This window comes from Cibotium barometz, chromosome 11, assembly GCF_041138505.1.
Source record: "Cibotium barometz isolate CiBa-2024 chromosome 11, ASM4113850v1, whole genome shotgun sequence".
Taxonomy (NCBI): Eukaryota; Viridiplantae; Streptophyta; class Polypodiopsida; order Cyatheales; family Cibotiaceae; genus Cibotium; species Cibotium barometz.
The window spans coordinates 29,359,927-29,420,874 of record NC_141056.1 but is presented as its reverse complement, the minus strand read 5'-3'; the positions used below and the strand labels follow the sequence as shown (position 1 = coordinate 29,420,874).

Below are 60,948 nucleotides of genomic sequence, written 5' to 3'. Positions count from 1 at the left end.
ACACCATGTAGATATGTTTTGGAATTTTACACAAGGGTAGGAAATAGGATTCCATCATGTTGGCCTCCTTTTCTTGATTCTTATGTCAACAATCCTTAGCCATGTATCCTGCTTTCCTTGACACATGACTTTACTCCTGGTCTCTTCTTTATGATTTAGTCCTCCTCTTGAGAAGAAGGCCCTCTCTTCTCCCATTGTTTGTTGATGTAGCCTTGCTTTTGTGCCTTTGCTTTGCCTCCATAAGAGCCACTTCTATTGATGTTTTTAATTCAGCAATGTGATGTATGATTGAATCTCCTAAACCCAATGAAATTATGGATAAGCCTTTTCCATGTCTTTCCACCCATACATTCTTCATCCACCATGGGACACTTTTATCTCCCTCTTACTGTGCCCTATAGGTTCTCTCTTAGTAGAATTACTTGACTTTCACTTGCCAACTATGAAGAACAAGCATTGTATACCTTCCACTTGCACCCAAGCACTCGATATTGTCGGATTTGAGCCTTCATCACTTGTATTTCCAATGATGCTCCCCCACGAGTAGTGGATATGGAGAACCCCTTCAAGGTCATAGATTCACCTATTTTTTGAGTAGTGATATTGAGAATGAGTCCCCACATTATCTCTCATTGGCACGAGGCTATCTTATACCCTCATTTTTATATGATCACCATTGTAAAGATAGGTTGTCTTTCCTTTTCAATAATTTCCCCATGACTCAGTATTATGATGAACCCATTGAAGTACTTTTGGTCTCATAGATCCATTGGGTCTTGAAGACATTAATATAACTCTCTCTCTCTCTCTCTCTCTCGCTTTATATGAGCAGGTCCTCGGGCGCATACGATGCCCCGAGGGGCTATCTGATGTTATTGCTAGCACCATAGGTGTGAAATAAGGATGCCCACTCTCTCTTACACTATTTGGGCTATACATCGATGACGTGGCTGACTTCATTGGTCACAGTGGTGGGGACGGGGTACCACAATCCACACTCTGCTATATGTAGATGATATTATTATGTGAGTCGTAGATGGGACTACAGCACCATCTCCATGCACTCGACGACTTTTGCACACAGAGGGGGCTTACAGTGAACCTTGGGAAAACCAAGGCCATGATTTTCCACACCTCAGGGCCGGTTCGACGACAGGCCATCTTCACACTAGCACGAGGACAGGTAGAGATGGTAGACTCATATGTGTACCTGGGGATTACATTTACAACTCCGCCAGGAAGATTTACTATGGCACATAGGAATAGACTCACACAAGGGTATGCAGCTCTGGCCATGCTAGAGAGACAGTAGTGTCACCAGGCACACTGCCAGGAATGTCGACTGCTAGCTAGCATTATGACTACTAACTAGTAATGACCAATAAGTAGCACTATGATTGCTAACTAGAGGTATAACTCTAGTTAGTAGCACTATGACTACTAACTAGTAATGACCAGTAAGTAGCACTATGATTGCTAACTAGTAATGACCAGTAACTAGCACTATGACTACTAACTAGAGGTATAACTATTAATCAAATTCACTAATATATATTCTATGCTAACCCATTAACATATTCATACACAAGATGTGCATCTCCTAAAATTCTAACAATTTGCTCTAGATAAATATTCATATAAATTTTAGAGTTTGTAGCTATGACATGGCTTCTTTGTTTGTAGAGTTGGTTAAGGGCATCCCTCATCATTTGAAGGGAACCAATAATCTTTGCTTTACATTTTCATATGTCTCTTTTTGTTATACATTACCTTAAGTTTTTGATGTCCTCATCCTCTGTCTCGTTGAGCCCACATGTGTGCTCAAAGTATTGGAAATACTATCTTGAAATGGACCACTCTTTGAGCTTTAATAAAAAACTTTGCAATTGAAGGAGCTTGATATTAGGATCTCTCATCCATTTAGACAACGTTTTCATTGCGAGAGTGCATATGGTAATCATGCACATTTTCATAAAGTTCTTTCTTGGATATGGTGGTAATATGCATAGGTAAGAAAATATATTTTGTTAGTTGAGTGTGTTGAAGGTTGAATGCCGTCCCTAATTTGGGCATTCATGATATGGAAACATGTAAGCCCCCATGGGATAGGCAAGGATGATTGACAATGCTGATGAGCATTTACCACTAAGTTGAAGCTACCCTACACATTGGAACCTCATTCAAAAGATCCATTGCATAGGTGTGGATATATCTACCAAACAAGTGCATAGGTGCGGACATACAGGTGCATAGGACAATATTTACTGAAGCATCCTACAAAAATAAAATATTATACAAGACATTGTATAATATCATTAAATATATTTAATATAAGACATTGTATAATATCATTAAATATATTTAATGGAAATGAAAAAAACATTTTGGTGTAGACAAGACATTGTATGTAGCCTCACCAAGAGCTAGCATTGAAACTTGAGGGAAAGTACCGCCAGCTTGGAAAGGAAGTGCATTTTTGAGGCATGCTTTGCTTACCGATCAATTTATGGCATCCACTATGGAGTGTGTAACTTCTTTGCCTCGTTGCCTGATGTCCTACGGTGGTGCTTCTCCTAAACAACACATTGTGAAGATTGTTGTCTCAGTTGCTCTACGGCCCAGGCGAGCTGGGGTGCTGGATACACAGCCCTCTTGCTGCTGCAGAGTAAGAAGGGGGTTTAAATGCTTCGCGTCTTCAAATGAAAGCTCTGTGGACAGCTCAACAGGACTAATTGGAGGATTGCACCCTAATATAGATGACGAGGTATGTGCTCGGTGATAACTCTGTGTGTGTGTGCGCGCGCGCGCGCGAGAGCGAGAGAGAGAGAGAGACAGAGAGAGAGAGAGAGAGAGAGGAGGTTTATTAACGTTCTAGAGCTTCAAGACGTCCTTGATGATGAGTGCCTCTTGTTGGAGATGCATAGGGCATCCCCTGTAAGAAATCATAATGAAAATGAAAAGTAGACGCAAACTGTGAGGTGCACCAAGAGATATCAATGGGGCCTGATATGTTAAACTTGCAGAGCTGTCTCAAGACTTTATCCCACGATAGACATTAGGAGGATCCAAACTCACGGATCGCCTAAAAATCGAAAATGGTACTTTGTCCTTGAGGATGAGTGTGCGTCCACGTGTGGAGTTGCATGCAGGGTGGCCTCTTCTTTTGAGCTTTGTGGCTTTGATGTTTTCTGCTTGTCGTCATCCAAGGGCAGTTGGTTTGGAAACTTTCTATGCTTGGTACACGTTTGACTTCTCCTTATCATTAGGCTCCAGAGCCCCAAGGGTCTATAAGACCATAAGTAATATAGTGGTACCATGGATATACTGAGCCATGGAAGAATTGATAAGGAAATGAAAACAAGAAGGCAAATATATATCCAAATAGATAGGAGATGATTATCCTATGATCCCTCCTCACCCAGTATCAATCACAGGGTAGAAAGATGGTTAGGCCTATGTGATGGAAGCATGTCATGTCGGTGGAGACCTCCTCTTTCAGTGTGCTTTCCTCTCCGTGGATGGTATTTGACGCCTAGGTACTGAAAGAAAGTGAAGCAAATAGAAAACACAGATGTAGGCCTAGGTACAAGACCTGTAAATGCTGGAAACTGATGTTTATTGCTGAAAACTAAGCATGAGGGAAGCCCGTAGGTGTTGTACAATGGTAAGAAGCAGAAGCAGTTGCTAATGACCTCAACTGGATGCAAAAGAATGAGATAAACTGGGGGAAAGGGGGTCAGTCCTTATATACTTTCCGAGAGTGCTGGTCGGCCAGATGTAGCAGGCTGACAGCAGGACAGTAGCATAAAATGCTATAAAATACATAAAAAATGGTAGAAAAATGTTGAATAATATCTGCCAAGGTATTCCAATGCAGGGCCTCATAAATGGCCAATACAAGCATGAAAATGGTGATGTAGACCATGTGGAGATGATATAATCCAAGACCTCCTCTTCAGCGCCAGAGGGGCGGTTCAATACCAGCACGCTGAAGTAACACCTCCATAGTAGCTCTCAGAAGTGGTTTGGTGAAGAGATCAGCCACATCGTCCTTGGTAGAATAGTGGGCCAATCGAAGAAGTCCCAACTCGATCCAGTCACGTACAAAATGATAATGCACTTCAATATGTTTGGATTGTCCCCGTATCACAGGATTTTAAGCTAGAGTAATAGCACTCTAAGAATCCGAGAAGATAGTAACCGGGGAAGTATTGGCACAGCCCAAATGCTCCAGAATCTGATGAATCCAAAGTGCCTCAGTGGAGAAGAGAAGGTAGCATTTATACTCAGCCTCGGTGGAAGAAGCAAAAAACAGTCCTCTACTTTTGAGACTTCCAAGAAACCAATCCAGAACCAAGTATGAAGCAATATCCAGATGTAGACCTCCGAGTAACAATACAGCCTGCCCAATCAGTATTTGTGAAGCCAACCAAATCAGCACCACAAGAGTAGGTGATGCCATAATCTGAAGTACCTCGAAGATAACGAAGAACTCTCAAAGCTGCCTGCCAACGAGACCTTCGAGTGGCTGATGAGAACTAGCTGAGGACACTCATAGCATAGGAGATGCGTGGACGGGTGTTGGCAAGGTAAAGCAATGAGCCAACAATTTGCCTGTACTCTCTGGAATCCACCAAGGGTGTATCATCCTCCTTGGATAACTTGGCATTGGGAAGAGAGAGGTGTACAATATGACAACCCATAAAGTGAGAGCAGCTTCTTCACATACTTTTGCTGAGAAATGAAGATACAGTCTTCTTTCTGCCAAACCTCTAGCCCAAGAAAATAATGTAGAAGGCCAAGATTAGTCATCTCCAATGTCTCTAAAAGCTTGGACTAAACTTGTGTGACCAACCCAGTATCTGAACCATAAAGAATGAGGTCATCAACATACAAAACAATGACGCAAATATCTTCATCAGAAAGAAGCACATATAGATTGCTGTCAGCATATGCCCTCTCAAAGCCAAGAGATAACAAGAAGGCATCAATCTTCTGATACTAGGTATGAGGTGCCTATTTGAGACGATAAAGAGCTTTCTGCAGAAGATACACATGGGTGTCTTGTCCTTGAATCACAAAACCAGGAGGCTGCTCAACATAAACTTCCTTCTCTAAATCTCCATTCAGAAAAGTGGATTCGACATCCATCTGGAACATGGGCCATCGGACAACCCATAAAGTGAGAGTAGCTTCTTCACATACTTCTGCTGAGAAATGAAGATACAGTCATCTTTCTGCCAAACCTCCAGCCCAAGAAAATAATGTAGAAGGCCAAGATCAGTCATCTCCAATGTCTCTGAAAGCTTAGACTGAACTTGTGTGACCAACCCAGTATCTGAACCATAAAGAATAAGGTCATCAACATACAAAACAATGACACAAATATCTCCCATCAGAAAGAAGCACATAGAGATTGCTGTCAGCATATACCCTCTCAAAAGCCAAGAGATAACAAGAAGGCATCAATCTTCTGATAGGCACAGGGTGCCTGTTTGAGACCATAAAGAGCCTTCTGTAGAAGATACACATGGGTGTCTTGTCCCTGAATCACAAAACTAGGTGTCACGATTGTGACTAACTCTCTTAATCTCTCCTTAATTACTCCTTAATCCCTTATTAACTGAAAGGACACCTGTGAAGGGTCACACCCTTACACATGGATCACTATCAAAGGACATGTCTATTCATTAAAAGACACACCCCTAAGTCCAAAGGACATAACCATTGATTCAAGAGCCACACCCCTTCCCAGGGATGTGCCTCTTCATTTGTACCCTTTCGGCCTCTATTTAAGAAAGGCCCCTGTCTTAATGCAAACAACTCAGTCTTTTCTTGCAATATTTGTCTTATGTTCATTAATTAAGTCTTAATCATGTTAATAAAGCTATAAAAGCTTTACAGTGGTATCAAAGCAAACTTTTTCCGCCTTGTGTTATGCCCTAACCCTAAAATCAGTCCTAACCGTATCCCTAAAATCAGCCCGCCCAAACCCTAAAATTGGGTGTAGCAAGTGTTGAATGGAAGAGCAAGAGAGAATGCCCCATCAAATTCAGCCCTCAACTCCCAATTTTTACTGATTAAGTTTAGGCCAGCCATATGCAGGACACTCTTGAATAAAGGCAAGACAAAAAAAAAAAACAGCCTTCAATCAGGAGGCTTACCTTTTCAGCCGGCACCCCTTCATGGCCAAGTACCCCTTCCATGAACAGTTGCATCCCTTTGTGGATCTCTCCCTAGTCGGCTGCGGGTGAAGAACGCACCCCTTCGTGGAAGTTTCCTTAGAAGGCTGCCGTTGAGAAGTGCTGTTTAATTACCCAAAGGGTTATGACCCTTAGGCTTTAATGCCACATCTACACACATTAAAAAAAAATAAAAAATAAAACTCACCTTATGGGCCGCTACAAAACGACACCACCCATTCGGCCATTTTGAGTCTGCGATTGTCGCCGCCCTGTACCGGTCTCCTGCGCGCCGGCTTGTTGTTGCCTCCCTTCCTCGAATACAGCCTTCTTCATTGTTGGCCTCCTATGGTCTACGCTTGTGTTTGGACCAGCCACGTGTAGTTGGTGCTTTTTGTGGATTGACGGCCATTTCTTCTCCAGCAACAATATTTATTATGGCAACCTTCTTCAGGTGTGATTTTTCCATTTTCTTGGGCATAAAAATCTCACATAATGTGGAGTATTAACATATCAGAAACCCGCCATTTCATTCTTTTGCAGGCTCTCCACTCATCCGGGGCCAATATCACTTTTTAAGGGTTCAAGAGCACTGCCCAGATCACGTGGACACACATTACCCTCTTCTCCGACGGCTTATGGCAGAGGAAACCTATGATTTCAGTTATTTATAGGATACACCCTCTCAGTCCATAGTGCCCTCTCCTACCTGTGTTTCTCCACCGGTCTCTGCCCCTGTTCCAGTGAGTGTGCCTCCCTTTTTACAGCCCACTCATTACCGTATTCATATAGCCACACCGACTTCTCACCTCCGAGAATTCGACGTGTGGGTGATCCGTGTTCGTACTTCTGCACAGGATCTGGATCATTACTGTTTTATACTTAGGCGTCATCCTTATCTGGGCGCTATCCTCCCCGAGCGTAGCATCATTTTTCATGAATATTGCACCTATTCTGAGGACGTTTATCCATTTTCATTCACAGTGCGTCCCTCTACACCAGAGTATACACCCTTGACACCAGTAGCTGCCCCTACCCCTGTACCTTCTTCTCCAGTAGCAGACTCGTGCGAGCCCAGTCCCAGAGGATCGCTCTTACTATACTGGATGGTCTATAGCCGCTTCACCAGTATGTTGAGAGAGTGGGAGAGAGAGAGAGGAGAGAACAAGCCTTATAGGCTCATGGCGGTGCAGCCTTGCAAGTCAGGGGTGATGGCAGCGAGGCCAACGGGAGGAAAGCAACGGCAGCTGCCAGCCACCAATGGGAGGAAAGCAACGGGCAGAAGCGAAAAAAAAACGGCAAAAAAAAGCAAAAAAAATGGCGAAAAAACAGCGAAAAAAAGGTGCGCGCAGTCGTCCCGTTCTTGTCTCGTCCTCGACATGTGCAGCCCGTTCCGCCGTCCCAGGACGGCGTCCCCTTGTGATGCATCTGCGCGAGGCGTCCCCTCCGTCCCCAGCTCGTGCCGGAATGATTCGCCGATTCGGGACGACGTTTCTGCGTCCTGGCCCTCCGTCCCCTCCGTCCCCTGTTACTATGGGTACAGGATTGGACACATGTTTGGTACAGCCTTGCTGCTGGTTGGACGGGGGTTCGGGAATCCATGACTAAGATGGATAGTACCCTTGGAAGGCAGACAGGGTTGGTACAGGTGTGTTGACTGTATAGTATGCTGTGTTGTGATGCGAGTTCTCTTTTGGGAAATAGTTTGGAGTCTTTGTTGTGATGCAGGAGCATTGGACGTGTGAGGGTGTGATGCTGTTCATAGGGTGAGAGGCTATGGATGGTTATGGCAGCCTTGACCGAGGGAGCATTGGATGCATGAGGGTGTGATGCTGTTCATAGGGTGAGAGGCTATGTAGTATGGATGGTTATGGCAGCCTTGACCGAGGGAGAAAGCTTGTGTGTGCAGGACTCATGTGAAAGAGTCTTTTGATGTAAACAATAGTTGGAATTGTTTGTGGATGCCGAGTGGACAAGAAGCCATGATGCAGGATCTTTGCAGGCTTCCGGAGTTCTACTATAACGGCTGAGTTTCCAGCCTTATTGTTATCAAAGCTCTTATAATCAATTAAAGAAATACCACAAGGGGTGCCAATGCGTTTTGGGGACAATCGGTGTTCATGTACTGTTTGCAGGAGCACTCTAGCTTCCCTTGTTTGTTTTCCTTTTCTAGGTCTTCAAAGGTGTTGAAGTGTTTTGTGTGCAAGTTTGTTTTTGCGCTGCCCTTTGGTTTCGTCTGAAGACCAAGGCCGGTTTACAATGAAGATCATCCTCTTTGACTTCGGTGCGAGTGTGGTCCTTTTCTTGTTTGGGACATGCACATAAGCAACACAACCGAAAACACGAAGATGAGAAACAGAAGTCTTGTGGCCTGGAGTCATCCCCTCAACCGCTTTTGTGAGAGAGCGGTTAATGAGATAAACAGAGGTAGCCACAGCTTCATCCCAGAAAGCAGGAGGGAGACCTTCATGATGCAACAAAGCACAAGCCATCTCTTTGACAGTCCGGTTCTTCCGTTCCACAACTCTATTCTGCTGAGGAGTGTAAGGAACCGTAGTCTGTCAGTGAATGGCCTTCGAAGCAAGGAAGTCATCAAATGGTACAAACTGGCCACCATTATCAATCTGGAGGAATGGAACTCTACCCCCAGACTGATTTTCCACCATCGCGATCCAAGTCCTGAAACTGGCAAAAGCATCTAACTTGCGAGCCAAAAAACATACCCAGACTTTGCGAGTGAAATCATCCACAAGAAGAAGAAAATATCGAGCCCCGCCAAGAGACTCAAACCTCCATAGGTCTTGCAAGATCTCCATGTATAAGCTCCAGTCTTCGGGTTGCTCGATGAGTGGCCTCCTCTAGAAATGCACCTCGATGATGCTTGCCCATCATGATGGATGAGCAGATGTGTGAGAGAGACCTGAGCAAAGGTAGTCCGTTGACAACCTGCTTAGAATGGAACTTTTGAAAGGCAGCAATGGGTACATGACCAAAGCGAGAATGCCACATAAAAGTATCTGCCTCAGAAACCAAAGTCATAAGGGGGAGAAAAGCTGATGAATATGGGAATCAGCGTGAGGGATCAGGGAAGAAAATTGGTGATCTTGTAGAGACTCCCATCATGGACTCCATTGGCAACAACTCAGAGAGTCTTCCTGTCAATTACTTCGATGACCTCATCATCAAAGTACACACCAAGTCCCTTTTGAGAAGTTTTGTATACTGAAAACAGATTTTTGGAAATCCGTGGTACATGTAGAACATCATGTAAGGTGGTAGAGGAACCCAAAGAAACATTACCAACACAGGTGATAGGAAGTGAAGAGTTGTCGTCGCCGATATGAAAAGAGTCTGGTAGTCCTCTAAGATATGGGCCTGATTGGTCATGTGGGCAGAAGCACCACTATCACCAACCCATTCCATCGCTTCAGGTGTGTCACTAACCTTTTCAGGAGAAGTCATATCGGTTATCACGAGGAATGAATCCTTTGAAGAAGTGGATGAATCTGTAACTACCATGTATGCAACTTTGGCAGGTCCCTCCTTTGAAGCTTTACCTTTATCTTTGGTGGTGTTCTTGCCAGATGCTTTAGAAGCATCCTAGGCTTTATACTTGGCTTTGGCTGCGCGAGAATCATCACGACAAGCAAAGAAGCGAGTCTCAGTATAACTTGACCTGCCATAGTAATCACATTCATTACTTTTGTCCTTGGATTCCTTAGAATCTTGTTTACCCTTGCCTTTGCCTTTGCCTTTGTTTTTGTTGTTGTTGTTGTTGTTGTTGGAGTTCCCTTTTCCGCCTTTGCCTTTACCCTTGTCAGAGGCAACAAAGGCAGACTCCGACTTGCGTTTTCCATGAAGCATGCACTTGTCGTGGAGATAACTCACGACTTCCTCAAAAGGGGAGAGATTATCACATTAATCTTGAAAGAGTCAAAGGAAGCAGGCAACTTACCAAGAAGTTTATGGATGAAATTGTTGATGGTGCTCCCGTACTCCTCAAGCTGCAGCTTGATACGGGTGAACTCTCCAATCTTCTCAATCAAGTTATCTGACTCATTGATTGTAAGCTTCTCTGGATCTGACTCCAATTTGGGAATTGTCGAAACTCTCCCATATCTCCTTTGGATCTCTATCCACATCTGATGAGCATAACTCCCGGAAGAGACAAGCTGTGCATATATAGATGGAGTCATGCAATGGATGATGATAAGACGAGCCCAAGCATCCAATATGCTTCTCAAAGCAGGGTCCACCAAGTGAGGTGTGGAGATAGTCATCCACACACTGGCTCCTTCCAGCAACAACTGAGTGTAGAAAGACCGAGTATGATAGTTGGTTGTTGTAAGCTTCATGGAGTCACTGACTTGGGGAGGATTATAGGATGGTATGTGGGTAGGGGTGGGAGCTGTTAGAAGTCATCTCCTGTCTTTATTGAGACACTAGGGCCTTCGTTGTAGGTGTGCCCGCCCTTGTAGGTGTTATCATTTTTCCTCACTCCCCGTATTTTTCCCCATATTTTTCCATTTTTGTGTGGCTTGGTGTAACACGCGGAAGCTCTGGGGGTGTTCTTTCAGCCGTAAACACCATTGGAAACCATCTGATGCAAAACGCAGACATGAAGAGAGAGTAGAGAGAGAGAGATGCTGGAAATTCAGTATATTAATATAGTACAAAAAGGTACTCCTAATCTACAGCCCTTGGCTGCCCTCTTGGAAAAGGTGAACATCACCAAAATCTGTCCCTAACTGGGACCCTAAGGATCCACTCCATAAAGGGGTGAATGAGCTAACACAATGAGCACCTTGGTCTTTTATAGTCTCTTGGACTTCTTGGAGTGCTGGCCGACCAGCAGTCGGCCAGCCCACTCGACACAATAATTCATAAAATCCATAAATATAAATGCGCCTGAAGCCGCCTCAGCCGACAGCTCTTGGATCCTTATTTGGCTCAGCCGACAGATCGTGGATCCTTATCTGGCTCAGCCGACAGCATCCCATGCCTTCCATGCCCTTGTTGCAAGTCCAAACTAGTCACTTCTGTATCTTGTGCTCCAACTTTGGCTCTTATGCTCTTTTTCTGGTTGCCTCTTCTGGATGAGCTTCTGAGAATGTCCATGGCATTTTCATGCACATGACATCCCCCTCTACTAAATTTGATGACGGGATTCCAACCTATTCTTGGATGACTGTCATCATCCCACTTTATTCCCGGAGTCCCTTTGTCATCCATCCAACTCTGGCAACCCTTTTCACCGAAAACCCGGCCCAGTCTCCAAAACCACTCTGTCTCAGAATAAGATCTATGCATCTGTTTAGTCCACAATCCATTCCTGCCCTGACTCTGAACACTGTCTTGGTCTTCATTCCTGAGAGATGAGTCTGGCACTCTCACATCACCCCTTGGAGGATAAACCTCCCTTGGGACCGTTGCCCGAGAACCTATCTGGCTCACAGGACTGCCATCCCCTCTGGCTTTGTGGAACACCACCAACAAACCTCCTGGGAGCTCTTCCCGTTCCTATGTTCCTTGCCTTGGGATTCGTATCCGTGTACTTTCCTGTACCTTGGACCTGTACACCATTGCTGAGCTTGATGCTCTGATACCAATGTAACACGCGGAAGCTCTGGGGGTCTTCTTTCAGCCCTAAACACCATTGGAAACCATCTGATGCAAAACGCAGACATGAAAAGAGAGTAGAGAGAGAGAGAGATGCTGGAAATTCAGTATCTTAGTATAGTACAAAAAGGTACTCCTAATCTACAGCCCTTGGCTGCCCTCTTGGAAAAGGTGAACATCACCAAAATCTGTCCCTAACTGGGACCCTAAGGATCCACTCCATAAAGGGGTGAATGAGCTAACACAATGAGCACCTTGGCCTTTTATAGTCTCTTGGACTTCTTGGAGTAATGGCCGACCAGCAGTCGGCCAGCCTACTGGACACAATAATTCATAAAATCCATAAATATAAATGCGCCTGCAGCCGCTTCAGCCGACAGCTCCTGGATCCTTATCTGGCTTAGCCGATAGCTCCTGGATCCTTATCTGGCTCAGCCGACAACATCCCATGCCTTCAATGGCCTTGCTCCAAGTCCAAACTAGGCACTTCTGTATCTTGTGCTCCAACTCTGGTTCTTATGCTCTTTTTCTGGTTGCCTCTTCTGGATGAGCTTCTGAGAATGTCCATGGCATTTTCATGCACATGACACTTGGGGAGCAGTCCTGTGGCGGCAGGTGGACCTGTTGGGGTTCCACGGCCGGAAGTAGAGGAAGGGGAGTTACCGTCGATTCGTAAGGACTGGGAGGCACAGGCACAATTGTGGGATTGTGTCAACGCCAGGGCCTGTTCATTTATCTTCCTCAACTGCACACCGCAGGTAATCAATCATGTAAACTATATGACGCTAGCCAGAGGTATATGGCAGCATTTGGCTTCTCTTTACAACAGGGTATCGCCCACTATGAAGAGGATTTCCTTGGAAGTACAGATGCGGGTTATGAGCCCTGCAAAGTCGTCGACGATGCGGGAGCATATTAAGAAGCTGCAGGCTCTTCAGCAGGAAGTTCTCCAGGCTAGGAAGGAGATATCGTTAGAGGACATGGCGATAACGTTGCTGTCACATTTGCCCTCTTAGTACTCAGCATTTTACTCGTCTTTGATTACCAGTGGTAGGCTCAGCACTATCACGTGGGAGGAGCTTGTGCCCATGGTCTTGGACCAAGAGGAACGGTTCACGAACCCTCCACAGGGCAGAGGTTCGGAGGCCTTAACTGGCCAACGGTCGAAAGGCCGTAACATGGGCAAAGGGAAGGCTTCATCGGAGAAGTCTTCCGAGAAGAAGTCCGACGCTGACCGCGAGAAACTAAAGGCAGAGAGGACCTGTAATGATTGTGGCGAGGAAGGCCACTATTGGAGGCAGTGTCCCAAGCGAAAAACTAAGAAGGGTGAAGATTCCTCAGCAGCAATCATGAAGACTCCGGCTTTTGTGCACTTGGAGGTGATGGACACTGATGTTTCATTTTCTTCAGGCAGGGAGGAGGTTGGAGGACTCTCCGCAACGGATACTCGGGAGTGGATTCTAGATAGTGGTGCTTCCAGGCACATGACTCCTTCCCGTTCAGATTTACAGGATCTCTGCAAGTATTCTGGTCACATTCTTACTGGGGATACATCCACTATCCCAGTTCATAGTGCGGGCAGGTTGGAGATAGTTCCCGATGGCAGAGGGGGGAAGCATTTCTCCCAGGTGTTGTATGTTCCGTCACTTGGTTTTCATCTGTTGTCAGTGCATCAGGTTTGCAAGACTGGCGTACGGGTGGAGTTTGATGAGCATTTTGTTGCTCCGGGACAAGGCAACAGGCCAGGTAGTTTGGGAAGGCGGAGTGGAGAATGGAGTTTACAAGCTTTCAGCACTCTATCTCCCAGGTCCTCAGGTTTGTGATGAGTGGCAGTCTAGTAATGGCCACTTAAGTGTGGATACACTGTAGGTGCAGGCTTTTCGGAACCAGATGGTGGATAGCTTGCCAGTTGAAGACAACAGTTGGCAGGAACTTTCTTGTACTAATGTTGGTGGTTCTTGTGTTCGTCAGTCAGAGGAAACTGAATAGGTAACTTATGCTTTGATGTCTCGTAGTATTCGGGATAAAGAAACTCCTGTAGATGAGGATGTTCTTTCCACGAGGACCTCTTGGAAAGCTAGGCAGGTTGTAGTTGATTACTTGCAGAAGGAGGTAGATTCTCCAGGCTTAGTGGTTCCGGATTGAGAGGGGGTGGTTGACAGGTTTTAGAAGGCCTTGCGTGGTCTTCAGGAGGTTTCCACGACTTGGCTTTCCACTGTAATAGGTGTTGATTCTTGTGAGCAGTGTGATGCCTCTTTGACTCGGAAGCAGAATGGTTCATTGATTTGGTTGATGGACACCAGATTGGACGTGAGCTTCCTGATGAGGCTGTTGAGCTCGTTTTTGCATATGACTCTTTGGGAGGCAGGATTGCGTATCTTGTGGTTTCTGCAGCGTGCGAAGGATCATGGACTCTTTTACACAAGAGGGGGATTGATGGATGGAGTCCGACTCCATGTTGGAGTGACTTAGATTGTGGAGGAGATCCAGACACGAGGAGATCTACTTCAGGCCTAGAAGCAGTTTTATGGAGCAGTAAGAGGCAGTCATCTTTTGCCTTGTCGTCGACAAAGGCAGAGTACTGGGCTGCTTGTGAGGTGGTGAGGTTGCAGAGGTTGCATGGCAGGATTGGGCCTTCCACTGGAGGAACCCACGGTCATCCAGAGGCACTTTGTTCGTGAACAGATCGTTGCTGATGACATCTTGCTAGAGTTCTGTTCTCGACGGAGGACAGCACGGTGGACCTCTTCACGAAGTCGCTATCTCAGGATTTGCTCAGGCGGCACCCCAGCTCCCTGTGGTTGGTTTCACAGCCAGGAGCTGAGAGGGGGTGTTAGAAGTCATCTCCTGTCTTTACTGAGACACCAAGGCCTTTGTTGTGGGTGTGCCCGCCCTTGTAGGTGTTGTTCTCATTTTTCCTCACTCCCCGTATTTTTTCCCATATTTTTCCCATTTTTCTGTGGCTTGGGGAGCAGTCCTGTGGTGGCAGGTGGAGCTCTGATGCTGGCCGACTGCATTTGGAGGTGGCTGATTGTTTTGCTTCAGGTCCACGACCACCCATGAGTGCTGGCCGACACACCCTGAGCTGGCCGACTGGCATGTGATGCTGGTCGTGGAGGTTTTTGGCCTGTCGGCTGTCTTAGAGCAGGCCAACTGCACTATGGGGGCCATATAAAATGGCCCCACAGCCCCTTGCCATTTTTGTATTGTATTCGGGATCTTCTTGTGTATACATAGTAGAGTTATATGCCTCTCTCTCCATTGCTGTCTATTTTCTGCACTTGCTCTTGTGTTTCCAGATTTGGTCATCATCGCCACTGTGTATTCTGACAGGAGTAAGACCTGGATGAGAGAAACTTAGAGAGGAAAGATTGGGAATAGGAACCACCTGTGGAGTGGCGGGAGCAGGGGATCGAGGCTGTGATGGTGCTGGAGAATCAACAGGAGAAGAGCAGCAGCAGAGAAACCTCGTGAAGCCATGTCCTCTGACAAGAAACCTTCTCTGAAGAAAGGGGCTGAAAAATCAGCAAGTCCTCCTCTCAGGCTGTGCACAACAGGAAGAAAGGGAGGGAGAGTGGGAAACTGAAAGAAGAGAAAGAAGGAAGATCCCTCCAAGATGTAGATCCTTGTCCTCAGCACCTAGAAGAGGGCTTCAACAATCCAATCAGCATAAAAATCAGCAATCTTTGCTGAAAATTCAGAAATACAACAGTCCCAAGCGTCAGATGAAGAAAACGCAGCAATCTTGAGGAAGCTTCTGCTCCCAGAAGAAAATGCAGCACCTCCTACGCTGAAATTTGAAGAGAACGCAGCAAACTGTCGAAGCCTGTGCTCCAAAATAGAAAATGCAGCAAACTGTCGAAGCCTGTGCTCCAAAATAGAAAATGCAGCAAACTGTCGAAGCCTCTGCTCCAAAACAGAAAATGCAGCTCTCTTCTGCTCATCAACAGGTCAATGTTTTTCTTTGATACCATGAAAGAAAGTGAAGCAAGTAGAAAACACAGATGTAGGCCTAGGTACAAGACCTGTAAATGCTGGAAACTGATGTTTATTGCTGAAAACTAAGCACAAGGGAAGCTTGTAGGTGCTGTACAATGGTAAGAAGCAGAAGCAGCTGCTAATGACCTTAACTGGATGCAAAAGAATGAGATAAACTGCGGGAAAGGGGGTCAGCCCTTATATACTCCCTTAGAGTGCTGGTCGGCCAGTTGTAGCAGGCCGATAGTAGCAGGACAGTAGCATAAAATGCTATAAAAATGCTATAAAATACATAAAAAATGGTAGAAAAATGCTGAATGATATCTGCTAAGATATGCTGAATGATATCTGCTAAGATATGCCAATGCAAGGCCTCATAAATGGCCAATACAAGCATGAAAATGGTGATGTAGACCATTTGGAGATGATATAATCCAACAGGTAGTTGGCCGTCCATATGTGCGTTTTTCTACCTCGTGGCACTACGTGTCTGGAGCTTGAAGGTGGCTGCATTTTCCTTCTTCATCAGGGTTTTCTCTTGTGGTGCTCCTACCCTGCGTTTTCCTCGTGGAGTTCAAGGTGCAAGCTAGAGGGGACTGCAGGCAGAGGTATGTTTCGTGCTTGTGGTGCAGCCCGACAAATGGCTCTTGTCATGTGCATAGTGGGTATCTACCGTGTGCTATACGCATGCAAGACTAGTTTCGAGGCTTGGGGAAGCTTGGAACTAGGCAGGCTGATTGACGAGCTGAGTTAGGGATATACTAACGGGCGGGCACCCAAGTATGGACGGGCGGGCGGCCAAGTGTGGACGCCCGATGACCGGCCAAGAGCCTATAAAAGGGTGGCCAAGGTTAGTTATTGGAACATAGAGAGTCTCGCGAGTTTGTGAGAGTTCTATGGTCTTGGAGCCTGGATCTAGTGCAGACGTGCACCTGCTTTATGCAGCCAAGGCCGGCAGCAATCTCGAGGCCCGCGAGGGCAGCTTCGCGGCGGTATGGGACGTCGCGAGGAGGAGATTGGTCGGTACGTCAACCTAGTTAGCTCAGCTCGTGGCTCGGTGGGGACAGCCAAGACTGTGGGCTCGCCCACGGCTGTCATGGTTGGGAGGTGAGTCAGGCCTGCACCCCCTTGCTTGTTTGTTGTTCGTTTGTTTGCAGGATTCGAGTTTCGAACCAAGATCGATCACGAGGGAAGATCCGTGGGGATTTGATCTGATGGCCAGACTGAAAGAGTGAATCAGATTTTGGAGGATATGCTTCGAGCATATGTATCCAAAAGACAAAGTTCATGGGAGGATTATCTTCCTATGTTAGAATTTGCATATAACAGTACTAAGCATACGAGTACAGGGTTTAGTCCTTTCATGCTTATGTACGGTTTTCAACCAAGATCACCTGTTACAGTAGGGTTCTCAGGACTTCAGCATGATGCAGCACGTAATTTTTTGCAAGATATGCAGGAAATGTTACAAGTTGCGAAGGAATCTATTAGAAGTGCTCAAGACCGAGACAGGTTTTATTCTAATAGACATCGTTCACCTAGAGAGTTCTCTGAAGGAACGATGGTGTATTTGCGAGTTCCGAAAGATTCCGAGACTTTACGGACAGGTAGATCTCCGAAATTATCCCCTAGATACTGTGGACCATTTCGTGTTACACGACGGATTGGTTCAGTTGCATATGAATTGGATTTGCCTTCTCATGTGAAAGTTCATCCTGTATTTCATGTCAGTAGACTTAAGGAAGTACTGGGTGGAGCAGATCAGTTAGTTACTCCTCAAGAAATTATAGATGTCCAGGACATGACATTTGTTCCGCACGAACCTGAAAAGATTCTTGGCTTTCGTGAACGAAGATTGCGTCATACGCTTATCACGGAATACAAGATCAAGTGGAAGGATCGTGTTGAGGAGGACGCTACATGGGAGACACTGACTTCTCTTCAGAGAGATTACCCTGGCTTTTTAGTGAGCTCAGGAGTGAGCTCTTAGAGGAAGGGGAGTATGTCATGTGCACAGTGGGTATCTACCGTGTGCTATACGCATGCAAGACTAGTTTCGAGACTTGGGGAAGCTTAGAACTAGGCAGGCTGATTGACGAGCTGAGTTAGGGATATACTAACGGGCGGGCACCCAAGTATGGACGGGCGGGCGGCCAAGTGTGGACGCCCGATGACCGGCCAAGAGCCTATAAAAGGGTGGCCAAGGTTAGTTATTGGAACATAGAGAGTCTCGCGAGTTTGTGAGAGCTCTATGGTCTTGGAGCCTGGATCTAGTGCAGACGTGCACCTGCTTTATGCAGCCAAGGCCGGTAGCAATCTCGAGGCCCGCGAGGGCAGCTTCGCGGCGGTATGGGACGTCGCGAGGAGGAGATTGGTCGGTACGTCAACCTAGTTAGCTCAGCTCGTGGCTCGGTGGGGACAACCAAGACTGTGGGCTCGCCCACGGCTGTCATGGTTGGGAGGTGAGTTAGGCCTGCACCCCCTTGCTTGTTTGTTGTTCGTTTGTTTGCAGGATTCGAGTTTCGAACCAAGATCGATCACGAGGGAAGATCCGTGGGGATTTGACAGCTCTTGCCGTTCATCTTCTTCCCTGGTTTCCCTACCCTCCTAATGGGTGTTTGGATTTTTGTGGACTGTTTTGCTGCTGTCCTGCCACTCTCTATCTCAGTTTTTTGAGGGGGCTGATTGCTCCTTGTGGTTCCTGCTGCTCGAGAATTGTTGGAGATTGGTGGTGGAGGTTTGCTATTGCCATGGATATGGGTTCCTCCTTGGAGGAGGAATGTGTCCTTGTTTCTATGGAGAAAGTAAGGTTCCCTTCTAGTGGACAGGATCATGCACTTGCTACAATGCAAAAGACAGGACAACGTCGTTGCTACTCTTGTGGAAAGTAGGGTTATTTGGGCAAGGATTGCAAGAATGAAGGCATAGTCACAAGGGACGGGGACGGGACGGGGGACGGCCATAAGTAGGGAACGGGGACGGGGGAGGGAACGGCACTCAAAAAATATTTTTTTAATTTATTTTTCTACTCTACACTTATTCTACTTTGGAAGTACATCAAAATGAGCACAAATTTACACTAAAATGGTAAGCTTTTGAGTCATATTAATAATTAAGTAGATACAAAATGAGTCATGACTCAAGAGTCAGGACTAAGCCTTAAGGAGGCAGAATACATGGACGGACTCAAATGAGTCAATGACAAAAAAGTGCTGAAGACTAGAGGCTAGAGGCTAGAGCTAAGTAGTAAGGCCCATGAATCATGATCCATGAGCGCCTCGCATTGTATGACTTAGGCTTTAGCCTAACATCTATGTATGTTTTCAACTTGGTTTTAATGGAATTTTGGTTTGAGTCATGTGACAACTTGTCTTCTCTTTGAAATTGAAAATACTAAAGTTTGTAAGTATTTTTTTAAAAGACCTCACGATACCGAATGATAAGATTTTTTTTATATATCATACGGTATTTTCCCGTACGGTATCGGGCATGGATATTAAGGCACATTTGTCTATCCACTATGTGGATTACTTTGCATTTCTTATGTAAGATTACATTATGGGTTTACGGGGTATTTATTTGAATTTTGGGAATGGACTTTTGATTGGAAAAAATTGGGACTTATTGACCCAACTTTAGCTTAAACTTTGGGGTCCTTGAGTGACATCTATAACACACGGTAGGCCCTAAGACACCTGTAATACACACACAGGCTAACTATTTGTTTGTCTGTGTTGGATGGATGTAGGTAATAAGTTCTACCCTCTCAAATGTCTCGCAGTTTAAGCTCCAAGATACATGGTGTACTACTTGAGATACTGTCTCTCAATACTGATAACATGATTATTGTAGACAATACTTTTGTTTTGTTATCATGTTAAACACTTCATCTATCAAGACTGTTTGGGTTCTCGAAATTTTGGGTTCGGTTGTGAATATATTATTAGTATAATTCAAACACACACACATATATAATGGTTGGGTGTTTAAACAGGGTATGCCATGCTAGGGTGTCATCTGTCCTGGGAAGAGCGCTTGTCTTTTTCTTCATGTTTTTGCATGGAGGCTGATTTGTTATGGTTAGGGTTTTGCTTGCATGGAACCTTACAAAACCATCCACTAAGAGTTTTTTACACCTTGTTCTTCTTTGCACTGCTCACAGGAGCAAAGCTTTGATACCAATGTTACATGCATGGAATTCTTTGGACCTTTTTTTATAATAGCTTTGATACCAATGTTACATGCACGGAAGTCTTTGGACCTTCTTGTTAGTTCGTGGATAGAACATTCATTTGCTTTTATGCGAGAGAGAGAGAGAGAGAGAGAGAGAGAGAGAGAGAGAGAGAGAAAGAAAGATTTTATTAACGTCTTCCAAAAGACAGAACTCGGCCTATGAGACAAATCAGTGTACCTGTGTGGGGTATCCTCTGTCATCCCAACAAAATGAAAAAGTACTGAACTAAAAAGCTGAATCTGGGTGTGCAATAAGTACAATGAGTGGGGGAGGGGATGGAGCTCTACTACTAGGAGAATGCAAAGCTATATGCATGGAGTATACAATCATGATATGCACTAAATTGGGTTTCAATTACCCACATTGAAGGTCGGCTGGAGCTGGGCTTGCTTTTTCCTCTGTTGGGAAGAAGATCATGATGAACATGGCTGGCTGCCTTGGACCTCAGTTTGCCCTTGTGTAAGCCTTTTTATTGCTGTCCAAGTTTGACAACACTCATTGAGGTGGGAACAATGAGGCCTGAGTTGGCTCCTTAATAGGAGAGGGAGGCCTTGGTCTGCTTGTCAGACCAGCCTGACCTGGTCACGGGGTGCAACAAACCCCCCCCCCCCCTCCCAAACCCATGTGACCGAGTCGGCCAGCCTTTTGGCGCTTAGCCTGGCCCATGGGTACCCAAGTGGCTGTCCAAAGGCTGCCCACAGTCCCTTGGCGTTGGCTTCCATGCAGTCCCTTGCTCCACATGTCTCCATGGCTGATATAAGTGACCCAGGCCGGAGCCCATGTCAGCCAGACTCTGCCTTGACTAGATTGACTCGACTTGTGTTGTTAAGTGCTTGGACACCCTGTACATTATTACATCTTACCAGTGGGTTACATGGACTATACCGAACCCAGCATGTCAGGACTGTGCAGGACTTTCAAAACCTTACCTGTCACCCTTGGCGGCACATCGGCGACTCAAAGGACTTACAAAATGCTCAGTGTCGGCCTTAGGACCTTGCACTTGTCTGTACTGTATGTCCATGTAGCAATCAAATGCGGGATGCACATGACAACCCAAGTCTTGCCTTCACAGCTATCTCATATTTTTGAGAAAGTTCACCACCTTTTTGCATCCATGGTCGCTAAGCCCTGATTCTTGCACTCTCAGCTTCATTTTTCTATCCAGAGAATTGTCTATTTTTTGAGTAGTTTGACATGGCCTTTCTCTCGTGGTGCAGGAGTGGCAAAGAGAAAGGCGGAAAGAAAGTGAAGAACTAAAGAGGAGGAGGGAGCTTGAAGCTGAAGAAGAGGCAGCAAAGACAGAGAACTATAGAGAGATAAGCAAAAGAATGGAGAGCTTTGCTGAAGAAGACGTTAAAGAAGCCAAAGCACTTGTGGCAAGTTTTATCAAAGCTGGGGAAGAAATAGAGGAGGTGAAGATATCTACTATGACTTGTAATTTTACTTGAATCTACATTGCTCTCACAATAAGGAAGCTCGTTTTATTGTATCAGCAGCTGTGAGCCAACAATAATGAGTTCCATAGCTTTAAAAGAATCCTCAAACCAAGTTTTGCATGTACCTGCTGCTAACCTCCCCAAATTTTATGGTGTCATGACTGCTTCCTCTTTGTGAGGTCCAAATTTGTGAACCTGTCATCTGATACAGGGGCAGAAAGAGGTGCATGATGTAGTAAGGTATGAGGGAGTTTTTTGCCAAGTAACCGTGAGGCAGGTAGCAATGGCCACTGGAGTCAGCAGAGACAGCAAGTTAAAGACAGAAGCATGAAACCATCATCCAATATCTACAAACGAAAACCAACATATATGTCAATTAGAAATCAGCACAAGAACTGAGGTGTTTGGGGTGGAGGTGCATGAAAGTGAATGTAGAAGCTTCTGCAGCACAGGTTCAGCATATGATACCATCAATTACCCTCGATCCTTGGAGTAATGTGAACCTGAATAGAGGAGGGTCTAGGAGCAGAGTATGCTCCCAGATTACTGGTGTTCAAGGAGGTAACACTGTTTTCTCTTCTGGTTCACCTTCCATTCCTGCTCCTAATGTGTTTTGTAGTACTACAAAACCACAAGCACAAAACCCTCCCACCCATGTTTCTTCCTACTAGTGTTGGCATGCAGCCATTACTAGCCGCACCACCACATGGACCTATGTATGGGTTTTACCCAACATAGGGATCTCTTGGCATTATGCCTCCCGGCACTATGGCATCCTGGGGTATCAGGTAGTTTACCAACCTATGTCAAGCACTACCCTAGTTCCAGCTTATGTGCCTATTCAAGGTTTTGTGCCTCAGCCAGGTATTCCACTTGTGCCGAGTGCCTAGCCTTATATCCCATCTTATGGAGTACCCTCCCTAGGTCCTATACCTGTGCCAGGTATTAGTGGATTTTTTGGAGTTCCACCTAACCCTCTACACTCCGGATATGGGTACCGGCCATCTTGGACCCTACCACCTCCTTCCTTTCATGTCTCTTATGTCCAAAAATGCTTTCATAGAAAAGACTCATTTCAATGGGTCTAATTACACCACCTGGGCTAACCTTATGGAACAGGTTTTCACTTCCCAAGGTTCCACCATCCTCTATAGTCGACACCTAAAACTAGCAGGTGTCAACCAACATGGCTGCCATTGGGTACAATGGACAAGGCATGGCACCATGTATCAAATCAATGGTTGATGACCATAGGTGACGAAACCGATGACTGCTACTGATGATGACAAGGCATTGGTTGATGGTAGTAGGCAAAGCTTACCAGTTAGTGAACGTTGGCTGTTGTTGACTACCATGAGGTTATAAATTGTGCTTTCTTATAAGGTGAATTTGGGCATGTTCCTGAATTCATCTAGGTATATATCTAACACTAAGTGTTAGCAAGCATTGACTACGGGCCTATGTATCCTCATCATTGATTAAAAGCAACACACAGTCAATGAATACATTTAATGAGAACCGCCCTTCGACCATGCAAACTTAAAGCTCTGTAGTTGTCCACCAACAAGAAGTGAAGAGGATAAAAAGCTTACATCTCTCACTTCAACATATAAACAAACCATTGATAATCCCCAGGCCCAAGTCATGCCTAAGAATTCCGTCGGCTAAGCACATATATCAATTGAGCTTGAATTGAAATAAATAAATAAATACTTATTTCTCTCTTTTTAATTTGGTTGCCTAACCAATATTTCTATTGAAAAGACAACCATAGCTCTAACAAATAATTCAACTAATTCTCTTCAATATCAACACAAACACAAGGATAATAAGACATTTCTTTCAAGCATAAGTCGGGTTCTGATACCAAATGAAACACGTCAACATAAGGTTCCACTTACTTGAAGATCGACTCTCATTGTTTACGACTCTCACTGTTTACCATCCATGAAGCTCGTCCATTACTTGGCAACATTGCATACCATTATATGATTACAAAACAACAAAGGGAAAATATAAGGGTTCTGCTAGTACTCGCCACCCAACCTTAGGTCCCAAACCACATGCAATGGTAAGCCACCCACCGAGCTAGACACCGGCACAAACCTAGCAAGCACGTGCCTACAAAGCATGCACGTTCCATACCACGCATCCCCAACCATTTCGGCTCTCTCACTGGCACTCCCTACCAGTGGGCTAACCACTAGCTGGGATCTTTGGGATGCCCCAGTCCCAAGGTAGAGCTCCACAACTGGAACTACTCACAAATGAGGCATAATCCCAACTATATAGCGGCTTGACCAGTTCACACTACTATAAGAACTGTTCGGCCGGCCTCTAGTACTAGCCACGTTATGTCCACACAACATGGGAAATAACAAGGAGTACGTGGAATGTCCAGTCCAAACGGTGGCCAAAAGAAGGCGCCTACTAGAAGAAGGTGAGAAAAGGCTCAAGTGGGTTCACATTCCAAGGGAGATGATCCTCAAATCTAGGCAAGATTAGGGGATTTCTTAATCAAGTTTATGAGTCACAATTAGTGGCTAACGGAGATGTGCTCAAGCCTATATAAAGGCCCTCTATCTAATAGAATGGGTGTGGATTTGCACACTAAGCTGTTGGCTTCTAGAAAAGGTAGAGAAGAGGCAAGAAGCTCGAAATCTGCATCAGAAAGTGGACAGCTAAGGGCGGCCTCGGACGGGGAAATGGATTTGTGGCCGTGGAGTCCTCCTTGTTAAAAATAGCAAGTGATGTTGGGTGAATGTTAGGAGCAAGGGGGAGTGCTATGTGACCCTCAAATGAAGTAAGAGTTGTACTAGTCATAGGACTTAAGGTTAAAAGGCTCAAAGGAGGCCCAAATGTGAAGGAGTGTGTGGAAGGTCCAAGCCAAAGAGTGGCCAAAAAGCCCACGAGAAGAAGAAGAAGAGAAAAGGCTCAAGTGGGTGCTCACTTCAAGGGAGGTGGTCCTCAAATCTAGGCAAGATTAGGGGATGCCTAATCAAGTTTATGAGTTACAATTAGTGGCGTACTCAAGCCTATATAAAGGCCCTCTATCTAATGGAATGGGTGTGGATTTGCAATGAAAATTAGACTCTCGTTTATGCTTATTTTGTGTGTTCCTTAATCTATATCAGTGCTAATTATAATTCTTAATTAAATATGGCCATGTTGACTTGCTATGAGCCTTCCTAACTTAGCAATTTTCACATGGTATCAAAGCCCCCTAGGACTGACTCAAAGCAAGCAATTAGAAACCCTAATTAATGGAGTAATTAAAATTTGCTCAGCTTAAATAGTTTTATTTTAGTTCTTGTTCTCATTGGAATTAGGGTAATCATCTCTGTGTGCTAGAAAGAGCATTACAGATTTTTGGCAAGTAGCAGTAAGAAAGAGAGGGATGCTTCTCTACTACGAAGACTTCCAGTCGTCGGCATCAACCTTACATTCAGACTTGCAACACTGAAGAAGCTGAAGCGTTGCAAGAGCTTTCCCCCATGGGCTACAGCCCCTCACATCCATCAGAGTAGGCATCTGCAAATTGGGGCGACATCAGCAGCATAAACAGCAACCCAAGAGAGTTGCAACATAGAAATGGTGAATGGTGCTTCCGCACAGAAGAGGCAAACGGCAGCAGCAACAGTGTGAAGGAAGCATAGAGCCACATCTACAGCTAAGCTCGCATCTCTAAGTGGAGAATTCTGTAGGAACTGTTACCTGAAGCAAAGGCAACAAACCTTCAAGGGGCACACGGCTGAAAAGCTTCCTTAGGAGGTCAAGCAACATGCATGACTCTCCTAGCTCTAAACTTGCCTTGCCCTGAGTACCAAATCACCCTATTTACATCTATGCTATTTCTAATAGTCCCTATGGATCACCTCAAGCTTTGCACTTTAATGCAGGGGAATGGGGCAATAAAGGGAAGAGTCTTGGGAAGGGGAAAGCAAACAAAAGGGGTCGGCTGCAAAAAGCGGGACAGAATGGGAAGGGGCACACTTGGCAGGAGCAGGTGGTAGGAGAATAAAGAAAAATGAGGCTTGGAGGGGGATGCAACTAGAGGTGGGTGCAGGATGAGGAGTGGGCAAAGAAGTGGGGGAGGTGGAGGCTTTCTAAGTACAAGAGAAGAGGGTGAGCAGGCTGTGTGGGGACCCAAGGAGGTGGCTCAGGGCTGGGCAAAGGCAGCTCCAGGGGGCCGCGCGCCGCGGGGGGGGGGGTGGGGGGGGTGGGGGGTGGGTTGGTTTGGAGTGCTGACTCCTAGGCTGGCTAGCAACTTGTCTCCGAAGTATAGCTTACTCTGCTGACGTGTATATTTTGTTGTTTAATATTACCACTAAATAGGCTGTTCATGTATTTATGAAGTAGTTTACACACTTTTAGAAATCTCACAAACTCTGTTTAATTTTGCAGAGGATTATAGAAGCAGCAGACAAAGGAAAGCTTACAATGCTAGTCCTTTTGGTGATACAAAACCGGCTAGAGCTTGCCCGCCATGATGTATACCACTGACCTACAAGTTTATCTCATAATTTTTTAAATTCAAACGAGTCATAAGGTGTTTATCCAAACACCCTAGTAGCAATTTTTTAAAAATAAAAATTCTCTTGTTACACTTGTAGGCTGTTTGAAGTAGTTCACAAAAAGGCAAGCATGTATTATAGGGTGGGAAGGTTTATCAACCTCTAATTTTAACCTCTCCTTTTGCATGGTGTTCAGGATGAAAGGCATGTGGTTCAAGCGCTTGATTTGCTCTTTAGGCGGATTGAGGTAAGTACTCCACAACTGACTTTCTTCTTCCCTTTTCAGGCAATTTTTATGAGAAGTGAAAGGGCAGTTGGTGGGCCCTTTCCTGAGTGGCTACCCTACCTTGCTGCCCAGGAGGGACGTGAATTTGAACCCCAACATGTAGTGATATATACACATGACCTTGGCAGCATGGCTATCGTGTGAGTTCAAACCCTTGATACATAGCTATGTAATCATGTAATCCTGGTGGGTCTTTGCCCCAATGACTATCGTACCACAATGCCCAGGAGTTGGGTGTGAGTTGGAACTCCAACTCCAAATTAAAGCGACTTGAGTGATAAGTCCACCTTATGGGGTGGCCAAACACATTTTTAATTTGTAAAGAGACCCCTGCACAAACATATATATCACAGGAGCCCACTGCCAGCACCATTCGAGGATATTGGGTAGACTGCTTCTGATTGCATTGGAAGACATTTCATTTGGTATGAAAAGATACAAAATATTTTGTTGTATGAAATTTCTTGCAGCTCTTGCCTCTATGGACTTCATAAGCATGTAGGCTCTTGATTCAGATACTTTCACCTTGTTCTTTATCTGTTATCCCCCCGATGTGTCCTTAGTGGTGTGTGACAAATTGTCACATGCTTCCCCACTAGGACTACAGCTGGTCTCAGCTGCATAGCCTGGCCTTGCTTGAAAACAATCGTGCAATGCTACAATCTTGTTCAAGTTCACCTTCTTAAGTCCTTACATATATTTTTGTTGTGTCAGGCAGAGATCATGAGGAGGGAAGCAAGTCCTGCCATACAATTCTTGGATGAGTTGCTCAACTTACACGATGGTTCTAGCCATGATGAATGGATACGACGGTGTCGCCAGTCCATGATTAAGACCTTCCCTCCTGAAGATGCATTCACCTTTTTGGCACCTCAAGGATTTGATCTTCAATCTGTGAGTCTTTACCAATCGATTCTCCACACATTGGGTATTCTTAGGTTAATATGAACGCGATTGCTTCCAAATTTCTTTTTTCGATGGCTTCGGGTCCATGGAAAGGCTGTTAGAACATGTGGGGATTGGACGAGGCATAGCTATAATGACATGCACACTTAAAACACTTTCATAAAAAGAGTCAAGAATTTCTAGTCCATTGGATTTTAAGTATGGCAGAAGTGTAGATGTAGTTTGCTCTTGGATGAGATGGAGTGACGTTTGACAACGACGTGCTTAAACTTCTCTCTTTGGGCTGACAACAATATGGCCTCTATTGTTTTGCATGTGACAATTGTTGTATAGTTTTTGCCACTTAAAGGGGAAGCTACATTTCGCATTAGACAAGTGAGCCAGGCTGTCTAAGCACGGTGCCTGTTTGGAAAGAAGGGCAGCCGAGCAATGGTACTTTGTTTGGTGGTTGGTGGGCTTCAAAAAGTAGTCATTCCACTGCTGTGTATAGCATGTGTTAGGCACCATGAATTCTGACAGTGATGCCTCCCCTATAAATAATTTAAAATACAAAGAAAGGTACTTTGATGAGAGAGCAAAGCACAGATGTGGAGCGGGGTCCCTTGCACTCAAACTGAACCTAGCATGAGCTTGTGCAGGTGAGAATGGTACCATGATGCGATATGGCCCCACAGGTCAAAACATGGCTGGCATATGATTTGGGGCTAGGCTTACACCTGGGCAGGCTTGTTAGGGATGCAAATGGGTGGTGAGTGAGTTACGGAGCTTGAGAGTCCCCCCTCCCCCCCCCCCTTGGTCCTCGTGCCAGCTCTTCCCTCACCTGCTGCCCAGCATGCCCCTCTGCCCCTGCCCCCGCTTGCGTGCCTTCCTCTGCCTCCACTCCTCCTGCCTCCGCCCAGCGTTGCCCCACCTGCACCTTCGCCTGCTACCCCTCCACCGCTCCTGCTCCTCTGACTTTGCCCCGCTGCACCCGCTCCTCGACTTTGCCCTGCTGCCCCTTGCACCTATGTGCCACCGCCTTTGCCTCCTCTTCCACTCCTGCCCCGCGGCCGTCTCCCCCGCCTCCTGTACCACCTCATCCCCCTTCTCCACATCCCTGCATCTGCATCCTTGACACTTGCCCGCCCTGCCTTCCTCTTTTCAGCCCCGCCCTCCCAAATTCTCTGCTTGTCTCTCTGCTTTTTCTCTGCCGCCCCTTTGGCCGCCCTCCGCCCCTGGTCTCTCTCCCTTGGAGGACTCTCATGGAAGCCGCTCCATCTACCCTGTCCGAGGCTGTCCCTAGCTGCACATTTTCTATGCTGACCTCAAGCACAGTTCAGTTGTTGGAAATGACCACTCTTGTCTGCAAACTGCATGGCAGCCGACTAGCACGTGGGCAACTGTGAGACCCTCTACAGGCAGCCCTCATTGGGAACCAAGGACGGATCACCAACATTCAGTTCTTGGGCAACTGCTACATCACTATAGCTTTCGACTCGACAGCCTTCGCAGACATTCTGTCACAGAGCCCAATAGCAATACGGGAGGCACATGCTTTCTTTGCCAAATGGATCCAATACTTTTCTCTTGATGATGGAGGCCCCATTGGCCAAAGTTACCGGCTTCCTGGTCATCCTTTGCTTCCCCTGGCTCCCTGAGGAGTTCTTGACTCTCCTTCACCACAGCCACAATGCCAGGGCCAGCGCTCACCCCGCCACTGCCAGGGCGCCCCTCCGGAGAGGGCTCACTCCCCAAGGCAATGGTCACTTCAGAGAACTGTCTTGAGCCATTAGCTTCAGAGACCCCTTGGACATACCTTAGGATCCGCTTCCCTATGCCTCCCCTGGGCCCAGGTCCCATTCCCGCATCGAGTGACAAGCCCGTCCCAATCCCCATCCCCATCCCCATCCCCTCACCTCTCCACCCCCTCCCCTCAAGAAGCCCAGCCTCCCCCGGCTCCCTCAGCCTCCCTCCTCCGAACGCTTCTCCTACCTCTTTTGCCTCAGATTCCCAAGGGGGGCCTTTCCTTTTCATGGGGCTCCTAGTGGATTATTCAAGACAAGAGCTTACTTTAGCCTATGCTGAAACAAGTGTCGTTTGGTACTTTGCCGTAGAGCCGCAAAAGTAACTTCTTGTGTGTGTGTGCTAGCCCATCTTCTGCATCCTCTTGTTGTTGTCACACGGAGGAGATTCCATGGCTATGGGTGTAAGAGACTCCTCCCCAAGGATCACCTAATACACAGGCATAAACAAGATTAGAGAAACCTAATAAAGGGTGCGCCACCCAAGCATAGGTTCGGGTCCGCAAACCTCCCTCGAGCCAGGGGCTAAGGTTCCACTCCCATGAGTCCATGCGAGTCACCTTGGCATCCCATACTACCGGTGCTTGCCCACAAGGGTCCTTGGCAAGACTTCGCGTGGTTCGCCATGTCCATGGCAGGAGTAAGCCTCTTGGTCCAGGTCCAGACCACAATGAATCAATAATAACCCAAGACTTACTTATATAGTGCTTAATGCTGCTATAAATAACAATCCAATCATAAATAGCCAATAACCTTGGATTTATTAAACCTGAAACTTAGCCACTTGAATCTGCCTGCTTTTCCTAATCCTAGGGGCCAGGGCTCCCCTAACCTTGCTAGATTAGTCCCTAATCCCAAGGGTTAGTGTTAGGTACATAACGTGGACCTTAGCCACTTGAATTTGCTTGCTTTTCCTAATCCCAGGGCTCCTCTAACCCTATTGGATTAGTCTCGAACCCCATGGATTGGTGCTAGGTACATAACATTCCTCCCCACTTAGGACATTTTCACTCTTGAAAATAAATGAAGGAGAATCCAGCTACCTGCACATCAACTATCTTCAAAATCAAGTTTATATGAAACCGGCCTTTGGTAGAAACCAAAGTGCGGTAGACTAGTAGTCACCTATCCAATTGTAGTCGAGACAATTAACAAATAAACAAGAGCTAGAATGCTCCAAAACAAAAAGGAGAACGACACCTGTTGGCCCTAAAGCTTGGCGCCCCTTTCGGTATTTCTTTATTCAATTTCAATGGAAAAGCTTAACTGAGTACAACAAAGCCAGTCAAGGAAAAGAAACCTGCATGTCCAATCTGGCAACCCTCAAGACCTCTTAGCATAGAGGATATACATACAGATCTGTGTCCCACAAAAGCAACACACTGCTGTCTCCTCTAATCAACCAAGACAATGCAACAGGGAAGCCTTGAGCACGCATCTGGTTGTTCCATGATCATAGCTTCAAACTCAGCCAAAGAACAAATCCACCATCTAACTCTGTTTCCACCCTTCAAACTGCCACACCCCTCCTCTCACAAAGGGCTAGAAGAAACAACTCTGAAGCAGTCGTAAGCCAGTGGAAAGAGAGAGAAAGATATTCAGCAGATTCACTGCTGTCCCTCAGTCCAATCCTCCTCAAAACCACCAGCCCTGAGAGTATAGAGTATGCTGTCCTGAAAGTGTAGCCACCCGCCTTTGCCCTCCAGAGCTCACACGAGGAGAAGAGAAGAAGAGAGAGAAAATGAAATGAAATGATATATTAACGTCTTCAAAAGGCCAAAATGACCTATGAGACCAAAAAGGTTACAACAATTGGTGTCTGATACACAAGGGGAAGAGAGAGAGAGAAAAAAAAAGGATTCAACTTGAACTAGCTACCCTGCACAGTTCTGCACCAGCCGACCTGCGCCAACTGACCAGCATCCGCCTGTCATTAGCCGCCTGTACCTGTTGGCCTACACCGCCTGTACCTGCTGGCCTGCACCGCCTGTACCTGCCTGTACTTGCCTCCGCCAGAAAACTTGCAGCAGCCGCCTGCGTCAGAAAACCTGCAGCAGCCGCCTGTATGAAGCGCCGCCTATACCAGCCTGTACCTGCAACACCTGTACTAGCCTGTACCTGTCCGTACCAGTCTGTACCTGCCTGTACCAGTCGCCTTGCAGCTGCTGTACTGTACGGCTCCCCTTCAGGCAACTTGTACCAGCCTCTTCTCCACGTAGCTAGTCGACTTGCAGATGCTGTTCTGTACGGCTCTCCTTTAGGCAACCTGTACCAGCCTCTTCTCCACGCAGCCAGCCGACTTCCCTTTCCAAAAGCAAGAGAGAGAGATGGAGAGGGAGGCGTGTACTCGAAAAGTGGAGTAGCCCCCCCTCCATAATTATCCTAGTGGCCCTTAAAGTTTTTAAAACTTTCTAAGGGCCACCCAAGGTTATAAACCTTATAAAGTTTAATCCCTTGGTCCCCCTTCACACTTGGGGTTGTCTACACATGTTACCTTTTTGTCCGGACACCCAAGTATGAATTTTTAAAAATTTATCTTGCTCATCAACCACCATGCCCACACTTGTGCTGTTCCAATTTCACAGGGTAATGACATACCCCCCTCTTGAAAAATGGCAAGCGTCCTCGATTGCAATTTGGTGATACAGCAAGACATCCAAAGTGAAAAGTACAATATGGCAAGATCAGCGTCCCAATCTCTCTAAGCCATGCATATGTGACAACATTCACTGAAAACCAATGGTGTAGTACTAGTCCAAGTTGTATACCACTGTGAACCATACACAACCACAACATCCAATGTGACTAGTACACATATATCATAGAAGTCCCATAAACAGATGTACTGTCAGCCACTAGTTTCTTCGGGTGAAACAAAAGCTGCACCAAGCGACCTCTAGATGTCATTTGAGCCTGTCTGTAGCAAGGGAGTGGAGGTGCTACCCCCCCCTTGAGCAATGCTCTAGACCCATGCTCTGCGGAACCTGAATGAGCCATAACAAGAGTCGGCTCCAACTCAAAGGTATTGAGATAAAGCTGCAAAACTTGAGATGAATCTGCGAAGTCACCTTCCTCCATCCACTTCGCATCCATCGGTGAAAAGTTCTTGAACTTCACAAGATAGCGACGGGAAACTTACCTTGTACCTTTCTTTCCTTATGTGCCAGTATCTGCTCTGGAATAAGAACCTCATCAAGTTCCTCAACTTCCGGCTGAGCCTCATCTGAGACATCCTCAGGCACATCCCCACGGAAAGGTCTAAGTAGACTCACATGAAATGCATTGTGAATCCTCCAGTGATCTGGTAGCTTCAAAACGATAGGCCACCTCACCAATCTTTTCCAATACCTGAAAAGGTCCATAATAGCGCATGCTCAACTTAGGGAACAAGCGCTCTTTACCCTTTATCTTTTTGAGCCTAGCTTTCTCAAATTGCAAAAGAACCCAATCACCCAATGTAAACTCTAATGCACGTCTGTGACGGTCTGCTGCTTTCTTTTGCTTTTGCTGAGTTTTCTGGAGTGCCAACACTCTCCGACGATAAGCTTCATCCATGTTCTCCACATACTGGTCAACCTCAAAGATCTTATCCTTTGTGTACAAAATAGGTGGTACCTTCTTTCCTCCTTCCACAATCTCAAAAGGTGCCTTGCCCGTCGAGGTATGGACGGTGTTGTTATAAGCATTAGCTTTCCTTTAAAAAGCGCAACACTGCTGGCTGCACACCTGTGCAACATTTGCTGGCTCCTGCTGGCGTCCCAGCTCAGAGTACAACTAGTCGCCTGTTGCATATCCCATGGAACCTGTCATGATTGCTTTTCTACACACACCTGGCTGCAGCCTATAGCCCATGCAAAGCGACCACATAGACAATCCTAATCTGCAGCGTTGACATAATAGAGAGAAAACCAGGGTTAAAACAGGGGTTTCCTGGGAAAATTTCACCCGCATGCATGCATTAAAATCTCCCCCGTTTCCCCCTTCTCTCCGAATCCACAAAAATCCTATCTTGCCAGAAAAACCCTAAAATAACATCTACTTCTTGCATATTCAAAACGCAGATATGGTGACTGAGATATACCTGGCTTAGGTGACCTTGAAAAACACAAACGACATGCAAACCTTACTTTTTCCTTGTCTCTACGATTAGGCTAGCTTTGATACCGAGTGTAAGAGACTCCTGCCCAAGGATCACCTCATAAACAAGATTAGAGAAACCAATAAAAGGGGTGCAGGCAAGCTCACCACCCAACCATAGGTTCGCGTCTACAAACCTCCCCCGAGCGAGGGTTAAGGGTCCACTCCCACGAGTCCATGTCAGTTAGCCCTGACATCCCATACCACCAGTGCGTGCCCATAGGGGCCCTCGGCAAGACTACCTATGATCCGCCATGTCCATGGTAGGAGTAAGCCACTTGGTCCAAGTCCAAACCACAATGAATCAATAATAACCCAAGACTCACTTAGATAGTGCTTAATGTTGTTATAAATAACAATCAAGTCCCGATAGCCAATAAATTTGGATTTATTAAACCTGAACCGTAGCCACCTGAATCTGCTTGCTTTTCCTAATCGTAGGGCTCCCCTAACTCTGTTAAATTAGTCCCTAGCCCCAAGGGTTAGTGCTAGGTACATAACAATGGGAGTGAAAGAAGAGCTCTCTTTGCCTAGATGGAGTCAAGAAGAGGATAGCTTTTGATGTGGTTCTCTCTTAGTAGAGAGGGGTTGAGGAGAAGCTCAAGCAAGGGAGAAGCCTACATTCAATCCTATCCTATCTATGTAAGCAACCATGGAGCCATGCAAAGATTCATCAAAAGACAAGCAAGCAAGACAATAGAGAAGATGAGTTCTAATGTAAGGGAATGAATGTGTATTGCTTAATGTCAAAATTGATTAATATTATACAAAAGGCTAGTGTTCACACTTGACCGACCATGACTTAAAAAATGGTAGACGGCCACTATTTCTAGCTGTAAGCAAGCATATACACAAAGTTTACGACTTTCCTATTTGGCATTAAGCTTAGGGTAAGGCCACTTCATAAAGTCCAACGTTGTCTTACAAAGAATAGGCTTCTGTTGTATGCGGTTAAGATGGTGAAGGATGGGTGGGTGAAACCATGTTAACCAGCGGATTGATGAACATATCGCCTTCCTAATGGTGACCGTGCCCTTACGTCACTAAGCTCGGGTGGTGAAGATGCTCTAGTTTCAGGGAGGTGTGGATGGTCAAAAATTTAGTGACCAATCTACTAGCTTCGGGGTGTGTTGGAATTAGATTTTGGTTGGCCCTTGAGGTAGAAAGCTTGTTGAGGTGGCATGTAATGTGGCACTGGCGTAGTAATGCTTGACGCGAGGCCTCTTCGGGTTCTAAGTGGTCGGAGTTCGTACAAGAAAAGAGAGCCCATGGTGGTCTGAAATTCTTTGGTGCAGTAAGGTATGGTTTCCAAGTACTAGAGATTGGGCTTCATTGTTGCTTGTTGTATCTTCTATGGTGAGGTGCTCGTTGTGATGGTGAAGATAATTGAAGAAGAGGCAAGTGGAAACCAGAAGGAGCTTGTCTTCTTTGAAGATCTAGGAGGTTCATGCATATCGAAGGGGAGCCAAGTGATGGGTTGTACCATGGACGAGGCTTTCGTGCACCATGGCCCCCCCATTCAGAGATGTACCATGGACGAGGCTTTCGCGCATTTCTTTGACTCATTTTTTTCTTTCCTGTTATTCACTTTGCTTGAGAGAAAATTGAGGGGTTTAGTCGTGAGGAGGTTGTCGTTGAAGGGGGGCTGGCTGGTGAGGATGGGTTGTCAAAATATGCTTGTGAATTGCAAAGCCCTTAGTGATGATTGCAGGTGTTGTGCATGGGGTTGTGGGGGTTGAAGGTGTGCCCTTGGGTGTTCTCCTCCATGTACTAGCTCCAACTCTCTACTTTCTTTGACTCTTTTTTTGCTTTCCTATTATTCACTTTGCTTGAGAGAAGATTGAGGGGCTTAGTCGTTGAAGGGGTGGTGGTTGGTGAAGGATAGGTTGTCAAATAGAATGGTAATTGGCTCATTGAGAACAATTTCTTGTCCGTGCACCATGAAGGGAATACAAGTGGCAATGACTTGTACCATGGACTAGGCTTTCGCTCACCATGGTCCCCCGTCTAGAGATATACCTCGATGGTTGACAATAATGAGGGTATGGTGCATACACACTCGTAGTACTTTGGCGTTGAGTGACCAACGGTGTCCGAGAAGAACCATGAGCTGCTGCTTGAAGTGTGGTTGGTTGATTAGCTTCTGAACTCTTGGTGTACGTGCGTTTCTTGTGCAGGGGCAAGTGATAAATATTTTATGTGAAGTGCTGAGCTTGACCCTAGCATAAACAATGAACATGTGTAAAAATAAAGTGATGAGAAGCAAGCTTCAAAAGTACTATGGGTGTGGTAGTAGAAACACCAAGTGATGATGACGAGAGAAGATATAAAACATTGGTTTGATCACCTGTTTTGAGATTGGCGGTGCTGATGGAGAAAACAATTCGGGTCTGTAAGCCTGTGTAGGCGTCGGCATGAAGAAGAGGTAGACGAACTTGCGTTTTGATGTTGGAAAATTGTGGTTGATTTTTCTGCTGGCTGTAAAAGTGATGACCCGGAGAGGTGGGGTATGCTGTCGTCTTCTTCTGCTGCTGTCTTTTTGCTCTCTTTCCATACGGTCATCCTTCGCTTTAATCTTCGTCTCTGCCTTTTCCATTCGTCTTTTCTGCTTCTTTGGTGTGTTCTTTCATTTCTTCTCGCTCTTTTGCTTTTCCGTCCTGCTTTTTTGCTGTGGCTGTCTTGTCTTTCTTGTCGTTTCTGTTGATGTCAGCATCGTCTTTTTCTTCTTCTCTGTTTCTTCTTCTTCATCTTTCGTACCCTGTGGCCACTGAGGGAAGCGTCTTCTTTTTCTTCTTCTTCGTCTTTCGTACCCTTTGTGGCCAATGGGGGAAGCTTTAGGGATTCGGATCACATGCAGAGGCGTTGAGAGTTTTTTTTGCACACATGGTGCTAGAGCCCCTTTGGACAGCGAGGTCACTTGGCATTACAGGCCTCCTGTATGCCTTCCCCACTGAGGTAGTCTCCCTCTGAGAGCTGCCAGCCATGGAGGGAACCACCTTCCCCAGCTATTCTCTTCACCTCTATTGAGGGCTCTGAGCATGGACATTTAGCCTTTGGCTGCTTGATTTCTAACTAATGGAAGGATCTTTTCTCAGAAATAAAATGAATTTAGTTTCCACTTTTCATTTACATTATACCTTGTTTAGATTATAGGGCATGTCCCACCATAGCACTTTACACATGTTTTATCATCATTGGTCTCGTGAGCTGTTTAGGCTTCTTGTGTTAATACCTCTCTCTCTCTCTCTCTCTCTCTCACACACACACACACACACACACACACACGCACACGCACGCACGCACACAGTAGTGAGCGTGCGCGTGCACACACACGTACACCCCCACCCACCCATACACATGCACACATACGCCACTTTATGTAAGAAAGTTCTTAAAAATGTACATAGTAATATCAATATTGCTGGAAATAATAATTTTGAAACCTATATAAATGTGCTTCTGTGAAAGCAACTCACTAATAGTGAGGTTTCATCTTGCCAGCACCAAGGGCCAATTGATATGCCCAAGGAGGATGATATTCTTCTTCGAGCTGATTTCATTAGAGAAGTCGATGCCTTTTTAGCAGATATAGGACATTCACAAAGTGAACCTGTTGAAGGTCTGGATCCACAGTCAGTGGCTATCCTTTTGAGTCAGCAACAGAAGGAGGATGCGATACAGCAGGTGAGAGATCTGCGGAAGCTAGCCATAGAATTGAAATGGTGATATGCAAACAAGTATGCTGGGAATGCTGCTGGCACCAGGTTTCATCCACTCACTCGTTAGACCTATATTTTTAGGCTTTGTTGATCTGGTGTTTTTTGGACTATGAATCCTTTGTTTGGGTGGGCGTTGCAGAGCTCATGCGTTTTCATTCAATTTTGCACGGAGTGGTGGATGTGTATGGCACATTGTTAGTTTTTCATGGAGTTGTGGATGTGTATCACACATTGTTGGGAAGCTTGTATGAACTTTAGGGTCAGTTGGTGGAGTGTTGGCAGTAAGCACTGCACTAGTCATGGTCTTTTTAAGAAGCCCATCTCCACTAGCTCTGTCCACAGGCTCTAAGACACGAGAAGCAAAGGATATGGGGTTCAAGATCACAAGTCAGCCAATAATCACATACGTGATGGCAGGACGTTGAGAAGAGAGTGCTTGACCAACAAGCGAGGCAAAGCCATAGTGTTTCTAGGGAGAAAGCTTTATGCAATGTAAAGAAGGGATTAGATGTGAGCTAATCTAAGTAGTTCATGTAAGCTAGCTAAGATACTCTCTTAATATACATGTATGTAAAGCTCTAACTCAAATCAGAATAGATTTATAAGATACTTTTCGGTACACAAGAACTCGGGAATGTGAAAATGTGTTAGTTTTTATGAGAGCATTGCAAGTTTAATTTAGCTACAGGGTATGCCAGCAAGACCATGTCAAAGGTTTTTCTCTAGTGCGAAAATTGAGAACTTGTTAATGGCGGAGAATACTTTACATGATGTAATGGATGTGTAAGCACTACTTTTTCTCTATATTGGCTATGATCCAACTAACCAGTAACTCTTGCTTTGTAAGATTATAATGGCTGACCATGGTGGTCTTCGTCGACACGGACATGGTCAAGAGACCTTCAGTTGCACACTTACGAATAGGTGTTATCTCAAGATGATCTCCAATGAGTTCTACCCTCTTAATCATTACAGTAGGCAGTTTCATCCATTCTGAAAGCGATGACTTAATGATCTATTGATATTTCTTTGGCTTCCAATGTCTAGATTTGAGTGGAATGAGCATTTGATGAATGGTTTGAATATGATGATTGCACTTTTTATTTGTTCATTTTGGGTACTCATGTTGCTTTTGGTTTGGGACTTGCCAAATGTGGCTGTAAGGGAGGGTTCCTTGGCTTGATTCTTGCATCTTTCCTTCTTGCTCAGATAGGAGGTCTTCCCTTGGCCTGTTTGGCAAGATCAAGAATTGTTTTAGGTATCTGACCCTCAATCCATCCTTGGGTGGAGTTGCCAAGGAGTTCCTTGGGGCATCAGCACTAACACATTGAGGTAATCTTCTCCATGATTCCAAGTCTTATGTCCTCCTTGATGCTTTTGGTGGCTTAACCTTTGTACAAACTAGAGGTCAATGCTCCGTTTTCTTTATTAATTTTCCCTTCTCAATCAATGTGGTTACTCTTTTTTTTTTTTTTTTGGCAATGAGCTTATGCATGGCTATAAGGTAAAGCTTCTCAAATTTATTCTTGCCTTTGGTCCATCATCATCCATTTATGTGCGCCTCCAAACTTTCCACATGTTAGTCTTATCCTTTTCAAATTAGGTACTTAATTAGCATTGCGGTTTCAAGAATGTGGCAATTTGCTTGTAGTAGTTTTGTACTAGTGTCCCTAAAAGCTTGCAAGCTATATACAATATACTTGCAAAGTTTGTATGTAGATATTCTATTATGAATTTTTAGAAACCTTCAAGATTATGAACATTTTAAATTTAAATATATTTGGCCTCGTATTACATAGATAGATGAGGCACCCAACAGCTTGCTAATAAAGTGATGCATCAAATGGTTCACCCATATTTTGGAGACTAAGCTTAGCATTTGTTTCTATTGGAGCAGCAATAGGCTTATAGCTTTCAAAACCAAATCGTATAAGCAATCTCTATATATACTTTGGTTGTAATATTATAATATCATCAATATGATGCATGAATTGTATGTCCAAACAATAATGCAAAGAGTCTAAATTTGTCATCTCAAATGACATGTAATTCAATCATGAAGGTTGAAATCTTCTCCTCATTAGGGTATGTGAGTAGCATGTTATCAACATATAAACCGATGATCAAAAAATAATCTTTACTCCTCTTTACATAGAGCGTACTCAATTGGATTGTTGTAAAAGCCATTTGCAACCATGTATGTGTTTATCTTCTTAAGGCCATGTATAACTTTTCGTAACTTGCATACTTTAGACTCTTGTCTCTTCTTAACAAAACCAAGAGATTGAGATATATATACTGCTTAATGTAAATCACTATTCAAGAAGGTAGTCTTGATATTCAACTGATGTATATTCCAATGATGATGCGCTATTAGTGCAATAATACACTTGTTCATCGTCATACAAGACATGAGTGTAAAGGTTTCTTCATAATCTAAAGTCCCTCTCTTGAGCATAACTCTTTGTAACAAGCCTTGCTAAATTAAATTGAAAATATTGAAGATTTTGAGATGTACGTACAAGAATGTTTTGTTGTAAAAATTCTTTGTTTTTCTCAAAGTTTCACCATGCTACCTCAACAACTTAACAACCTTGGTAAGAATCTTATTGAGTACTGAGTTGTCAATGGTCTTTCTTAGACCATCTCCTTGATGATAAAATAATCATGTGCTTATTTGATGTGCACACCATAAATTTCAATTGAGGAATTGGATGCCTTGCCGCCTAACAAAGAAATAGAACAATTAAAACAAGTAATGATTTTGGTAGTATGCATTTTGTGCAGTTGGAGAAAGTATTAGTCTCGGTCATTTTGATGAAATTGCTAGTCACTAAAATGATGTAGCAAGCTTGTCTCTCTATTGTTGTTGGTTCCAAAAAAGTCTTCTTGAATGGCTATTGTGATGCCACTAGGGTCTTGGTACACAATTCCCACCATTGGTACACTAGCATAGTATATAGTTTACTACAAGTATTGTATTAGGGTTTAAGAAAACTTACAAACTATATACTATGATCTTGCAAAGTTTGTTATTTCATCAAATATCAAACATCAAATTTTAAAACCTTTAAAAATGTGAACATTCAAGGGTGTTATTTCAATGCAACAATATGCACGTTTTTTAATAGAAAAAACAGACATTTTATGTTGAAAAATTTTGGATGTTTGTTACGAAAGTGCTTTCCATGAACAAAAGCTTCATCTTGCTACTTTAATAATGTAGGTTAAGAATCTTGATGAGTAGTCTCCTTGAAGATGAACAATGAGTTTTTACACTTATTTATTGTCAAAAGCTTCATCTTGCTACTTTACTAATGTAGGTTAAGAATCTTGATGAGTAGTCTTCTTGAAGAGTTGTGTACTAGTGTTCATAGAGAGACTGCAACATAATATTCTTGCAAAGTTATGTTTCCATGAACAAATATTCAATTATCAATCTCTAAACCTTAACAATTATGAACATTTCAATTACAAAATGATTGTGGAATATACTAATATTTTTAAAAATGCTTATTTTATTGTAGTTGCAATTTTCTATATGTAAAATGCTTTTTTTGTGAACAATTGTGTTTTGCACTCAATTTTTCTTGAAGTTACATATTGCCATCTCAATTATCATGGGGTAAGAGCCTTGTTGAGTACCGCATTATTAATGGCCTTTGTTAAGTCATATCCTTTAGATAATCACATGTTTACTTGACGTGCACAACCATAAACTATTAGATGACATGAGAGCTATCCCTATGTCCTCTTAATTTTCATCTATTTAAACTATTAGATGGCATGAGGGCTCTCCTTGGGTCCTCTTAAATTTCGTCTCTTTAAAGTAAGTTTGAAAGGCATCTCGTAATAAGTCTAAGCTACTTGAGGTGGGGGAGATAATCGAGCGGTAAGGGCTCTTGCCCTACACTGCGATAGGCTGGGTTCTATACCCGCCCCCTCCTCTTGCATGCTAAAAGTTAAAAAAATATCCCTCGTAAGATTAAAAAAATAATCTAAGCTTTTTCCTAGCTAAAGCTATCTTAATCATGTTGAGGTGCAAATATAATTTTTCTTACTTTTTAAAAAAAAAATCTTCTATTCATTCTATCCAAAAACATTCATTACATGATTCACTACATATATGTTTTAAGATATTTGTGTTTTTTAATTTATGAAAGTTCCTTGTAGAGACAGTATCATTAAACTAGTTATTGAGGTCTCCAAGTGTGTGCATGTGGTGAAAGTTTATTCCTGACATTGATCTCATCAATACAAAAATAAACATTCGTAGACATTAAAATTGTGGTTCTTTTTACATCTAGTATATAAGTTTTGTGTTATGATGACAAGTGAGTAACATTCTTACCGAAATGATTATACTTTAGAATGGAAATGCACATTTTATGATGTTTCAAGCATATGAGTCATGTGTTTGGTGATACAAAAAGGGAATATTTTTTATGGTTTTCTTTCTTTTCAAACTTGAAAGAGTATTAGTTTATCTATTAGAGAGCCAATTTTGATCATTATTTGTCTTTTTTTTGGGGGGTTAAAAACCCTTAACACTAGTCTTATGGTTGAGCCACAATAACTAAATGGCTCCTAGATGATTTGTGTGTGGCAAATTAATAATTTGATTGTAATGTAAGTCACTTGTTGACATATTTGAAAGAGGCAAACTAGACATGTATCTCTAGTCACACTTCAAAATTATAAATGTGGAAAGAGAAGCAAGATGATTTAAATTTAGATTTTTTTTAAAATGATGATTTTAACCCACACCTCCCTTTACCCATCCCTTAGTGGAGTGAGAGTAGGGCATTAGTGGGTAGTGGAGGGGTGTGTGTGTGTGTGTTGGGGGGGGGGGGTGGAGAGAAGTGAGTTTTAAATTCACGACCTTAGCTTCCGCAATGCAAGCTCTACAGTTGAAGGATATTTTTTTCTAAATTTAGACAAAAGAAGAGGAGGGGAACATTTTGGAGGAGACGCTTTCTTTTGGAAGAAAGAGACTTAAATGCATGTTTCAAAAAGTTCATGGCATTTAGAGTTACATCACATTCATTGGCTAACATTACTTTGAACACGCGACAACACTCTTATGCCCTATTTTTGTCCCACGTAATGTGCTTTATGTAAAATGATCATGGGAAATCTCTGAGATTACGACTTGTGTAATTTTAAAAGATAGTGAAACATTGAGGTTACGACTTGTGTAATGTAGATAATGTACAAATAGACTAGGAAATTAACCTAGACTAACTTATTAGCCTCTCGTACATTATTTGGGTGGTCGGGCATTGTACAAATGTGTCTTATTTATAAGACATTTTGACTAATGAGAAAGGACATAATCCCATTCTTATAAATGAGTTTGAGTCTTCTTGCTCTTGTGATTGAAGTTGCTTTCTCTTCTTCTTTTTTGCATGCATGCTTAGGGATTGTGTGGGTGAGTGATGGTGTTGATGTATGCTCTCTTCTCCCTCCCTGCTTCTCTTGTCTACTCTCTCAAGCTCTAATTGACCATGGCATCGAAGTAGAGGTTAGCTTTCCACTTCTTCTTCAGAGGAAGATTTAAATCCCTAGCTCACCAAGGACTTGGAGAAACTAGTCATAGACCACCCTGGCAACTTGCCTAAGAAACTGGCAGAATATCTCAATCCTATTGAGGAAAAAAATAGGCAAGAAGTAGCCCAGGGAATTGGTGAGGGCACGCCAAACACAAATGGACGCTGACTTTTACAAGAAATCCTTGATGAGCTGATCCACTCCACACTTTGTACATGATGCAAACATTGGAGTTATATTTTCTAGTTGATTTTGTGGAGCTTGTGTTGAGCAAGAGTAACCATCTTGAGTGGAAACTCTTCTACTCTATGCTTAGAAGAAGAAAAATACCTCATTGGCCTACTCATAGAATTCCAAGACTGCTTCACTTGGAAATATACTGACATGAAGGGTATACTCCCAAAGGTGTTCAAGCACACTATTCCCATTGTGGAAGTAGCATGACCATTAAGGCGCATAAATCCAAAAGACTCTATAATGCTCAAAGATGAGATTGGCAAACTCATCAAATCTGGATACATTTATGAGATTGAGCATACGGAATGGCTATCCCTAAGAAAAATGGAAAGATCTAAGTTTGTGTTAACCCATAGAGTAATACTAGGCCACATTGTTTTTGAACATTGTATCTCTACCGATGATAGTAAGGTGAAGCTAACTATTGAGCTTTCACTACCCAAAAACTTCAAGGGTGTCAAATGTTTCCATGGGACATGTCGGGTACTATTGTCAAATGTTTCCATGGGACATGTCGGGTACTATAGAAGATATATAATCCTATATACCAACATAGCAAGAACCTTGTTGGATACTATAGAAGATATATAATCCTATATGCTGACATAGCAAGACCCTTGTACACAGATTGCTTGTCATCTTTGAGTGAGGAGATGAGTGTCAAAAAGCCTATGACACTCAAGAAATCCTTAGCAAGCGCACCAATCCTAAGATCTCCTAACTGGGATATTATTTTTCATGTGCACAAAGATTCCTTGGCGTTCACAATTGGATATGTTTTGGCACAACTAGGAGTGCATAACATGTATTTCCATGTTATCTTTGCTAGCTGCGGCGCTAATAGAACAATGCTGAACAAAAGTAGACCACCACAGAAAGAAAAGGACTCTCAATGATCTATTCTAAATGTTTCCATTACCTTTTGGCAAACAAATTCATGTTTTTTATAGACCATTAGGTGCTTCTTTACTTGGTCAATAAACCTTGTGCTATGGGAAGAATAACCCAATGGCTCCTGATCCTACTAGAGTTTGAATTCATGGGTGATTGTGTGAAAAGGCTCACAGCACATGTATGCCGATCACTTTTTGTGCATCCCCAATGGAGAACTACCAATCAGATGAGAACGAACTACCTAATGCCCCACTATTCAAACAATATATTGTTCCCAAAATGGGTTGAATATGGATAACAGTTTTCCTAAGAGAGATCCCTCAATATCGAGATAGGGCATAATAACTTATCAAAAGGGCCACCCCTTACCAATTGATTGTTGCGAGGAAATTATATAAATTAGGCCAAGATGGGATTATGAGATGCTATCCTCAATTCGAATATGTCAATTTCCTTGAGCAAGTCCACTCTGATGTGGCTAGTGGACATTTCTCAGTAGACATCACGTTAAAAAAAGTCCCATTAGTAGGCTTGAGGTGGTCTACTTTTTTCGAAGATGTGACAGAATTTGTAAAAGGATACAATGAATGCCAATGATTCGTTAAGGTTTACAACCATGATAAAATGCCCTTGCAACCTGTAGTGTCTCTACAACCATTTGAGAAATAGGGCGTGAGCTTTGTTGGACTGATTAGTCTAGTAGCTCAAGGAACTCAAGCATGATTTATCATCACTACCTTTAGACTACTATACTAAATGGGTTGAGGCTCATGTTGCTAGGGCAACAACTAAATTCCTTTAAATATACTTACTAGATTTGGGTGTCCACTCAAACTAGTAAGCAACAGAGGGACTCACTTCATCAATGTTGTAATCAAGTTCCTGCTGCTGAGTGAATTCATGGTAGTGCACACTGCAAATCCTCACCCTACTACCCCTAAGCCAATGGCCAGGCTGAGAGCACTAATAAGATTATCTATGCTATCCTGACCAAGATAGTGGAAGCCTCACATAATGAGTGGGAACATAAGTTACTAGCTACTCTATGGGCTTACAAAACGGCCTACAAGGTAGACATTCACACACCTTCGACTTGACATACGAAAAAAATTCCGTCATGTCCATTGAACTAGTATTAATAATTGCCATAAACGAAAGGTTGTAGGAAATGTCCTGGCTGACTGATTATTTGAACTTGAACACTTGGAAGAAGCCAATACTACATGTCATCAACGGAATGATAGTTGAAAAGCTGGGCACAAATAGTGGTTTGATGAAAACCTTAAGGAAGACAAAGATATCAAAGTCAGGGACATGATTCTCATATGTAGCAGAAAGAACCAAAAGCCCAAGCTAAAGGGATAGGACCATTCCTTGGTGAAAACTCACCAAGGATGCGCACACATTGAAACACTTTTGATAATGTGGAAATGAAAGGATTCTTCAATAGTAGCAAACTTAGATGCTACTTTGGCCCTTTAACTACTATGAATGCCTTGAAGGTCATTCACTACTAGGAGAAAGCGGAGAAAATGAAAGAAGTTGCACTAAAACATGAAGGCTAGTAAGAAGCTAAGTTGCACTAAAACATGAAGGCTAGTAAGAAGCTAAGGTTAGATAAGAAAAGTTGTGCAACCACCACCATGGCCCAAGTCGTTGACTTAGAAGAGGAGGACTCGGAGGTGAAGTCCACCATAATCTAGCTGGGCATGACCACAAAAAATAGCCTTGAACACAAGCTCATGCTCATCAACACGGGTGCTCTTGATAACCTAATGTCCCATGTAACTTGGAGTGTGTTGACAACAATCATTGTTGATATCCACAAAAGCAAGAGTGGAGGGAGTAATTTAATTCAAAAGCTCATGCATAGGATCGTTCATTGTTATAATTCATATTGGAAACAACCCCTTGGAAGGGAAGTTCAATGTTATGCATAGGATCGTTCATTACTATAATTCACATTAGAAATAACCCCTTGGAAGGGAGGTCTATGTTATGCCTACCAATACCATCATGTAAAGAAGTTCTTCTTGGACAAGGATGGATGGGGCATAATCGATTCCAAATAGTCTGGGACTCATGAAGTGCAACCTTATAACTAGCCCCTAGACCTCATGAGGACAGATTAGGAACCCATATCTTGTCAAACCTCAACACCAAAAAATCATTCTCCCATCCCAAATAAGTGCTCCAATTGATTGAACATCCAAAGGTCTTGTAAGCCATGCCACTTAAGAAGAGACCAACTCTATTCCCGACATGGGTAAGTGAACATCCAATGGTACCCTAAGCCATGCCACTTAAAAAGATGCCTATTCTATATGCTACAACACGGTTAAGTAACCAAGCTCCATTACCAAAATCAACCTTCGTGCTATCAATACAAGTGGCCTCTCCAAAAGCTACACCAGTACTGTTGACAATTTCAACCTTTTAGAATCATGACCGCACATTAGTCCCGAGAAACACAAATGTTTCCACACAATAAGGGTGGGCAATACACTAGCTACTCTAATTATTGCATGCTCAAGAGATTGCGTAACTTCATGTGTACAAGTGATTAGGAACTCCAGTTCCTCTACCATGCACCTGAAGAGAAATCCTGAGCTAGGATTCTCAAAACCACCTTTTGGAGGCTTGAGAGTGCATACCCAAATGTCTCCCACCAGAACATGCACATCACAAGGGATTCCCTCTTCTAGCACCAGGTAGTAGATGCAAATGTGGCTCCCCCCTCTTTGGTCATTGTAGCTAATGAGATCCTCATAGAACACTTCCCATGGCAATCCTCCAGCAATGCTTTGGGCAAGAAAGCATCTCGGTCTTCAAGTAACTCACACTCACTTCATATTTTCCTTGTGCTCGTTGGCACCACATATCTCAACATCACACTTTTTGTAGAGACAAGAGGGGTGAAAGGTACAATGGTTCTTTTTCTTGCATGTGGGATAATTCTCACTAGGTGATGTGGCTTCTCACACTCACTCCATATTTTCGTTGTGCTCTTTGGCACCACATATCCCAACACCCCCCCTTGGTGCCAAATCTTTGGGCTACTCAAGATGGTTGGATATTGGTTACATAATGTTGTTTGAATTTTTCCTTTCTACATTCCCCTATGTGCTATGAGCAACTTTGGCACTTCCCCCTTAATGCTACTTTGGCTCTTAGGTGAGAGATGAATTTCTAGCTTGGGTACATCATTGGTCCCAGAGGCTAGTTACAAGCACTTTTTGTAGGAAGTAGGATTTTTTACCGACACATTTTTGTTTAAGAGATGGGTAGTGAGAGGATTTTTGATTGCGTGCTCATTTGGCCGCTTACAAGGTTTTTATGTGCATACTTTTGGAGTAATTCTTCCCCTTGAATATAAAATTTCAAAATCCAAAGCATAAGGTGTGATGTTAATGAACAATTGCTTAGTGACCAAGTTTTGCACCAATGGGATAAAGCTCATAATCATTGTTTCTTTTGTTCCCATGAGAACACCCTCTTATGTGAGGATAAGGTTAAACAATCCTTTCTTTTTTTCTTTTTCTTTTCTTGTTTCCTCTCTCTCTCTCTCTCTCTCTCTCTCTCTCTCTCTCAAAAATAACAATCTTATCTCTTTATCTAGAAGCGACAGCGGCCGATGATGTTTTGATCTACTCTCTTCTTGTTGCAAGCAAAGAGCCATGTCGACGCCCTCTTGCAAGCATCTGATGTGAGAAGTTAAGCCTGTAGCTCGACCCTCCTGCTGCAGGCATCACAGTGGAGCCCCGAGGACAATAGCATCATGCTTTGGAACGCCTTCACCTTCGGGCCGGATGATACCCTCAATTCAGTCGTTGTTGTGTGACCCGAACCCCAATTCACCAACAAACTCAGAAGCTGTATCTGAAGATGCAAGAGAGCATCGCCTCTAGCATTTTTTGTTTTGCTCAATATTTGCTACTCAAGCTCTTGCTACAAGATATCTCACTTTATGTGCAACAAGGCCTTCTTTCAGCTTAAATTTGTGCATCTCCCAAGAGCAGGAGCTTCTTCTCCTCTATGTACTGCTCCTATGCTGCAATGAGATTTGTAGGCTTGCTGCTCTTCATAGTGGCTTAATCTAATGGTGGCAAAATGGCCTTTGTGTTGTTGAACGTAGGCTTCACTAAGCTTCTTTGCTGGTCTTTCTCACACAAAATCAACCCAACCCTCTCAATGCTCACACAAGGAGGTAAAAACAAAACACACTAAATCTCTCTAATTCCAATAAATTAATGGTGGGGAGATTAGGGAAACAACCAATACAAACCCTAAAACTTTTGCTAATTCTAAATGGTTGCTAATCTCCTCCTCCTAATGAGGCTAACAAGGATCCATCATGTTGAAGAACCAACCTTAAACAAATAAGGATTAATCCTACCATAGACTTGGCCACCATGGCTCTGATACCATGTTGAGTGACATGGATCTAGGCTAACCTATGGACAAGACAACTATCTGATGATGATAAACTATTTTTACACTAATCACAACACTATTCTACTCTAATGACATTGCTAATCTAAGGTGGATAAAAATGAAAGAGACTCATTGTGATGAGTGTGTGCTAATTAAGTTTAGACTCAAGTTTAGTTAGGTTACAAGATAGAAACTTGTACTCATAAAAAGACGAGATGTTGTGCTTAATTTCATTGCTTCAAAATGGCCCCTTTTATATGAGGAGAGTACAATCAAGCTATGATAGCTCATGTGGGATAAATTGGCTAGGTGACTTGGCACTCTAGCATCACTCATTTCAACAAAACATGGTTTTGTTAAAAAGAAGTTGTCAGAACCCCAAGGATATTATGCTATAGATAAAAACAACTCTGGCTACCCAAAGCAACGTAGTCAAAACCAACCCGTCAAAGAAGACAACCCCTACAAAAATGTGCTACCTAAAGATGGGGGTACCTAAGTAACAGAAGCATTTGGGTCCCGAAAGTCACACCAATGTTAAGCCCAACCTCTTTAACCACAACAAAATGACCAAGGAGAGATGGTAATGGCAACCCAAAGCTACCAACACCATGTAAACCCCATGTGTAACCTAAGCAAACGGTAAGGAAAAATTTAAAGAATTCATGGAGCCCCATGACCACCATTGCCAAACACATGTACAAGATATTCTTTCCACCTCAAAGGTAGAAGCCTATGATCAAGTTGAAGGCCTTGAACCACTCATTTCCTTAACCGACATCCCTCTCAAGCCTCATAAAGTGGGCCAAAAATAGGTCCCTTACCATTGCGAGATGAAGAGGGATACCAATCAGGAAAACTAATAAAAAAATGTCAAAGAAAGTGAAAAAAAGAGTTGAGGAAAGCAGTTGAGAGAAGGAGAAAAGAAGAAAGCAAAAAGAGAAGAAACTAGAGAGATGGAGACTTGTGAGAAGAGTCCGCAAGGAGGCCAATACTATTTATATAAAATGGTTCTTTAATCATGGTGGGGGAAAATCTGGTCCATGGTAAAACCTATTGCCCTGATTGCTAGTGAATAAAAACACCAATGACTAAGACATTCCATCATTCTTAAAAAAAAAGAAAGACTTGTACAACATGCAAATGTATGTTCACATCTATGCATGAATGTTCTCATTTTGGGCATGCACATTTTCACACTTCATCTATGTATGCACGTTCTCTTTTGTAAACGCAGGTTTGCACATTTCATCTACGCATGATTTATACTCAACTTCCCTCTGGTTACATTGTGTAGCTCCTATTTCAACTGCATCTTTTGAGCTTGGGTATTTATGCTATACACCTTCACCAAGGTGTCCCTAGTCTCCTTAAGCATTTGTGCATCGTGTATATACAAAATCATAGAATCTGTCCCATTGAGATGAAAAGATGCAAGGGGGAAGAGAGCTTGAGCTTTTGCAAGCACACACACACTCACAAAACCCTAATAGAGAACACACAAGGTGAGAGGCTGAATATCTTCTTCTTCTTCACTCAACACTCAACACACCATATACAAAGATAAGAGAGTACTCATAATATGAAAGGTACTCAACCAATACATACACGGATTCTCTATAGTGTGAACCCAACTAAATGAGCTGGCGCTATAACTATGCCAGTCTCTAGAATGGCTGTCACACAGCCTGTCATCCCACTGGCCGCATATCACCCATGATCTCACCAACCATGCCAGTGGTGTAAGTGTGGGGCCTATCCCCCAGGCGGGTCATCAGTGCCCACCGCCTCACTGGATGAGCTCGATATCTCAACACTCCCCCTCGAGCTCAACTCCATCTCATGTACACCAAGCGAAGCCCTGAATCTGCGGAGCTTCTCTGTACCCAATGCTTTGGTGAAGATGTCAGCTACCTGATCCTCTGTGCTGACATAAACAAGGTCGAGGTCTCTTGCCAAGACCCTCTCTCTGATGAAGTGGTAGTGGACCTCTATATGCTTCGTACGAGCATGAAAGACTGGGTTCCTGGCCAACTGTATACTGCTAATGTTGTCACAGAAAATGACAACTTGTCTATCCACTGATAGACCCAAATCTGCAAGTAGCTTTCTCAACCAAGCTATCTCACATGCTGCCATAGCAGCTCCTCTGTACTCGGCCTCTGTACTGGATAGAGCAACCGTAGGCTACTTCTTGCTGCTCCAAGTCACAGCAGCACTCCCGAAAGAAAACATGAATCCACTGGTAGATCTTCTATCTGAGATACTACCAGCCTAATCAGCATCTGTGTACCCATGTACACATATCTCTGTCCTAGTCTCATAGAATAGTCCACAATGCAAAGTAGACCTCACATACCTCAGTATGCGTCTCACTGCATCCAAATGCGGTTTCCATGGAACTTGCATAAACTGACTCACCAACCCAACAGCATAGCTCAAATCTGGTCTGGTGATCGTCATATAGATCAAGCTTCCCACTATGCGCCTATACATAGTAGGATCCTCCAAGATCTCTCTTGAATCTGCACTTCTGATCCAATGGCACGGAAATAGGCTTACAGCCTGTCATACCATACTTGGACAACATGTCCAAGCCATACTATCTCTGTAGTAATCCAATACCATGTGGTGACCTAATCACCTCAATGCCCAAGAAATATCTGAGCTCCCCCAAATCCTTCATCTCAAACTTCTATCTAAGCAAGATCTTTACCTCAAAGATCTCTGCATCATGGTCCCCCGTAATGATCAAGTCATCTACATAGATGACAACAAGCACAACCCCTCTATCACCATGTCTCACATACAGCGAGAAATCTGCATTGGCTACATGAAAGCCAATAGTGACAAGATATTCAGAAATCTTGTCAGACCATGCTCTTGGTGCTTGTTTTAAGCCATACAAGGCTTTCTTCAACCTGCAAACATGCTCGGGGTGACCCACATCCTCATAACTAGGTGGTTGCAACATATACACCTCTTCTTGTAAATCCCCATGCAAGAATGCATTCTTTACATCCATCTGATGTAAAGACCATTGCTTTGACGCAGCCACTGCTATCACAACTCTCACTGTTGCCATCTTGGCAACTGGGCTGAAAGTTTCCTTATAATCAGTGCCATATGTCTGCGCATATCCTTTGGTTACCAATCTAGCCTTGTACCTGTTTATGCTTCCATCACTGTTATGTTTTACTTTGTACACCCACTTGCATCCAATGGCTTTCTTGCCTTCAGGCAATTGCACTAAGTCCCAAGTTTCATTTCCATATAGTGCATTCATCTCCTCATCCATAGCTTTCTCCCAACACACATTTCCAATAGCCTCATCAATGCATGTGGGCTCAAAAACCTGCACAACCTTTGCCATATATGCATAGTGATGTGCCACATAACCATCATAGGTAAATCTCTGCACAGGATTTTTCACTCTCCCAGATCTTCGCAGCTTTTCATTCATGGCTTCCATAGCCTTCTTTACACCAGGTGTTCTCATAGCTGGGATCCCAAGCTCCTCATCAAGGCTCATATCTGAGCCACTAGACTCTCCATCAACATGAGAATGCCCTGCAGAAATGTCAGGCATACCAAGGGGCTCAACCACTTTCTCTTTCCCTTTACGTGATGTACTAATCACATTTGCAGGACTGGTATTATGGCGCAGCCTGCCACTCCATGGTCTATCAACAGACCCACTAGATGAGGACTCTCCTGGTCCACTCAAAGACTGTGATTGTTGACCTGCATTCTGTGCAACCACACTTCCACACATCAGCCCCAACAGCTTCTTTTCCAGCAGCATACTAGCTGCTCATCTCATCAAAGACAACATCCCTGCTTACCCTCAACTCACGTGTAGCAGGGTTATAACACCTGTATCCCTTTTGCTCAAGGGAATATCCAATAAACACACATTTTTCAGCTTTTGGATCCAGCTTAGTTCTCAGCTCATCTGGCACATGCACATATGCAATGCATCCAAAGACTTTCAGATGAGACAAATCTGGTTTTCTGCCAGTAAACCTTTCCTCTGGAGTTACATCATGTATGGCTACAGTTGGAGTCCTGTTCATGATGTATACTGCTGTAGAAACAGCCTCAGCCCAATAGCTATGCGGCATATTCTTCTCTTCTATCAATACTCGCGCAATCTCAGCAATGTGCATGTTTTTCCGCTCAGCAACTCCATTTTGCTGCGGAGTGTATCTGCATGTAAACTGTCTCCGAATACCATTCTTCTTCAAAAATTCAGAGAACTCATTGGAGAAGTACTCTCCCCCTCCATCTGACCTTAGGCACTTTACATATTTTCCTGTTTGCTTTTCAACCATAACTCTGAAATTCTGAAAGTGAGTGAACACCTCACTCTTCTCCTTCATGAAGTATACCCACACTTTCCTTGTGTGGTCATCAATAAACGTCACATAATACCTGCAGCCTCCCATAGATATGGTCTTCGTAGGACCCCATACATCTGAATGCACAATATCTAGTGCATTTCTGCTCACATATCTGTTACGTGGAAACACATGCTTTGTTTGCTTCCCAAATTGGCATGCTTCACATATTTTCTGCATACCTTCCACTTTAAATTTTGGCAGCCCTGTCACAATTCCTTTTGTCTGCATAGACTTCAATCTCTGCACATTCACATGTCCAATCCTTTTATGCCAAATGTCTGTGTCTACAACAATTCCTGAACCATTTGCAAACATCGCAGCACTCATCTCAGGCATGTCTACATTCAACGTAAACATTCTGCCCACTCTGTTGCCTTTTGCAACCAACCTGCACTTATCTTTAAAGTCTTCAACATAACAACCATCAGGGTTAAACCTAACCTGCAAACCCTGCTCAATCATCTGGCCAACTAAAACCAGATTCTTTGTTATGTTTGGAACGTGAAGTACATCTCCAAGGTACACTTTGCCATCCTGCATAGACAATGGCACATCTCCAACATGGGCAATTGGATGAGCAGTGTCATCCCCTGTTTCCACAAAACTTGGTCTTTCCGGGTTTTTCATCTCCTTGAACCTTTCCCCATGACTTGTCATGTGGTTCGAAGCACCTGAATCCACATACCATACATCATCTTTTTGTGCTGCTTTAACATTTTCAGACATGGCATTCACGACATGCTGCATAACAAACAACCTTTCATTATCCTCATTATTTCTGCTTGAGGATGCATAGTTGTTTGCTGCACTTTCCCATTTTGCATGTCAGCCTGCTTCTTATAACATTCTGCCTGCACATGTCCAGGCTTACCACAATAATAGCATTCACGTGCATCATTATACTGCCTTTGCCAATTTCCACGGCCTCTTTGACTTCCCCTGCCTCTGAATTTGCCTCTTCTACCTGCGTGTTGTTGTTGTTGTGAATTCTGGGACTGTTGTTGTTGCTGCTGCTGGCCATAATTCAGATTACCTGTTCGGCCACCTCCTTGACCGCGTCCACAGCCTCCTCTACCTTGTCCTCTTCCTGAACTTGTGTAGAAGACCTGTTGCTCCGAACTGTTTTTGGTTTGTGAAGACTGTTGGTCTTCACCTAAGCTCTTTTCTTCTTTAATAAGCATAGACACCAAATCTGTAAAGTTGGGAATGTTTTCCCGAGTCTCAATAGACGTCTTGAACACCTTGTATTGTGGCCCGAGACCACGTAGACAGACTTCCACCTTGTCATCATCATCTACTGACACACCAATAGATGCAAGGGATTCCACAATACCCTTTATCTTCAGCGTATAGTTATTCATAGACATGCTCTTTTTCTCCACAGTATGAAGTTCATTCTTCGACTGTATCTTACATGCCTTGGTATTTGTTTCATAGAGCTTTACCAAGGTGTCCCACATCTCCTTGGCATCCTAAATGTGCCCAATCATGGTGTCCTGTATACTAATGGAGAGCTAATACATAACTTTCCTGGCTCCCTGGTTCCAGTCTTTAAACTCTTTCACATCTACAGCAGCAGTCGGATTTATGTCCGGTATCTCCGGTGCCTCTTCATGCTCACCTTCTATGTAGTCCCAACAGCCCTTTCCCATAAGGAAATTCGTCAACATGAACCTCCAAGCATGGAAGTTATTCTTATCAAGCTTCTCAGCCACAATCTGGATTATCCCATCATTTGACATCTTGCCAAACACACAATTTTACCAGAAACAGCACTCTGGTTTTTTTGCACAAACTGCTGTATTTTCTGCAGCAGCGGTACTGTAGTACTCTCAAATGTCACAACCAGTGACTTCAATGTGCATACATACACCCAATGGCAACTGTTGACCTCTTTGCAGTACCCACAGTGTCTGCACAATCAATCTGTCTTCCTACAGTTCTTAAAACAGAGTTCTGCAGAGAATCGATGACTTACCCATAGCAGTGCTCGAAATTGCCTGCTTTCTGAAAAACGGAGGTCCAGACGTGCCCGAAATGCAATTTCGGCCTAGAAATTAACGTCCTATAGGATAGTATAGTTGCCCTATAGCTTTACTCCCGCGAAGAAAGCTCCTCAATCAGAGATCGTTTGCCGGTGCTTCCCGTAGAGCTCCCGACAAGGGTGTAGTAGGGAAGAGTAGTTGAAGCTCTTATCCTCGTACCGCTTCCTGTGGTTCTCTTGCTTGCAGCTCAGCCCTTAGCACGAACCAGGCTCTGATACCATGAAAAGATGCAGGGGGGAAGAGAGCTTGAGCTCTTGCAAGCACACACACACTCACAAAACCCTAATAGAGAACACACAAGGTGAGAGGTTGAATATCTTCTTCTTCACTCAACACTCAACACTCAACACACCATATACAAAGATAAGAGAGTACTCATAATATGAAAGGTACTCAACCAATACATACACGGGTTCTCTATAGTGTGAACCCAACTAAATGAGCTGGCGCTATAACTATGCCAGTCTCTAGAATGGCTGTCACATAGCCAGTCATCCCACTGGCCGCATATCACCCATGATCTCACCAACCATGCCAGTGGTGTAAGTGTGGGGCCTATCCCCCAGGTGGGTCATCAGTGTCCACCGCCTCACTGGATGAGCTCGATATCTCAATATGAGACAATCAATATAGCATATTTTAGCTCTTTCATGCCATGATTTATATGCTTACACTTTGCTGAGGGGTGGGATTTTCTTCACCAATCTCTGGCTCCTTCTCATCACTTGTGATGAGCTCCCAATATCCATAAAAGGAAACTCATCATCCTTAACTTCCATGCTTAGAAGTTATTCTTGTCCAGCTTCTACTCGCTCACAATTTGGGATAGACTATCAAAGACATGATAGCTAATTTCTTGGAAGACTATGAGACATGATTACTTGTAACAACTTACCAAATGGTGCTTTCAAAAAACTTCTACACTTATAACAAACGTGCATCTCCAACACAACGATATTATAAACCTATTATACTGCAACTATATGTGAACTAGTCATATATCCATCATGTTACATAATGTCCACCCTTTAGTTGTGCAGGGATGCCCAGACGCTAGTGTGCCATCCTAGTGAATTGGTATCATGGGCGGTCAATTCCACATTAAATACTGGTTACCTAGTGTTATTGGCATAGCTTGAGACCATACTTGACGGGTGTATATTGCTGAGGTGTAACAAGTAGTGCCATGCTTGATAATTGTATTGTGGTCAAGTGAAATAAGTAGACTATGCTAGACAACCGTGCACGCTCGAAGCGTAACAAGTGGTTTATGAAATTGATGTGCCATGCTAATTGAAATTGTAACAAGTTGCAATACACGCCATTTTAGATGAGGTGTATAATGATGCTCTCATCGTAGTGAAACAAGTGGTAAGTGTATGTTGTGTTTGTGCCTATCAACATTTCATATTAGGATTAATTGTAGAGAAGGGTAATTAATTAAAACAACTAATGTGTTTACATTTGTGAGATAGGTGATGAGTAGTGTGCGTGTCGCACATGGAGGATCTTGTCTATATCATTTTGGAATATTATTATCTCATATTATTTTGTTGGTCACGTACCAAAATATTGTACATATTATTTATGCACACTTGTGTGTGGTGTTGCTATATTGTTAGCTCACATATTTTAGAAGATTTTTGATTATTTACACTTAGTGTGTGAACAAGCTAGAGTGTTTGAACTATTTTTGTAAAAGTGAAAAAAGAAAGCCTAATTTTGTACGCACAACTATTGTTAACTCATTCGGGTTATTTATTGAATACAATTTTACAGAATACTCATATCGTGGAAGTGGAGGTACACGCATGAGGGGGGAGATTGTACCCAATCTTGTCTTGATGGTGATGTTGTTCTATCTCTCTTGTTTATGTTATGTTACACTCTTTCATATCAATTATTTGATGCAAGTCTATGCTTTAATCTTGATGTATTTTCATTATGGAATATTTAAATCTCCATGTACCAAAGGTTCTGTAAACAATGATATCAGAGCACGAAAAATTCAAGTATTGAATTTGGGTCATGGAGGTTTGAAAGAAAAATCAAGAAATTGATTTTTACCAAAGGTTTGGCTTGGAGTAACGTTTTGAAGGCTTTTCTTCTATTGTTAAATTTTTGCATAGGAAAAAGGAAGCCTGCAACACAAGGACTACATGTACTTGAGGGATCTATTACCCTTTGGTTTGAGAAGGAAAAAGGGATAAGACATTTAGGAAAATAAGAGAAGATTTATATGAATTTTCAGAGCCCTTGGATGAGATTGAAGATCAAGGGAAAGGAAAGAAGGTGGAAAATCACTCTGCACAAGACCAAAACCACCCTTGTCATTGAAAAGTGGTTTTTGAATTCTCTTCGCCTCTTCTTGATCCGTTTGCATGGATGAAGTCTGCTATTGAAGGAGGATTGAGCTTAGCTTTTGGTGGATTGTTAAACCACTGAGCATGACAGATTTCTATAATGGAGGGCTACCCACAAATCAATTAAGGGAGGAAAAGTAAAATGATTTCTCTTCATAGGCTTGATTTTAATTAAAGTATAAACAAGCTTCAAATTATAAGATTTGGGAGAAGAGATTAATCAAAAGCTTGGGAAATTACTACTGCATCTTCAAGAGGGAAAGTTGGTGCACATTCTTCCTCTTTCTCCCTCACGGCTATGGCTACAGCCCTGCCGCCTTGTTTTCAAGCTTTTTCCAAGCTTAAAGCTTAAGCTTATAAGCTTTTCTTAAGCTTGTTTGATATTTTTTAAAAAAGCTAAAAAGTATACAACCTTTTCAAAATTGGCCCAAAAGTTTGTTGGAAGTGCAGTTCAGCCCTCCCAATATTTTTCAGCAATTTTCAGAATTTTTACAGGCTAAGAAAATCAAATTTTAATCCAAAAATTACTATTTTTAAACTTTCGGAGCCCTAAAAATTACCAAAAATTACCCAAAAATTTTGTATTTTTTTTCTCAGCATTGGCAACAATTTGGAAAGGTTTTTAGAAGTTTACAAGTTTTTGGACTTACACCTCCAGTTCAAATCAAGTAACAACAACGACCCGGACTAGGCTAATTTTAAACAACATATAAGAAAATTTATTACTTATTTCTTTACATTAATTTGTAAATTTTAATTTATCATTATGGGGAGCAATCTCCGCCTTCTATTTAAGACCAACTCAATGCACTTCAAGCTCAGTTGTTGAGTGAGAGGAGACGAAGAGAACTATCTTGAGCGGCGAAAATTTGCTCAAGAAGTGTAGACATGTATCTACAGAGTTTGATTCTTTTTATTTTGAGGAGGATCACATTCAAACGATTGTGCGAGCTACTCTCAAAGATCGAGAGTGTGATTCTTTTGATTCTGAGGGGAGGATCACATTCAAAGGACTGTGCGAGCTACTCTTAAAGATCAAGTGTCTCGAAAGGGACGTAAGCTTTGCAGAAAGGCTTTTACGTTTCAAGATTATGATGGCAAGAAGGATGCTTGCACCATACTTTCTTGGCTTATTCAACTAGATGATTATTTTTTAGGGGAGAAATTCTCTGAGAAGGAAAAAATCAAATGTGCTACCAATCACTTGGTGGTGGACAATGTCGCTTTATGGTGGAACGTCACTAGAACCAGCAAGCGCAAACTAATCAGAGAGGGAGAGATAGCTACTGAGGCAGATTACAGACTTCTTTCGACCAGAGATTGAGCAATCAGGCCAGCAGGCATTACAGCTAGCCCCAGAGTATAGCCGCACCAGAGGTACACTGATTAATCGGGCTATAGAGCTGGGGTGGTCCAGGCGCCCCAAGATGAGAGGCCCATTCCAACACCGACGGAGACTACAACAGAGGATCAGAACCATACTAGCACGGCATGGGAGATGTCCAGTCAGAGTACTCACCATGGAGGACATTGAGGATATCCGCCATCGACCGATGAGAGACATCTTTGGATAGTGATGTATATGATGCTTACCTTTGTTGCTAGAGTTTTCCTTCCCACCATTAGGAGCTCCTACTAGTACCTTACTTTTCCTCATAGTTGTTGTTTCAGTTTCAGTTTCAGTTGTTTAGTTGTTTTAGCTTTTCTTACAGAGACATTGCATCAAATCCACCAATTGTTGTAACCTTTTTGGTCTCATAGGTCATTTTGGCCTTTTGAGGACGTTAATATATCATTTCATTCTCTCTCTCTCTCTCTCTCTCTCTCTCTCTCTCTCTCTCTCTCTCTCTCTCTCTCTCTCTGTGGCTGTACTGTATGTGTGTGTTTGTGTTGTATATTTTCTCCCTCTGTGTGTGTGTGTGTGTGTGAAAGATTGTGTGTGTGTGTGTGTGTGAAAGATTGTGTGTGTGTGTGTGTGTGTGTCTGAGTGTGTGCGTGCGTGCATGTGTGTGTGTGTGTACATCAAAAGAAATACATACCAAAGTCGTCGGTGCCTTGTTGTGTTCAATGGACCGCTGTCAGTGCCTTCTTGTGTTGCTGGACAAATGTTAGTCTCTCTCTCTCTCTCTCTCTCACGTGCACCGTTACAAATAGAATAAAAAATGTGTCATATTTAATATTCATAACTCACACATGTGAATGATCAACATCACACATGTCAGTTATTACTATCACACGTGGACAAATGTCAGTCTCTCTCTCTCTCTCTCTCTCTCTCTCTCTCTCTCACGACGCGGATCCTTACTTGTACATATTCCAACTTGGATACCTAGTTGTTTATGTATCTAGGTGAGTTATTTTTCTACCCTAACTTTATTGAGTTTATTGGGTAGTTATCATTAGAAAGGCATCAATAATTCAATTTCTTTTCTAATGATACACTACTCGGAAAGAGTTATTCCTTGATGTAGTCTCAAGTATATAGAGACAGGTTTTAGTATGTGAAAGTCTGGGTAAGGCCATCTTATTCCTTTTATACAGGATTTTATTCATATTTCCTAGACGGCATACTAGAGAGTTTTCAAATTGTTAAGGTATGTATGGGTGGTATCATAGTGGTATGGGACACTAGTGATCCCTCACATATATTATCTTATGGGATAATTTGGGCTCAAGATTGTTGTTTTGCTTACATCACTTAGCATGTTGACCTCAACATTCAAAGACCATCTCATTTTCTAAATTCACTAGAAGTTGTAGTGTGGGCATTCTCTAGATAAACTTCTTTTATCTATAGCCTTCATATTTTGATGAGGGAAATCTCATCGGCATATTCACTTGTTGAAATCTCTTTCTTTAGAGTTCAAACAAGTTTATCTTATTGTGATCGAATAAAGAAATTTGGATTCTTCCTTTGTTGGCATTTCTTTCTCTAGTTCCGTACTTTAGGTGATTTATATAGTCAACCTGATGGTTTATGGATGGACATATGTGACTCATCGAGACGCTGATGACTCTCTATGTTGATATGGGTAACTTGGGACACTGATAATTCCATGAGTAGATGTGGGTACGTCGGGGCGTCGATGAATCCCTGGTTCTTGCTGTTATAATGCCATGTTTTCCTACTTTATTCCGAATGGTTTACAACGAGGAAACTACTTTGAGTATAAATTCCTCTGATCATCCCCCCAGTAGTCTGATGGGCAAACTGAGCGTATGAATCAGATTGTAGAGGATATGCTTCGTGCATATGTCTCTGGAAAAGCATCAAATTGGAAAAAATATCTTCCAATGATGGAATTTGCCTACAATTTTAAACATACGGCTATTATTGGTTTTAGTCCGTTTATGCTTATGTATGGGTATCAACCCAAGGCACCTATTGATGTCGGTCTTAAGGACATCGAGCTTGATGCATCGAGGGATTTCTTGCATGATATGCAAGAAATGCTGACCGAAGCTCGGGATTCTATCAGGAGTGCTCAAGATAGGGCACGGTTTTATGCTGATAGTAGGGGGATGCTCATCTTGGTCTTTTGAACCAGGAGCATTGGTTTATTTAAAAGTTCCTAAAGATTCTCAGACTTTGTCAATAGAAAAATGCTTGAATTTATCTCCTAGATATTGTGGTCCATTTCGATTTATACATTGAATTGGCACGGTTGCATATGCTATTGCCAAATTTGAAGAAGACAGCAGTGGTTTTGTCTCAGAAGATGACAGTGTGATGACTTAGTATTGAAGGAGAATTACAATAGTAAAGAGTGTCTCAGTAGCATATGTTTGAGCAAAGCACAGAAGTTCAAAGATGATGGATTTGTGCCAGATGATAGGACCTTCATGGAGCTTCAGGACAAATATGGCTATGATAAGTTGAATGACTCCACAAAGGAGTGGATGAACAGAGTAGGAGAAGATAGCAAAAGTTCTATTAACCTTTGGTGGTAAGACCAACTATTTGTGACAGATGAGACTCAGGTTCTCTCTCTCTCTCTCTCTCTCTCTCTCTCTCTCTCTCTCTCTCTCTCTATGTGTGTGTGTGTGTGTGTGTGTGTGTGAAGAAGTGATATGTAGATTTATGTTTTCTTAATTATTTTGTATTGCAGAGTACGTTTGAAGTCAATGACGAATTCTTACAGCAACAACATAAAAGGGAGTACTGTGGTCGTCGAGACACAACTCTCTCTCACTACCTACTACCCAAATTGTCTAAGGCAAAGATGA

The 60,948-nt window shown here is 43.3% G+C and overlaps 1 protein-coding gene across 8 annotated transcripts; it reads left to right on the top strand.

Annotated features, from left to right (window-relative positions):
- Positions 1–2,423: 2,423 nt before the first annotated feature.
- On the top strand, positions 2,424–38,256 carry PAC (pale cress protein (PAC)). Of its 8 annotated transcripts, none has more exons than XM_086805113.1 (8): positions 2,424–2,764; positions 21,234–21,428; positions 25,857–25,943; positions 26,163–26,213; positions 26,967–27,146; positions 36,578–36,760; positions 37,643–37,769; positions 38,005–38,233. In XM_086805113.1, the coding sequence occupies exons 1-8, from the start codon at positions 2,507–2,509 to the stop codon at positions 38,124–38,126; spliced, it is 1,203 nt and encodes a 400-aa protein (XP_086661239.1). In that variant the 5' UTR covers positions 2,424–2,506; the 3' UTR covers positions 38,127–38,233. The 8 variants fall into 8 exon arrangements, with proteins under 8 accessions (XP_086661239.1, XP_086661240.1, XP_086661241.1 ...); XM_086805120.1 differs by lacking the exon at positions 2,424–2,764 and adding an exon at positions 19,526–19,580 and having other exon boundaries at positions 38,005–38,241; XM_086805114.1 differs by lacking the exon at positions 26,967–27,146 and having other exon boundaries at positions 38,005–38,256.
- Positions 38,257–60,948: the final 22,692 nt, after the last annotated feature.

What these genes read in the sequence shown, in the direction of transcription:
- PAC (XM_086805113.1), top strand. Translation starts at nt 2,507, where the DNA reads ATGGCATCCACTATGGAGTGTGTAACTTCTTTGCCTCGTTGCCTGATG. An exon ending in AGGAGGATGCGATACAGCAG is followed by an intron (nt 36,761 to 37,642) that starts GTGAGAGATCTG and finishes TTGCTTTGTAAG; the next exon opens with ATTATAATGGCTGACCATGG. An exon ending in CTACCCTCTTAATCATTACA is followed by an intron (nt 37,770 to 38,004) that starts GTAGGCAGTTTC and finishes CTTCTTGCTCAG; the next exon opens with ATAGGAGGTCTTCCCTTGGC.